The sequence below is a fragment of the Mustelus asterias genome, chromosome 6, assembly GCF_964213995.1.
Source record: "Mustelus asterias chromosome 6, sMusAst1.hap1.1, whole genome shotgun sequence".
NCBI classification, from domain to species: Eukaryota; Metazoa; Chordata; class Chondrichthyes; order Carcharhiniformes; family Triakidae; genus Mustelus; species Mustelus asterias.
In genome coordinates, this window is record NC_135806.1 from 42,130,340 (window position 1) to 42,202,428 (window position 72,089).

The 72,089-nt window shown below is 42.7% G+C and overlaps 1 protein-coding gene across 2 annotated transcripts; it reads right to left on the reverse strand.

The window, feature by feature from the left end:
* Positions 1–1,221: 1,221 nt before the first annotated feature.
* polr1e (RNA polymerase I subunit E) lies at positions 1,222–39,409 on the reverse strand. Of its 2 annotated transcripts, XM_078214229.1 has the most exons (12): positions 39,230–39,409; positions 36,322–36,425; positions 36,089–36,165; positions 30,950–31,035; positions 28,853–28,908; positions 26,735–26,879; positions 24,453–24,560; positions 22,273–22,369; positions 21,846–21,985; positions 10,252–10,333; positions 4,920–5,051; positions 1,222–1,633 (listed from the first exon to the last, which is right to left on the reverse strand). In XM_078214229.1, the coding sequence occupies exons 1-12, from the start codon at positions 39,300–39,302 to the stop codon at positions 1,477–1,479; spliced, it is 1,257 nt and encodes a 418-aa protein (XP_078070355.1). In that variant the 5' UTR covers positions 39,303–39,409; the 3' UTR covers positions 1,222–1,476. The 2 variants fall into 2 exon arrangements, with proteins under 2 accessions (XP_078070355.1, XP_078070356.1); XM_078214230.1 differs by lacking the exon at positions 4,920–5,051.
* Positions 39,410–72,089: the final 32,680 nt, after the last annotated feature.

A 72,089-nucleotide genomic window follows, 5' to 3' on the forward strand; every position in this document is an offset into this window, starting at 1 on the left:
CAAACTCATTTTTTAATACATGCAATTAATTATGTTTTCTTAAGGTGCATTTATGTAGCACTTTTTTAAAAGTGCAGTCACTTTGTTATGTAGGAAAACATAATTTTCCAAGATTTCATAAATAGGAAATTAGATTAATGACCAAACAACCTGAGTTTTGGTGTTCTTTGCTCAAATGGGCAGAGCGCTTCCCAAACAGATTACATCTACCTAACCATTAGTCAGCCCAGTGGCCTTTTTAAGGTGGTCCACTGCACATTCGTAACCATGTGAGCTTGGATGTTACTGAGCCCCAAACATTGATCTAGACATTGAGATCCTTTGATACCTTTCAAAAATATTAAAAACATGAGGTATGAAATGCAAAGCATAAAATATGCCATGTTTGTGTTAAATTATTAATTTCGCCAAAACACAAGTGATTCTGCATGTGACAAGCAGCTGGTCATGATAATATTCAGTAACATTTGCTGTAAAGTGCAAGAGAAACATCTGATTATTCCCCTTTGTTTGAATGGAAGTGTCATGGAATCTATTATGCCCACCTTAGACAGCAGCTAAGGCTTCAGTTTAATGTTTCATCTGAAAGATGGAGCTTCCAAGAGTGCAGCACCTCCTCAATACTGCATTGAAGTATCAACTTGGATTATGTGCTCAAGTCTCTTGAGCGAACCCTTCATTATAGAGGTGAGCATAACTACCACCCCTTAGCCCTGGCTAATACCATACAGAAATAGTACATTTGGAACATTTTCTGGAAAAACAAAGAGGCATAGGGTCAAACAGTTGATAGGAAAATTAAAGATTGGGTTAATGGGATGGATAAGGCAGAAGATGTGGAATCATCTGAGAAATATTTGAATGAATGTGGAGGCAATTCTTTTTGCAGACGAATGGGCTATGTCAATTGTAACAAGCTTACAACTGGCCAACATTTCTAAATGCGAAAATAATAGCAAAATTTCCCCCTCATGCCCCAAAAGCTATTACATAAAACTCTAGAATATTGAATCCTACCACACTCTATTATCAAACTTCACTGAGCAACTATGTTTCAATACAACCATAAGAGTTGTTCTGAAATTATATGAAGGGATGTTTTGTGGTGATGTGCAAAGTGGCCAGTTATACAAATTCTGATGCACCTCTGTGTTTCCCAACAAAATAGCAATGTAAGCACAAGGAATCAACTGTACAAATATTCAACTCCAAAAGAATGACTCATCTGTGCTTTGAAGTTTAATTAAGAAAACAAGAGACATATCTTAACAGTCAACTACTAACACATGATTTAAAGTATTACATTCCAATCGCACTGTCATGATACCTAGGTCCTCACATTTAAAATAAAATGTTTGAAGTTGTTCCCAACTCTTCACATCAGACAACGTTCTTCTGGTTAAAGATTCCTCACACGTCTCTTTGTGGATTCAGAAGTTAACTTGCATTTGGCTCTATGTCTCTGTTTGCAATGTTTTACGTCATTTTCTTCCTTTTGCGACCTTGAGGTTTACTTTGCACAGCCAATGGCAATGATAGTGTCGCTATTTTATGATCCTCTGCAGTACCGCCAGGCATATCCACCTTTTTCTTTGCAATCTTTAAACCCATCGCTCTTGCAATGTCCAAAATTCTATAAAGTACAACAAAACAGGTGTTGAGAAATTAAGAACAAATTCTTTAAACCAATCCCTGTGTTTAACAAGGAGTGAGAAAAAGATGTTTATAAAAACAGTCAATAGCACATTTGTGGGGAATTTTTGTTCATGTGCTAATTTATATTAACAACGTTTGCGTAATTAAATTGTTAGATAAGGCAGTATTCAGCATATCATGGTTAGATTTTTGTTGGGTAAGGCTATCAAGGGAGATGGAGCAAAAGCAAGTAAATGAAGTTGAGATACAAATCAACAAAGCGGAGGGCGGGGGTGGGGAAAGACAGGCTTAAAGGGCTGTTGGCATACTTTTATTCCCACTGTAATGTGGAGCAGAAATATCCAAAATTTTGCCTTCATGGAACACAGAAAGAAACAGTTGTACACCGAGTTTAATTTGTATTCCCATGTCTTGGTGTTCTGATTCAGGATTTATTCACCAAGCTCAGAATAGTCCTTTTCTAAACCTCCGGACCCGCAGAGTTCAAGGACAAAAGGCATATGAAAGTATAAGTACAAAAGGGACTGAGATGCCTAGGCTCCAACAGTTGGGGTGGCAAGGCTCGAGGCTTCATCTGAATCCAGAGTTGGAGATTATTGACCCCTGCTGTAGACAATGTAGGATTTAGTGGGGAGTTAAAAACTGAAAATATTAGGAGATGGATGAAGGTATATTTCATGACTGGACATACAGCCATCTTTTATGGTCAGTAGCTCTATGCCAACACTACAAAGCTATCAATAAGTTTACAAATTCAGCACTGGGAACTGTGAAAATTGCCAAAATACTGAACATTCTAAGTCCTGGTTATTAGTATATTTAAAATTCCGTAAATATCAAACTTCGTTACAAGCCATTAAAATGCATTGCTTCCAGGAATTTAAAAAAAATTCTATTCTCAGATCAAATAGGAAGTTTCAGAAAAATGCTGGGTTTTAAAGCACTGCTTAATTTTTCTTTATTCCAAAATAAGCAAGAAATCAAAAAAAAAGTGCAAGTCCAAATCCAATGAGCTAAATGAAGGATTTCTGGAGGACAGTTTCGCAAAGAATAGGGTTTAATTGATATTTAATTAATTTTATATATTTATATACCTATATTCAGCATGCAGATGTCCAAAACATGTTAATCTATTTTATTCATTCATAGGACATGGGCATCGCTGGCTGGCCAGCATTTATTGCCCATCCCTAGTTGCCCTTGGAGGGCAGTTGGGAGTCAACCACATTGCTGTGGCTCTAGAGTCACATGTAGGCCAAACTAAGTAAGGATGCAGATTTCCTTCACTAAAGAACATTAGTGAACCAGATGGGTTTTTTCCCACAATTGACAATGGTTTTATGGTCATCAATGGATTCTTAATTCCAGATTTTTTAATTGAATTCAAATTCCACCATCTGTTGTGGCAGGATTCGAACCCCAGACCATTAGCTGAGTTTCTGGATTAACAGCCTAGTGATAATACCACTAGGTCATCGCCTCCCCAGTATAGTACTACTAAATCATTACTGAATGCTGCTGGGAGCGATTCAAAAAGATATGGATCTGTGTAACAGATTTTTTTAAAATCAAAACCATATTTAAACTTTATCATGTTATACAAAACTAACACTATTTAGCTACACAAAAAGGGATTGCACTAATTTAAAAATTACATATAACACCTGAAAAACACTTCAGTTGGTTCCTTTCTAAAAGGCACAAACATATTGCATTATATAGATATTAAAGCAGAAACCTTCAATAGAACTAGAACAAAAAATGTGCACCAATTTTCACAAATCTTTTAATGTCCTCAAGTGCTTCACATCGCAAACTTTTGCATTCCCTTTTCCATAGAACCCTGACAATGCAGAAGGAGGCCATTTGGCCCATCGAGTCTACACCGATTCTCCGAAGGAGCATCTTACCTAGGTCCACCACCCCCCCCCCCCCCAACCCCCAACCCTGAAACCCCACGTATTTATGTCACTGAGTACAACCTACATCTTGGTGCAGGATCTGAGTTTTCTGCATGTGGCATCTAAACTTGCAATGGTCAGCACATGTAGAGCCCCGCACTTGTGAGAATCATGTTGCTATGCTCCCAATTTGATTTTTTTTTTAAAATGCTATTAATTCGGCTGCACTTTCCAATCTCCATTGCTTGCTATTTTTACTCAGGCTGCTCTTTCCAAAGTTAGAACATGCATTTATAAAGAGCTTTTCATGATCACAGGATTTCCCAAAGCACTTTAAAGTGTAGTCTGTTGTGAGGTAGGAAAGAGGGAAGCCAATTTGTACACAAGATCCAACAAACAGCGATGTGGTAATGTCCAGGTAATCTGTTTTTGTGAAGTTGGTCGAGGGATTAATATTGATCAGAACACCTCAGTGAAGTCCCCAGCTCAAAAATGCCATGGAATCTTTCACATCATCTGAGGCCAGAGAGGACTTTGGTTTCACTTTTAACATCTCATCCGAATGACAATGCAACACTCACACAGTACCACATTGGATTGTTAGTCTAGTGCAAACTTTAACCCACAGCATTTCAGACTCACTGACAAGAATGCTACCACAGGTCCATAGCTGATACCTACTGCTTGATCATTCCTTCTAATCTGGATTCCTTATGATTAATTATACTTTCCAATCCTTCCTTGCTATGTACGTGGTTCTTACCAATCTGTATTGCTTGCGGGCTGTTCTTTCCAATCTGTACTGCTTACTATTAAATAGTTCTTTGCAGGCTGCACTATTTACTGTCAAATTGATATGTTGTGCTGAATCAATTTTGAAGCAAAATTAGGCAAAATACAAATTCTCCACCTTGAATGGAGGCCACATGCACCACCAGGCAAGGATACTTAAGATTAGGCAGATGATAAATAAAATATAGCAAACATGTGCCTTGTTAATTTGAAACAGAAGATCAAACTCAGCTTTTCCAGAGTAAATGCAGGGCAGAATCAAAAAGATATTGTACACCAGTGATGTGCCAAAGCCTTTGTGTTAACAAAGGCACACTTGTAATTCCACAGAGGGTAAGCTTCTAACCTTAGCCTAATCATTAGTTAGGAGTTATCACTGAAGCCAGAGGGGAAATCTGAGGCCAAATAATCCCAGGTTGCTCTTTCACCAATCAAAGAGCTGGTTACCAAATAATCAGCACAGGCCATGATCGCAGATAAGTTCATGTGCCTGCTCCCTTGACAGCAATAATCTGAGGGGACAATATAACCTGAGCAACCAACAAAATACTTAAAGGTAAACATCCTTACCTATTTTCACTGATGTTTAAATCCCGCTGTATAAATGTGAGATCAGTTTGAAAACTGTTGCTGTGTAAAGCCAACGCAATAATGTATGCCACTATCTTAGCTTTCATGGAGGCTGGCATTACATTTTTTACACTGAAAACAAAGACAATAGTAATTGGTTATAGGTTTGAAGGCAGGATTTCACACAGCAGCCATCACTGCATAATAGTAATAGCCATAAAGCTACCCCTAGCCAATCAGACATTGATCACAAATTCCTGTGTCTATCATAACAATTGTAAATTTTTCAAGTGAGTGGTAAGTATGCTCTTGGATGTTAAATCCAAAAGCATCTATTAGAATATAATGAATGTTAAATCCAAGAGCTTCTTATTAAAGTTTAAATACAATATTCTGACAGTTTTAATGTTTACAAAAATCTGTTTCACCAAATAAAGTCAATCCAGCAAAACTTAAACCTAACAGTGATACAGATACACGAACAGTTCCTGTGACAGAATTCACTATCACAAGACTAAATAAAACATGACTCTATGACTCTATATTTATAAATAAATTACTCAGTCAAAATCAATATGTAATGGTCCGGAATTTAATCCGGGAACAATGGGGAAAGTTTTAAGATGGTGAGCAATTGGTGCTCGCCCTCTCGAGTTGGTGCCTAACACGCAGCCACCGATTCTTGAACTTTCACTGCCATTTAATGCTCACTTGAGTGTTCGATTGTCACTGGGTGGGACTTTGTCCACCCATGGGATGAACTCCCACCCATGAGAGCTGTTGGCCAATCAGATTAGTCGACAGTTTTTCAACCAAGTCAGACACAACACGGCAATAGCCAGAAGTGGTACTGCAGCGCTCTGCCTGGGGCTAAAGTCCCAGGGACTTTAAAAAGGAAAATCCCGAGTTGGGAGGGTAGGGGAAGCCTAGGGGTGTGATGAGGGATGCTGGGAGGGGGCAATTGTGGTGTTGGGGGTAGACCAGAGGGGTAGGGGTTCTGGAGTTCCAACATCCCTGGAGGAGGGCCCCCAAACTCTGAGGGGACTTTCAGAATGAGGTGCCAAGCACCCACTTTCCTATCCGAGATGGGGAACAGATTAAATGTCACTTTTCCACCATATCCACACCTGTCAGCCTAAAAGCTGAGGCTGAGTAGGAGAAGGCCCTTAAGTGGCCATTAAGTGGCTACTTAAGGGCCTTAATAGGTGAATGGGTGGTTTTTCCGCCAAAGGCCCTGCCTGCCCAAGCATGAAATTGCATCTGGGTTTGGACAGGTGGGTTTCCGCCCATTCGATTTTATGCTCCACCCCACACCTCAGAATCTGCCTTGAGGGGAATAAAATTCTAGGGGATTTTCACAGTAACTTCATTGCAGTGTTAATGTAAGCCTACTTGTGACAATAATAAATAAAAAAAATTCTGTCCAATGAATTGTACATCACACGTTAAAGAAAAACATTGCTTCTCATCACAAAAGGCTTACTCCATATTCTCTGCATGTTATTTGTGCAACCTATTTATCAATTTGCGGTTTAATACTTTCATCGAGGCATTGTTTTAGATTGATCATTACATCTTCTGCTACTCTTTTCTTTCATTTGTTTCTTGCTACACAGCTCTGAGAGACAAATTGTCCTTTAACTACAAGTGTTGATCCGCGCTCCGGTTGATCTAACATGCTGTAGCTAGATACAGTGAATTATTGTTAGGGAATTTCACCAGTTAAACAAATTCTACTGCATTAGTGATAAGCAATTGGCAAATATTCAACACGCCCAGTGGCAGTTTTCTTTCCTGATTAATCTGATGCTGAAGTATGTAGATCTAAAAAACAAATCATTTTCAAAACCTTGGATAGATGTTACTAGAAAGACTACTTGATACCAATATAATTCATTCTTTCTCAACTAGCTCTCTCCTCTGCTGGTTATGTTTTTCCAAAAAGAAATTGATCACTTCTACTGCTCTTAAGAGAGCAGTTGAAAGACTTATGAGAGCACAACAGTTCAGTGTTCAAACCACCAGGAGTGTTGACAGCAACATTCCTAAGAATTGCCATGATAAGAGGGAGAGCAAAACAAACAGCAGTGAAAATAGCATTGGGAATCATGAAGTTTGTAATCTACTTGTAACTCCTCAATCAATAAACAGTTTCTTTGAAAGAAAGACCAAAAGTTCCACTGAGCATAATAGTGCAACAATTTATTTTCAAACTTGCATTTCTACTTGGCTAAATAAAAAAGATGTTAAACTGACCTCATCTCCACTGGGGATCTTCCCTTCAGGGCCTCCAACCTCAAAGCCCCAACCCACCCATAGCTCACTTCCATCTCTTCAAGATTCCCAAGTCACACTGTCCTGGTGCACCCATATTTTCAGTCTGTTCTTGCCCATGGAACAGATTTCTTCCTGTCTTGATGTTATTTTCCCCATTTGTCGAGTCTCGCTTACATCCATAACTCTTTGAATGTCACCACCGCTTTACCAGTTTCCTGGCCCTGCCTCCTCCTCATCATGGTCATTCACCCACTCCAAATGTCCATCCTGTATGTGCACTCCATCTCTGCCTTGAATGGAGGCCCAACCAGTTCCCATGCACCAACACTCTCCTCCACCTGACTGAATTTGTTCGCACATTGAACAACCTTATTTATCTTTGACACCACTCATCTTTCTTCTTTCCACATAGCCATGCAATTTTCTCCTTTTGAGTAAATATACACAATTCCCTTATCAAAATTACTATTGAATTTGTTTCCAATATCCTTCCAGGTTGTGTATTTTAGACTGTAACAACTTTGTGTCAAAAAAATTCTCTTCATTTCTTAAATGTGTGTTCTGGTTTCCAAGTCTCCTGCCAGTAGAATCAGCTTCTTTACATCTACTCTAACAAATTCTTCACAATTTTGAATGCTTCTATTCAATCTCCCTTCCATTTTCTTTCAGCTAAAATATATAAATTCTCTTATTCCCTCCACAAGTCCCCATCCCTGGTACCATTCTTGTAAATCTCCACCTCTGTATTTTCTCCGTGACATACTTCCTAAAAATGTAGTGCCCAGAATAAGGTTTAATCAATCATTAGTTAAGATTTACCATAAATTCCTTGCTCTTGTACTCTATGACTCCATTTTTATTAATAGCCTTATTGACTTGTCCTGCCGCCTTCAATGATTTGTGTATGCGAACTCATCATGCTTCTTTATTCCTGCATCTCGTTTAAAATTACACCATTTTATATTGCCTATCTAGTTTTTCAAAATACATGACTTTATATTTCTTCGTATTAAATTTCATCTGTCATGTGTCTGCCCACTTCATCCATCTGTCATATGCCCTTCTGAAGTTTGTTATTATTCTATACATCGTTTACTAGATTTCCAAGTTTGTGTGTCAACTGCAACCTGTGAAATAATACCCTGTATATCCAAGTCCAAGGTAGCACAGTGATTAGCACTGCTGCTTCACAGCGCCAGGGACCCGGGTTTGATTCCCGGCTTGGGTCACTGTCTGTGTGGAGTTTGCACGTTCTCCCCATGTCAGCGTGGGTTTCCTCCGGGTGTTCCGGTTTCCTCCCACATTCTCAAAGAAGTGCTGGTTGGGGTGCATTGACCCAAACAGGTGCTGGACTGTAGCAATTAGGGGAATTTCACAGTAACTTCATTGCAGTGTTAATGTAAGCCCTACTTGTGACTAATAAATAAACTTAAAGTCCATTAATACAACAAAAAGTGGTCCTAACTCTGGCTGTTGGGGGACACCAATGTATACTAACAGTCTGAATAAAACTGTTCATCACTACTTTCGGTCTATTAGGTAATTCTGTGTACATGCTACTACTGCCATGTTAAATCCATAGGCTTCAATTTTGCTCACAAGTCTATTATGTAGCACTTTATCAAATCCCTTCCAAAGGTTCGTCTACATAACAGCACTATGTTCATCGGTCCTCTCCATTAATTCATCAAAGGACTCAATCAAGTTTATCAGACACTTTTCGTTTAATAATTCCACTGTGCTACCGGGCGGCACGGTAGCACAGTGGTTAGCACCGCTGCTTCACAGCTCCAGGGTCCCGGGTTCGATTCCCGGCTCGGGTCACTGTCTGTGTGGAGTTTGCACATTCTCCTCGTGTCTGCGTGGGTTTCCTCCGGGTGCCCCGGTTTCCTCCCACAGTCCAAAGATGTGCGGGTTAGGTTGATTGGCCAGGTTAAAAAATTGCCCCTTAGAGTCCTGGGATGTGTAGGTTAGAGGGATTAGCGGGTAAAATATGTGGGGGTAGGGCCTGGGTGGGATTGTGGTCGGTGCAGACTAGATGGGCCGAATGGCCTCCTTCTGCACTGTAGGGTTTCTATGATTTCTATGATTTAAACTTCGGTTTTACCATGTGGTGGTTAATTTTGCTCTGGATTATGGTCTCTATAATTTCCCCACCATTTATGTTAGGCTGTAAGTTCTTTGAAGCAGAGGTGTATTACAAACAGCTTGAATGTTTTCATCTGTATATCATTCACCTCCACTTACCCTCAAATTAAATGACACTGTGATAGATTACATTATACACACACCAGGCCTAATTTAAGCTGCTGAAAGTTGCAAATACTTCAATGAGCGAATACAGTTACAATTAGGATTCAAATTCAAAGAGGTCATCAAATTTTTATATAAAATAAATACCCAGTGGCTTCTGGCCACTGAAACATAAACGAGACAGCAAGCATCATTTCACACAATGGTTTCATTCTCTTCATCCCAGTGGGAACTATGACTGGTGGCAAATGTAAGTGGGTTTACTGTTGGATCCCCAACTTTGGCAGAAGAACTTCAAATTCTCAAAAGCAAGTGCAACTGCATCACCCATCACTATCAATCTCCAACCAGGATAGAATGAGCCAAATTCAGAACAAAAACATATAGTAGATTAATAGATAATAAACCAATTAACATAGAAAACAGCCAACCAGAAAGGAGTTGTTCTTTGCCAATATTGATAAACACGAGAAAAAGTATTTTTAAAAAAAAAAATGAACTAAAGGATGAATCCAAATTACATGCTTAACCACATGTGAATAGATTCGTAGATTTCTTTTAACAACAGAATAAAAGAACTGTTTTGGTGAAATTAAGATCAGCTGGCTGGACAGAAATAGACAAATTCTGCAAAATTGTGTCAGAAAGCCTTTTGTTCTGTTTTATCAGGAAAACAGTGGCAAAATACTGCTGTAGGAATGTTAATGGCATTGCTGATGTTCAGGGCTTACTATTTGAACAATCAATCATAACATATGCCATTCACCTCCTTCAGAAGCTTAACTACTTAAAGCATATTTACCGTCCATTGTTGTAAGTCAGGACTGTGAAATTCTTCATCAAATTATTTTTTACAACTTCCGCAACATCAATCCCAAGGGAACCTGAAGCAGAAAATGTTTTAAAATTGTATATGAATTGAAGTTTAGTTAGAAATGGGCTGCTCACATTGCAGCAATACAGTACTGGATTATGTTCATTTTGGGGAAAGGTCAAAAATAATACAAAAGCAAGCAGAAAATCATCTTAGCATATTGTTTTTTTTTTAACTGATATAAACAAATAGATATTCACCAAAAACCACTTACCCTTTTGTCAGTTTCACTTTTTAAAAACATTACAATTATCCTGTATGTTAAATCAGGAGTTAGCTGATATGTGAGGGGTGACCAATAAGGCAGAGAAGCGCGACCAAGGATTTTCAGATGATAGAAACAGGAACAAAGCTCAAATAATTTATCATCTGACCTTGAGACAAGATAATTGCAAAATATTTCACAGTTTTGCTTAAAAAAACCCACAAAATATAACCTGAAAAATTAATAGAAAGACCGTATTCAAATTTGAGCTTATTTATGCCAACAGTAACTCTTTTGTGACAATAGGCAATGAATATCCTTCACTTTTCCAATCACTGCATGTTTATCAAATTAATGTGGGGCAAAACAATCAACAGTTATGGAAATAATTTTCTCCATTAAATATCAACCGAAAACTGCAGAACAAAAACACATTCAGAACTATGTCAAAGCACAAACTATTTGAGTCAATTTAATATATATCAAATTGCAAAAGATAGCTTATCCCAAAAAATATTTTTTTTCACAAAGCAGAAAAGGAAAGATGCTTGTAGCACGTGTGTATGTCAGTGGGATAAGTGATAAGCAGATACATAGTAGCTTCAAGCTCTTGCCAGCTAATGTGAACAATTATTTTATTTTCCAGTTGCCAGACAAAAGATAAAAATATCCTCAATGTGCTGCAGTCAAAGGTAGAATAACACTTTGCGCAAAGCGTCTGACATTAAACCGTCAAACATGCTGCTTCCCCGTTGAATCAATGACTGCCTATGCCTCACAGAACCAGGTTTGATCACCAAGTTTGCACTCCTAATTAATCTATGTTCAGCTAGAACAGCAGTAGAGGCAGTGTATGTGGTCTCTGATGTCACCCCTTGATTGCTACTGGAAATGGAATCAGGGAAGGGCCTAGTTTAGAACCGGTATCTTACGTTGTTGAATAGCTGCCAATAATCATGTTAAGCCTCATGCTCGAACCACGACCACTTGGCCAAAGTATTGAAGGAGGAGATGGGCACCTATAAAACCATAGCTCAGTAGGCAGTCAATACTTCCAGGGTGTAAGGGTGGGGAGAATGTTTGTAATAAGAGAACACAGAAGATTAACTAAGACTTAGATCATTTGTTCTTGAGCAACATCATTGATCAAATCTTGCCTGATTCACTTAAGGGGTGAAGTATCAAATGGTATTTCTATAACATTGTTTGCTTTCTGTTCAACGTTCTAATGTTTCATGTGGATTGTGCTCTGCAAAAACCTTCCAATTGTAACAGAAGTACTCCTCCCTTTGGTAGTAACACCCCAGGTTATGTTCACTTTGACATTCTGGTGCTGGTACATAAAGTAAAAGCCCATGGAATTGGAGGAAGTGTACTGGCATGGATTGAAAACTGGTTATTAGATAGAAAACAGAGAATTGGAATAAATGGGTCCTTTTCAGGTTGGAAAGATGTAACTAGCGGAGTACCACAGGGATCAGTTCTTGACCCACAATTGTTCACTATTTACAGTAATCACCTGGAGGGGGAACAGAGTGCAAGGTTTCCAAATTTGCAGATGATACAAAGGTAGATGGAAGGGGCATGTTGTGATGAGAATATTGTGATTCTTCAACAGGATATATAGGGTGACAGGACAAAAACCTGGCAAACGGAGTCTAATATGGGGAAGTGTGGGTCATGTTCTTTGGTAGGAGGAATCAAAAGGCAGATTATCTAAATGGAGAGAGATGCATGTGAGTGAAGTACAGAAGGATCGAGGTGTTCTAGTGCATGAATATAAAAAGCTAGCAAGCAGGTCCAACAAGTAGTTAAGGCGGCAAACGGTATTTTGGTCTTTATTGCAAATGGTTTGGAGTTTGAAAATAGGAAGATTTTATTGCAATTGTACAGGGTGCTGGTAAGACCTCACCTGGAATACTGCGTACAATTTTGGTTCCCTTACCTTAGAAGGGATATAATAATATTGGAGCCAGTCCAAAGGAGATTCAGCAGGCTAATTCCTGGGATGAGAGGGTTGTTTTATCAAGAGAGACTAAATAGTCCGGGTCTGTATTCCTTTGAGTTTAGAAGAGTGAGGGGTGACCTTATTCAAACATACAAGATCCGGAGGGGGCTTTGCACAGTAGATGGAGAGATATTTTCACTAGTGGGAGAGTCTTGAACAAGGGGGCATAGCAACAAGATAAAGGGCTGATAATTTAAAACTGAGGTGCGTAACAATTTCTTCTTGCAGAGGGTGGTGATCTCTGGAATCCTCTTCCCCAAAGGGTAGTGGACACTGGATCTTTAGAAGTATTTAAAGTGGAGGTGGATAAAAATTTGATAGGTCAAGGAATAGAGAGAGGGATATGGGGAAATGGCACGGAAAAGTTGAGGCCAGCATAGATCAGCCATGATGATTGGATGGTGGTGCAGGCTTGGAGGACCTGGTGGCCTACTCCTGCTTCCATATCTTGTGTATGTGTTAACTTGATGGATTCCTTTAGGAAGGGAGACCTCTTATGAAATTATTAGTATGGCACAACAATGACAAACTGAATTAAAATTCAGAATTGAAAAAAATAAATTCTGTTATGAAGTATAACTCCACCAGCAGAGCTTTGAAACTTTGGTAGGATACAAATATTTCAGATTAGCTTCTTGAGCTGCTCAACCAGCTACTACTTCAATTTTGAGTAATAGGAAGGCTTTTGAAAGATGCTGAATATAGAAACATAGAACCACAGAAAGGTTAATGACACAGAAAGAGCCCCTTCAGCACATTATGTCTGTGCTGGCCAAAAAAGAGAAACTAGCTTTCCAGTACCTGGTCCATAGCCTTACAGGTTGTAGCACTTCAGGTGCAGATCTAGGTGCCATTTGAGTTGAGCGTTTCAGCCTCAACCACAAACTTGGGCAGTGAATTCCAGACACCCACCATTTTGCCAGTGGAAAGATGTTTCCTTATGTCTCCTCTAATCCTTCTACAAAACACCTTAAATCTATGGCCCCTGGTAGTTGACCCCTCAGCCAGGGAAAACAGATCATCTCTGACTACCCTATCTAGGCCCCTCATCATTTTGTACACCTCAAGTAGGTCACAGTTCCACAGCAGATGCCATCTCCTTGGCCCTACACACAACGCTGGAACACCTGGATAACAAGAACACTTATGTCAGACTCCTATTTATTGACTGCAGCTCAGCCTTTAAGACCATTATTCCTACAAAACCCATCTCCAAACTCCATGGCCTGGGCCTCAGCTCCTCCCTCTGCGACTGGTCCTGAACTTCCTAACCCATAGACCATAATCGGTAAGGATAGGCAACACCACCACGATCATCCTCAACACCGGTGCCCCACAAGGCTGTGTCCTCAGCCCCTTACTATATTCCTTATACACCTATGGCTGTGGCCAAATTCCCCTCCAACTCGATTTTCAAGTTTGCTGATGACACCACCGTAGTGGGTCGGATCTCAAACAATGATGAGACGGAGTACAGGAAAGAGATAGAGAATCTGGTGAAATGGTGCAATGAAAATAATCTCTCTCTCAATGTCAGTAAAACGAAGGAGATTGTCATCAACTTCAGAAAAAATAATGGAGGACGAGCTCCTGTCTACACCAATGGGGACGAAGTGAAAATGGTTCAGAGCTTCAAGTTTCTAGTTGCTCAGATCACCAACAATCTGTCCTGGTCCCTCCATGCCGACGCTATAGTTAAGAAAACCCACCAACGCCTCTCCTTTCTCAGAAGGCAAAGGAAATTTGGCTTGTCTACTACAACTCTCACCAATTTTTACAGATGTACCATAGCAAGCATCCTTTCTGGATGTATCACAGCTTGACATGGCTGCTGCTCTGACCAAAACCACAATAAACTACAAAGGGTTGTGAACGTAGCCCATTCCATCATGCAAACCAGCCAACCTCCCATCCATTGACTCTGTCTACACTTACTGCTGCTTCGGAAAGCAGCCAACATAATCAAGGACCCCACGCACCCCGGTTGTATTCTCTTCCATTGGGAAAAAGATACAAAAGTCCGAGAACACATACCAACTGACACAAGAATAACTTCTTCCTTGCTGCCATCAGACTTTCGAATGGCCCTAACATATATGAAGCTGATCATTCTCTTCATTCTATCTGTAACTGCAACACTACATTCTGCACCCTATCCCTTCCTTCTCCCCTATGTACTATGTTTTGTCTGTATAGCGTGCAAGAAGCAATACTTTTCACTGTATCCCAATACATGTGACAATAATAAATCAAACCAAATCCTCTTAGCCTCCTCTGTTTTAAGGAAAACAACACTAGCCTGTCAAATTTTTCCTCATAGTTGCAATTTTTAAGCCCTGGCAACATTCTTGTAAATCTCTTCTGCACTCTCTCCAGAGCAATTATGTACTTCCTGTGATGTGGTGACCAGATTCAAGCTGTGGCCCAACCAGTATTTTGTACAGTTCCAGCACTACATCCTGCTTTTGTATCCTACAGCTTGTTTAATAAAAGAAAAGGAAAGCACTCTATATGCTTTTTAAAACCACCTTATCCACCTGTTCTGCCACCTTCTGGGACCTGTGGACATGCACGCCAAGATCTCTCATGTCCTTTGCCCCTCTCAACATCCCAAAATTTACTGAATATTCCCTTTGCTTTGTTTGCCCTCCCCAAATGCATTACCTCACACTTTCCAGATTGAATTCCATTTGCTACTTTTCCACCCACTCAACCAAACAATTGATATAATTCTGGAATCAACAACTATCCTCTTCATTATCAACTACATGGTCAATTTTATCTTTTAATCTATTATAAACCATGAACAAAATTTTCCTTACACTTCAAATGCTGATCAAGTCTCAAATGCCAGATCAGCACTAAACAGAAAATAGTGGCACTTCTGAAGAATCTGTGTAATCTTGCTACATCGTTGAATCCTGACAAACTTACCGAGAAATCTACAATCTGAATCAGCTTCCAGGTAAGGGTGAAAGGGAATGGCACATGGGAATAATACAAGAGAATAATGAAAGTCTGGAAATCTCCTGGCTGAATTTTAGACAAGGGACCAAATGATTGTATCTGGAGTCAGTCACAAAAATCTGAAAAATTTTACTCAATCCCGTGGGCATGCTTTGGCTGAAATCTGAAGATTTTTATGAAAACCACAGCAATATTCACACAAAGCCACACATGCTTCCTTGCCAGTAAAATCAGCATATATTTAAAGTAATAAAAAGGCATGTGAAAGCAACAACCAGTGCACTGACCTTTTACCCGCCACCTGGTTTGAACTTTGACACAGTGGTTAGCGCTGCTGCATAGCACCAGGGACCCGGGTTAAATTGCGGCCTTAAGTACTGTGTGAAATTTGCACGTTCTCCCGTGTCTGCGTGGGTTTCCTCCAGATTTCCTCCCATAGTCGAAAGATGTGCAGTTTAGGTGGATTGGCCATGCTAAATTGCTTCTTAGTGTCCCAAGATGTGTAAATTAGGGGGATTAACGGGGTAAATGTATGGGTGATGGAATAAGGTGGGGGGGGTGGGGCTGGGGCTGGGTAAGATGCTCTGTTGGAGAGTCGATGCAGACTCGATGGGCTGAATGGCCTCCTTCTGCACTGTAGGAATTCTATGATTCATGCCATAAGACCATAAGACCATAAGACATAGGAGCGGAAGTAAGGCCATTCGGCCCATCGAGTCCACTCCACCATTCAATCATGGTTGATTTCAACTCCATTTACCCGCTCTCTCCCCATAGCCCTTAATTCCTCGAGAAATCAAGAATTTATCAATTTCTGTCTTGAAGACGCTCAACGTCTCGGCCTCCACAGCCCTCTGTGGCAATGAATTCCACAGACCCACCACTCTCTGGCTGAAGAAATTTCTCCTCATCTCTGTTCTAAAGTGACTCCCTTTTATTCTAAGGCTGTGCCCCCGCGTCCTAGTCTCCCCTGTTAATGGAAACAACTTCCCTACGTCCATCCTATCTAAGCCGTTCATTATCTTGTAAGTTTCTATCAGATCTCCCCTCAACCTCCTAAACTCCAATGAATATAATCCCACGATCCTCAGACGTTCATCGTATGTCAGGCCTACCATTCCTGGGATCATCCGTGTGAATCTCCGCTGGACCCGCTCCAGTGCCAGTATGTCCTTCCTGAGGTGTGGGGCCCAAAATTGCTCACAGTACTCCAAATGGGGCCTAACCAGTGCTTTATAAAGCCTCAGAAGTACATCCCTGCTTTTGTATTCCAAGCCTCTTGAGATAAATGACAACATTACATTTGCTTTCCTAATTACGGACTCAACCTGCAAGTTTACCTTTAGAGAATCCTGGACTAGGACTCCCAAGTCCCTTTGCACTTTAGCATTATGAATTTTGTCACCGTTTAGAAAATAGTCCATGCCTCTATTCTTTTTTCCAAAGTGTACGACCTCGCACTTGCCCACGTTGAATTTCATCAGCCACTTCTTGGACCACTCTCCTAAACTGTCTAAATCTTTCTGCAGCCTCCCCACCTCCTCAATACTACCTGCCCCTCCACCTATCTTTGTATCATCGGCAAACTTGGCCAGAATGCTCCCAGTCCCGTCATCTAGATCGTTAATATATAAAGAGAACAGCTGTGGCCCCAACACTGAACCCTGCGGGACACCACTTGTCACCGGTTGCCATTCTGAGAAAGAACCTTTTATCCCAACTCTCTGCCTTCTGTCTGACAGCCAATCGTCAATCCATGTTAGTACCTTGCCTCGAATACCATGGGCCCTTATTTTACTCAGCAGTCTCCCGTGAGGCACCTTGTCAAAGGCCTTTTGGAAGTCAAGATAGATAACATCCATTGGCTCTCCTTGGTCTAACCTATTTGTTATCTCTTCAAAGAACTCTAACAGGTTTGTCAGGCACGACCTCCCCTTACTAAATCCATGCTGACTTGTCTTAATCCGACCCTGCACTTCCAAGAATTTAGAAATCTCATCCTTAACGATGGATTCTAGAATTTTGCCAACAACTGAGGTTAGGCTAATTGGCCTATAATTTTCCATCTTTTTTCTTGTTCCCTTCTTGAACAGTGGGGTTACAACAGCGATTTTCCAATCCTCTGGGACTTTCCCTGACTCCAGTGACTTTTGAAAGATCATAACTAACGCCTCCACTATTTCTTCAGCTATCTCCTTTAGAACTCTAGGATGTAGCCCATCTGGGCCCGGAGATTTATCAATTTTCAGACCTTTTAGTTTCTCTAGCACTTTCTCCTTTGTGATGGCAACCATATTCAACTCTGCCCCCTGACTTTCCTGAATTGTTGGGATATTACTCATGTCTTCTACTGTGAAGACTGACGCAAAGTACTTATTAAGTTCCTCAGCTATTTCCTTGTCTCCCATCACTAGATTACCAGCGTCATTTTGGAGCGGCCCAATGTCTACTTTTGCCTCCCGTTTGTTTTTAATGTATTTAAAGAAACTTTTACTATCATTCCTAATGTTACTGGCTAGCCTACCTTCATATTTGATCCTCTCCTTCCTTATTTCCTTATGCCCAAACTAATGTGAGAAAAACAAAGATAATTTTAAGGGATTTATATTTGTAAATGTTAGAAATAAGGTATACTTTTAAGTGTGTTTAGTATAATGTTTCTATGCCTGCAAGGTAAAACCTACAGTTAGATTCATGCTGGACAAAGGTGTTTGTATGTACGGGGGTTGGTTCAGTTCTAATTGTTATTCTATTGTGCTTGTAGAGGGTTACTGCAAGAAGAGTAAATAAAAGCCTTGAGAAGGATAAATTGTTGCTTAGCAACTGGGGCCTACTATGGTAGAAAAGCTTAACTTTCAGTTTAGCTATATCTTGATTGCAGTTGAAGTTAGGTAATAAGAGAGATAGATCAGTGAGAGAGAAGGCAGCTCTCACAGATTTGCTAGAAACTTGGTTTAGAAGGCTAGAGAGGGAACATGTCTCTCAGCTTTGCTAAAAGAAAAGCCATATCCTGGAGGAATGGTTAAGAAAATAAGTGCAGAGATCTGAAGTGCAGCTAGTTAAGGAAACTAGAGAAAGTGAAGAGAAGTTTCCAAGATGTCTGAGGTTAAAGAGACCTGCTTAGCAAAAAGACAGACAGAGCCGAGAAGAAGGCTGAGACACCAAAAAGATATCTGAAGTGAGTTTCAAGTTTGTGAGATGTTATTATAGCCTGCGGAACGCGAGTGGAAATAACTATGGAAATCAGTGGCTGGATCTCAGAGTTTGTGTAAAAACTGTCAAGGCAAAGGAAACCTAAACATGGATGGTGCAAAATCTGGACTGAATCCGCTGTAGTGGAAGCTTTGTTTACAAGTGACATTTGGAAAACCTGGATTGGATTTCAGAATGCAAATCGCTAAGGGAAAGTACATTTATGAAAGGAGATTTTAAAGTGTGTATTTGGGAGTGGAGTTTGGAAACTCCCACATGGGGGCGAATTCTGAGGAGACATCCACAAACATTCACTTGGGGTTCAGAGTGGAGAGTGTATTTGTCCACTGTCATCTTGTATCTTCATGAGACCATTGTAGCTTAAAACGTACTTTGTAATCTGCTAATCCTAAAACCCGTGTGTAATTATTAAGTTAAGGGGGAGTAGAGGAGTATTGTATAAAAAGCCAACTTTCATGTTTAATAAATGTTTCTTTCTTGTTCTTAGAGGTCCTGTGACTCTGTTCCTCTACATTTAATTTTTTTTAAAGTGTACGATCTTTTGAGCCAGGGTTCCATTCTGGGATCTTCCCATCTAGTTCTAACATCAACAGGGATTGTAAAACCAACAAGATGAAATCTGGCTCTGCCAGATAAAGGATCTTAACAAATTGATGCTGAATACCATTATCACCTTTCCCAGCAGCCAATTTAAAACTGCTCAAAAATCAATAAAAATTATCAAGACATACTGATTTTTGGAGCAAGTTTCTGAGGGGCAAGTTGCTCAGTTCGAATCTTGACTATAGAAGTTAGTTTTTTAATAATTGCAAATTTGTTGCCAATTAAGAAAAAAACAATATTCAAATACAACTTCTTAGTACCGTGCTGTAGACTACAAAGTCAGTCAGTATGACAACCCTAGTTTGCATTCATTTATTATAAGCTCTGGAGATCAGTTACCAGATTTTAACCAAGGTTGTCAGTGCTTCAGTGACTGCCCTGCATGGTAATAAACTCGAGGCAAAATTTGAGTCCTGGGATTTAACAAATTGCAAAACACACAATAGCCTAAACTTAATGCTGCATATCCCATTCATTAGACTTGGCTCCAAGTCATTTATAGAATCATAGAATCTATGGTGCAGAAGGCGGCCATTTGGCCCATCGAGCCTGCACCAACAATAATCCCATCCAATCCTGTCCTATCCCTGTAACCCCTCATATTTAACCTCCTAATCCCCCTGACATTAAGGGGCAATTTATCATGGCCATTCAATCTAACCCACACATTTTTGGACTGTGGGAGGAAACTGGAGCAGCCGGAGGAAACTCACGCAGACACGGGGAGAATGTGCAAACTCCACACAGTCACCCGAGGCCAGAATTGAACCCGGGTCCCTGGTGCTGTGAGGCAGCAGTGCTAACCACTATGTCACCATAACGCCCACTTCCACCACCACTCTGCTGACTTCCAAACAAAATCTCCCTACTTCATCTGAATCCACAATCTGAAAGCAACCCCATTTCATCATGCACTCCCACAAAGTGCACGCGTTATTGGAAGGCTGACCTTAGACTATAAGAGATGGTCTACTCCTGCTCCTATTTCTTATGATCTTATTATGATCATATGAGCAAAGCTGACACAATAAGACCATTCTATTACCACCCTAGTTTTGTAACATTGGAGGCATCAGGAAGCTTTATAAATCAACACAAAAGCTAAACTCATGAAAATGAGCAAATTGCCAAATCATTATTTACACATTGATTCATTTGGTAATTAGTCACCTGGTGTGACATTACTGCGACTTTAAGAGATATATTTTAGTCTTGTTTCTGTTTTAACGATCTGTTCTAATCAGTGCCGTTGGGTCTATAACCAGCATCCTCTATTGTTACTGCAGCTGTATAATTGCTGGAATGTTTGTTTTAATCTGGACTAATGTTGTTCTGCTGTTTTCAGTGAATTTCCCTTAGTGTTTTGCAGAGTAGGTCTTGATTGGGTTGATTGACGGTAATATCAGGTGACTGGGTGGATCTTCGCTTTCACACAGAACTAAAGCTTAGATGCTGCTTGGAGTTGTTAAGACAGCGGTGCCTCTCTTTTCCCCTCTCTGAAGTTAGAGACTGGAATCTGCCCGAGACTAGGTTATTTCTCTGAAGTTCTGCTGCTTGAGGATATATCTTTGTCTGAGAGTCTGCTGTATGAGTCAGAAGACAGGTGTCTGTACAGATCTCCGTTCAGAGGTGTTAATTGGTTCAGAAGGAGGAATTTATGTCTATGGGATGATGTTTACAATTGGAACTTTAGAAATAGCTAGCTGTTAAGAATTGTAACTTGTCATGTATTTAAATTAGTAAAAGTTATGCTAATTATTTATTTTATTCCAACTGTGTTCTTAAATAAAGTTAGTTTTGATAAAAGTATCCTTGTGTGTCAATTGAATCATAGTTGGAGCAAAGCACCTTATGCTCACCCTAATGCCAAAACCAAAAGTAAAATGTTGGGGTCTAGGCTAACTTCATAATTTACCTTAGGGTTTCTGATCTGATCCCTAACACCTGGAAAAATGGTTTTTAAGTCATGCTGTAGCACAATTGTATTAGTTCATGCAGTTCTAACTGTGATTTTCTAATTGTTTGTTAACATTTTATGCAGTGAGGTAATACAGAATGCAGACTGATCACAACAGAAATCAAACTGTCCTGACAAAATGGTGATTACAAAACAAAAATGTCTGCCTATCATCATCAACAATCAGAAGTGTTTTTAAACTTTGCTGGGATAAAGGTGAAATCTATTAGAAATTAAACTGGATAAGATTTTTCCAAAAAGTACAAAATTCACACACACTATTAATTTGCAGATTTGTAAAGTTCAACTGAATCGTCTGAAACTTCAAATCAATAGGTAGAATTCAAGAGTTCAAAGTCTGACCAAATTCTGATTCTTGATCATGACTCCCTGTAACCTCATATTTAAACCTAGGCCCAAATAAGTACTTTTATGCTAAGCAAGCAATGAGAATGTTGTTGCATAACTGGTGTTAATGCTGTCCATGCTCCCAAGTATAATTCTTTGAACTGATTTAATGTACATGTCAATCTTCAGTATCAAAAATACAATGGAGAGATAAATTTTACCTTTGTGCTTAAATTCGTGGTTTTTTAAGTTGTGTAATCTAATCAGAATCTGTAAGTAAAACAGGCAGTGACACTTGTGATCACGACTTTCCTCATCCTGAGGTAAGGATTTCAGTGATTCCAGGACAAAAGTGGAATAGCTAAAAAATAAAAACAACAGCATTAGATCACTTCTTAAATATCACGCATCAAACCTTTTCTACCCTCTGCCACTCCAGAGTTTCCAACCTTGATGTGTAATATTATGTTCACAAAAAGCTTACATTAAGAGCTGACAGGCATAATCAAATATAAGCTGAGTACAGATCATAATTTTCTTTATTGTAAAATGTACTCTTCAGATCAGAAAACCTTTGTTAAAGGCATCAGAGTTCCAGCAATTATTGGGCTGACAGCATCATCCCAACAGATTGCCTACTAAACTTACTTGTCAGTTTGTGCCAGTTTGCAAATTTCTTCTGCAGTGTTAATCTTCAGTGGTACACAGTGTGCTTCGATAGCTTGATACGCCGCAGGTGAGATGACTTATTATGAATTAAGGAGACATCCAAGTCTGATGACATTAAGAAATCTGACAACTACAATCACCCAATAGTTTGTCCATCTGTCTACTACCATAGCACTAGAAGTGGATCCAGATCAAATGATCGTCATTTCCTAAAGACTCATCATCAGGATTTTTGTAAGGACTGAATTATCACAATCTTAGAATTTTACAGCATTTATCACTTTTGAGGGTCAACCTTGAATTTATTAAATGGTGGCGCAGACTCGGGAGGTTGTATGGCCTACACCAAGTTCTATTTCTCATGTTCCTAGAAGATGATTCAGTCCATTGTACCTTGTGCACCTGTTAATCACGTAGTCTCACTCTCCACTAGTGCTGGGGCCTCAAAGAGCAAGTGAAGCAGAGTCAATCACTTTATTGTAAATGGGCAACCTATTGCTTATCCGAAAGAGATTCTGCACTGCTATTTAATGTACAAGTATTTCTGCAATGTCTATATTTGAAGCAGGTTACTGGTTGACTTTGTATGTCATGCTGTTCTTTCCCATACCTTTTTAAGTTTCTTTTTTCCAATATTCAGCAACTCCCTTCTTAAAAACTATTAAGAATATTTCCCCACTGTTTATAATTGGACATTCCATGTCCTAATAACATTCTGCTTCAAAAAGAACCTCAGAATCTTTATGTCACTAGAAATGACACACGTTCACATGCAGCAACCCGGTCCCAACAAACAAGAGGAATATGTTCAAGCCTTGCGCCATTTCGGAATTATCCAGGAGCTTAGGAAGCCTGTAGTTTTTTGTCGCTTTTTCCACGACAATGCCACAACCAATCAGTCAACTGCTAAACTAATCAGCACCCTTTTGTCCTGTAGCATAAATTGTGTGATTGTTTGAAATTTGGCACTCAAGTCTGTCTTGAGCTTTGCAACATGTCTCTTTTCTTTATTCCTTTGGCATTGATGACAGGCTATATAAATACTATGACTACAACAGGCCAGAGACTGGGAATTGTGTATCAAGTAATTTCACCTTCCTACTCCTCAAAGCCTGCCTACCACCTATAAGACACAAGTCAGGAGTGTGATGGAATACTCTCCATTTGCCTGGATGAGTGCAGCTCCAGCAACACTCCAGCAGCCTGATGCCAAGCACGTCAAAGCAGCTGTCTTGACCGGCACGCATCCAACACCTTAAACATTCACTTCCTCTACCACAGGCGTCCAGTGGCAGCAGTGCATACCATCTACAAGATCACTGCAGCAACTCACCAAGGCTCCTCTGAAGGCAGCTTCTAAATCTGAACTTGCACCACTTAGAACAAGGGTAGCAGACACATGGAGATGCCACCAACTGCAAGTTCCCTTCCAAGTCACACACCATCCCAACTTGGAACAATACACCATCCCGACTTAGGACGATATCACCATTGCCTTTTAGAAGTAGGAATGCAATGCCAGGAAATGGCTGGACCTGCAGTTTTCAAAACAAAGGCAAAATTGTTTCTATCTCTACAGATGCTGCCAGACCAGCTGAATATTTCCAGCATTTTCTGTTTTTATTTCAAATTTCCAGCATCCACACTCATTTGTTTTTGAAAGGTAAGCATTGAGAAGATGTTTGCACTTGAATGTGAGACCAAGAACTAAGGTCTATTATATACGATAGCTTCAAATAAATCAAAGAGGGAGAATCTTCTTCACCCAGAGAATAGCTGGAATTTACTAATACAAGTAGTAGTTGAGGCAAATGGCATAGATACATTAAAGGGGAAATTATTTATGTTTATGAGGGAGCAAGAAATAGAAGGAATTGTTGATGGGGTTGGAAAATGAAAGGTGGGAAGAGACTCATATGCAACATAAACCACTGGCACAAACCTGTAAGACCAAAATTGCCTGTTTCTGTGCTAAAAATACATATTCAAATTTTTCCACTCCCTCCCTCACATCATCAAATCTAAAACTCTCTCCATAATAGCATGAAATGCCAAACAATGATAGCTCCTAAAGACAAATTAATCAATTTCTAAAGAGGTGGCACTGTACCAGTGAAGAACTAACTACATAGCAAAAATGTAACTTTCAGTAAGGATACGATCCTCAAATTTGTAAACATCTTCAGGCTTATGTGCATCAGCATGACAGGGAGGAAGAAAGATGGACTGGTTCTGAGACTCGAACAGCGCTGCCTCGCTAGCTAAAGCTGTGGGAAACAAAATGTTAAAAATGTGTTACACACGCATTACAAAACAGCATTCATACATTCCACAATAAAAGCAACAGCTATTTATTTTGCTATGCTCAGTGAAAGCATGTTCTATTCATAACTTCAAAAATTCATAGCTTCTGGAACTGTCTTCTAGGGCTAAGATGGCCACCAAGAATCAGGTGACTTTGCTATTCAACACAAACCATCTGAAGCTTCTGGAAAGTTCTAATAGAATCACACTGGGTGTGGCCACCCCTGGGAATAAACATATGCAGAAGAATGTTATTTGTGGAATTTGTATATGCTATTGTCTGTGATTTACCCAAAACTTGAAGTCAATGGACCTTTAGACTTCTTGTCTTCAAGATCAAAGTTTCACAAAAGAGACCTGAAGAGACCAGTTATCCACAAAATAAGTGTGAAAGACCACCATCGATCTTCTATTGTATCATGATATATATTTGGACTTGCAAACCATTCTGGTTAGACAATACCATGTGACTGAAACAGATTGGAGATAATGGCTGGAATTCTCTGACTTTGCCCTTGGCTGGGATTTTCCAGTCCGGCTGCTGTGAATGGAGATTTGGCCTAAAGCCAAAATTCTCTGTTCTTGTTGGCAGTGGTGGCGGGCATACATCATCAGATAATTTCAGCTATTGTGTTTTGATCCAAAGACCCAGAAAACACCTGGGCATTTTGCAGAAAATCCCCACAAGCCAGCTGCTTCAGAAAAATCAGCATTATCTTTGCCTTTTAGGAACTGTAAAGTTTTAAAAGCCTCTCAGCCAGATTTCAAAACTCCAAGTCAACCTGTACAGATATTTGACCTCCTGATGTGAAAACCACAAGTGCCTGGTTTTGGACCTACTGAGCACTTACCTCTTCGAAGGAATCCTGCAACAATCAGGATATCTGGCTTCAACTATTTGAACCCATCTGAACCACAATCAAGAATGGGAAGACTCCTTTCCTTATTGGACCCACAATTACTTGTCTCTTAGCTACAACAACCAAACATGTGAACCGTTCGCAAAACTTTTTCATTTAACCCTTATAGAAGTGCACTATCTTCTTTAACTGTATTTTTCCTGAGGGTGTGGTGTGTGACTGGGTTGGGTTTAGATTTTTGGGGCAATTCTGTAAGTAAATAATCCTTTTTGTTTAAACCCATAAAAGTTGCTGCTGGTTCTTTAAAATTGACCATGTGCTATTTAAAAGTAGATATAAAAAACACTCATTAAATACCACCTTTTGTCAAAAACGTACCTATACTTCAGTGTACTCCTGGTCTTCACTACTCAGTGTTTTTCATGCCCTTAAATATGTTTTCCAGCCTTAAGAATACTCTTCCCCTCTTTCATTCACTGTGATTCAGGTCTTTATTCTGATTTTAGTTGTTTGCTACAGTAAAGTCTTAAAACACTCAGTCTTATCTTTCAGTTATTTCCATCAGTTGCTTAGGAAATCCATCTTGTTCAAAAAGTTAGCAGTCTCTATGGGGATTGTAACAAGATTAAATAACCTTCAGATCTGACTATATTCCCCATACAATTCTCTTATAGGTTAACATTACCTGGAATGGGTGGATCCAGAGTATCCACCCACCTTCAGTGGATGGATGAAATATCTTCAATGTTAAGTACTCACTGATATGCAAACATGGAAACTGCTTCTTACAGATTTTCTCCCAGGCAGATGTTGCTCCCCAACTATTCAAAGCCAACAACAATCTTCAGAACTGCAAAGATGCAAACTGAGCAGCCTCCCTATATTAAAGATTCTTTCATGCATCATGTACATAACAGTCTGGTATCTTATTAGCTGTCACTAAAGTGACTTGAGGGTTGCATTCCTTCTCTCATGGCTACTGATTCTCAATGCCCAATGTAATGCAAAAGCTTTGCATGGACCAATCCTCACAATGGGTGGGTTTGAGATGCATACGTGGTTTATCTTAATAATTTGACAAAATAGTAATTAAACCTCAATAACTTCTTCTTTCATCCTGCCTCAGTTTAATAAGTTTATTAATCTTACTAATATTAATTATTAGTAATATAATAACTAATATTATTAGTTAATATTAGTGTAAATTTAAATTATTTTGTGTAGGCAGATTGTTTGATCTTATAATTATACTCTGCCCTGCAATTTGGCTGCTTTACCTGTTATTCCTTTCTTTTCGATTATATTTTCTGCTGCTTTGGCCACAGCTTTCTGCAAAGTTTCATTCCCAACCTGATTCAGTCTGCGAGAGCTCAGGGCACGTTTTTGCTTGTTAGTGCCAAAGGCCTCAATGAGGGAATCCACCTAGAAGTCAACATCAAATCGTTGATATACTTTAATAGCAACACATCAGTTTGATTAATTACTTCTTTCCTATTCACTGGCCAGTACAGGCTGATTAAACTAAAGCTGAATGCAATATTCTAATTAAGCAATCACCCCAAAAGCATTGAGAAGTTGAGGTTTTCCACTTACTTTCACTTGTTAACCATTGCTGAGCAAATTCCATTAGTTCTCATTTGTCACATGAGCACATAATGCCGTGTGAGATGGAAAAGTAAACACAAACCAACTCAAAGTACTGAACTGTGCCTCCTGCCAGATATGTTAATGCCTATGAGAAAGCCCCATACATTCAGCTGAAGGATGTCATTAAAATGTAACATCACCAATGTTGAGAAAAACTCACTCCATTATTGCACTAAAACAGTCCATTGATGAGAGACATAAGGTAGAAGTGAAGGGGTGAGAATGACTAGACCAGTCATTCGATCTAAGGGTACTCTCAAGAATACTGGCAATTATTAATAATGCAACATTCAAAGAAGCCCAATATATTAAAAAAAAATAGGTTGACAATATTTCAGCCTAGTGTGGAGAAAGGAATGAGAAAGAACTTTACAAACTCATAAATGTCAGGGTGCGAAAATATCAGGCATTGTGTCCCTTCCAGCTGCTACCTTAACTTTTCCATCGTGATAGAACATTACAGCGCAGTACAGGCCCTTCGGCCCTCGATGTTGCACCGACCAGTGAAACCAATCTAAAGCCCATCTAACCTATACTATTCCAATATCATCCATATGTTTATCCAATAACCATTTGAATGCTCTTAATGTTGACGAGTCTACTACTGCTGCAGGCAGGGCATTCCACGCCCTTACTACTCTCTGAGTAAAGAACCTACCTCTAACATCTGTCCTATATCCATCACCCCTCAATTTAAAGCTATGTCCCCTAGTGTTAGCCATCACCATCCGAGGAAAAAGGCTCTCACTCTCCACCCTATCTAATCCTCTGATCATCTTGTATGCCTCTATTAAGTCACCTCTTAACCTTCTTCTCTCTAACGAAAACAACCTCAAGCCCCTCAGCCTTTCCTCATACGATTTTCCCACCATACCAGGCAACATCCTGGTAAATCTCCTCTGCACCCTTTCCAACATTTCCACGTGATGTCCATTTGTATTCTGAATAATGATCTTGCCTCGATTTGCTTGTTTTCTTTCAAATATTTATCACTCATTAAGTAAATGAGGGATCTTAATTCAATTACTGGGTTGTTAGTCCAATATCACAATCAATACTAAATATAGATTTATGTCAGAGAACCTTATTGTGTCTTGCTCTATATTTCTATTTGCTGAACTTGTGGTCATGGCGAATTTATACATAACATAGGAACTAGGAGCTGGAATAGGAACCTGATCCAAAACTCAGCAAGATCATGGCTGATCATTTACCTCAACTTCATCTTCCTGTACTAACCCCATCTCCCTTGATTCAATAAGTACCCACAATTCTATCAACCTCAGTCTTGAATACTGTATACTCAATGATTGAGCACCCACAGTTCTCTGGAGTAGAGAAGTCCAACGATTCAGAACCCTTTGAGTGAAAACAATTCTGCCTCATTTCAGCCTTAAATGGCAGACCCTTTATTCTTAGACTGTGGCCCTACGTTCTAGATTCCACAGAGAGAGAATATTTCCTCAGTGTCTACCCCATCAAGCCTCTTAAGAATTATACATGTTTCAATTAGAACATCTCTCTTTCTTCTAAATGCCAGGGAGCATAGGTCCAGTCTAGTCAATCTCTCCTCATAAGACAATCCCCTCATCCCAGAGGACAGTCGAGTAAATTTTCATTGCACTCTTGCCCATGTCTTTCTGGCTGGTGGAGGTGACAAGTTTGAGAAGTGCTGAAGGAGCCCTGGCGAGTAGATGTAGAGCATCCCACAGATGTAATCTTTGTCAAGTGCTGCACAGAGTAATTACCTTCTCCCTGTAAGAGGTAAGTTTTTCTTTGGTATCTCCTTCTGTAGCGGATTCACCTGAGAAGATGACAAAAGCATCAATATGTTGCTTCAATTCATTATTGGACATTTCAATTAATTCTTGGTTAGAAGACTAGCACTGGAAACACAACTGATTTCATAGGTGATGGTGCTTTAGTTCCTTGCTAGACTATAATAAAACGTTGTTCTAGACATCCTCCAATAAACCCCAAGAAATAAACATAAAGTGCATTTATACTGTACCGCACCACATTCCTCAAACATCCTTGAGTACATAATATGGAATCCTGTTCACCTATTACTTCTATTCTCAATGACTAAGCTTGGCTCCTAGTCCTGTAAAATCTTTACCCTTGTGTTTAAATTTTCAATTTTGTTGTCCCTCTCCATCTTTGCAACCTCTTAAAACTCTAACCCATTCGCCTGCTCCACCACCCACTCTCACTGTTCTACTGACCCTGCTTTCTTGAGCAATTTACCACGTCTGCCCCCACACTGTCTTTTGTATACCATTGTTTCCACATGCCTTGAAACATCTAGGCCCCACACTCTGAAATTCCATTTCTACCCTCCCTCAAGTCCATTTCATTGGGCACCCATCTCACCATCTCTTCCTTTGGCCTAGCAATGACTTCCCTTCTCGCACTCATATCACTACCTCAAGTCCCCCAGGAATGGGCCCTTGGCCCCTTCATGTTTACTTCCGGAGCACCCCAAAAACATGTCCCTGGTCCCCTCCTTTTCCTCATTTACAATGTGTTGCATTTCACATGGACACTGAACTCTACTTCTCTACCACTGCTATCAAACCCTCCGCCAACTTTTGCCGTCAGACTGCTTGCAACTTCTCTCTGGGCAGTTTGCTCCAGTCAAACATCAGGAAGCCTGAAGTGATTATCTTCAGCCACCTGCATGAACACCAGGCCCTGCCCATCAGTTTGATTCCCCTCCACAGATATTGTCCCAATCTGTTGAAAAATTGGAATCTAATGTCAACCAGAGCTTCTGAACCTATATCTTGGGTATCACAAGACCATCTATTTCTATCTCCACAACATTTGCAACATCTGCCCCTACCTCAGTCCACCTACAGACAAAATCTTCATCCATGCTTTTGTCACTTCCAGACTCAACTATTCAAACACCCTCCTGACTGGTCTCCATGTCTTTATCCTCTGTCGATTTTAGAAACATAGAAAAACTACAGCACAAAACAGGCCCTTCGGCCCCACAAGTTGTGCCGAACATATCCCTACCTTTTAGGCCTACCTATAACCCTCCATCCTATTAAGTCCCATGTACTCATCCAGGAGTCTCTTAAAAGACCCTATTGAGTTTGCCTCCACCACCACTGACGGCAGCTGATTCCACTCGCCCACCACCCTGTGTGTGAAAAACTTCCCCCTAACATCTCCCCTGTACCTATCCCCCAGCACCTTAAACCTGTGTCCTCTCGTAGCAGCCATTTCCATCCTGGGAAAAAGCCTCTGAGAGTCCACCCGATCTATGCCTCTCAACATCTTATATACCTCTATTAGGTCTCCTCTCATCCTATGTTTTTATTTAGTTCATCCAAAGTTGTAATCTTACTCTGCACCAAGTCCCAGTTGTCCATCACTTATCTATGCTAACCTACTTTGTTCCTAGTCACCCAAAGCCTCTAACCACAATTTAAAATTCTCATGTGTTTGTCCTGTTTGAACATCTTTGCCTATCTTTATATCTTCTGTCTTCCAGCTCCCTATCTTCTCCAGCTCTGCAATCGCCCTCCCCACATTATCTGTTCCTCTATCCGTGACCTTTTGTGTCCAAGCCTACATTCGGAAATTCCCTCCTTAAATTTCTGCAATTCAGGGCCCTTCCCAACACCAGTTTCTTTGACCAATAGGCTTGCAGCCACCCATCGAATATCTCCTCTGAATCAGTGCCCTATTTTGGCTGATGATGTTTCTGCAAAGTGCCTCGAATGCTTCTACATTAACTACAACACATACATCCAAGTTGCAAAGAAGCCTGATTTAGCCATATCTAATTATGTGCACTGGGTGGACAAAAGCTACATATCGAAGGGACTTACCAGGAAAGAAAGGTTGCATATTGAACAGCTGAGCATCGTACACTTCCATTTTCCCTGTGTTTTTATTTAGCACACCAACAAAATACCTGAATAGAATAGGAACACATTTTTGTGCAATAACTTATCAATCATTTGCATTATTGAAACTGTAATTTCCTTTTATTTTACACAAAAACCACAAACGCAAAAAAATTTGTCACTTTCCCATCAATGCTGCAACACAGCTTTTTCAGCCTCCTCTGAACAGGCTAAAAGTCCAGTCAAAATGTAACATACAGTAGCCAAATTAACTACATATATAAAAAGTATAAAACAAAGGGTAACTTGAACAGCCCAAGTAATCTACATTATACAATTAAACTTTCTGCCTTGCCAATTTCCCAGATTCAGAAGATGAACACCGGAGTCTCAGAAGATCACCATAACAGCCAAGATAAAAATAAACACATTACTGGTGGCAATGAGCAAAGGTTCTAGTTTTGACACAGTCTATGGCGGGCTCGTTGATTTTAGGTAGGAGAGATACCACAGTTGAGCATAGCACCTCCTCACAGGACAGTAAAACGTTGGCCAGAGAATGTGCTCCAACATACTGCGCTGGAAACATGCATCTGGATGTCAGATGGCAGCAGGATCGAGGTTGACTGTGATTCACACCACCCATGCCAATTCCCCCCCATCCCATCTCTTTCCCAGTGGTTAAACAATTCTCAATACTCATCCATAAGGAACGTTCAGAAACTCACTAAGTTATGAAAACCATTCAGTGGGAGAAAATGGCAGAAATCAAAACCTGACAAAGTGCAAGGAACTGGTGCACTCTTTGTTACTTTGGCCAAACTATGCACATGTACTAGTTCATAAAGTGTTCACTTTGATGACGAATTCTTATTTTAAATTAGCCATCTTAGCTCATAGGATGGGAGGGAAACTTTCCTGACCTCCATCACTATCCAGCAGTCTCTGCTGAAATGTACATTAATGTAAGTATTGAGTGAAAACAGGACTCAAGGCTCATAGTTGTAGCAGTCACGATTTACACAAGGTAGCAAAAGATCACAAAGCTTTATAAGGACACAAACATTATACCATTAAGCCACACAGTATTACTCTGCTGCTAATGATGTGAGTGTGTCCCAATCAAGTTGCAAAGTGTGGTTAACTTAAATAATACTTCAAGAATTAATATACAAGTCAATTGAGAAGCTGCAGGTGTTGTGACAGGTATGTACTGTTGAAGAGTTTGTACATGCTAAATAATTACTGCTGACACAGAAACCTGAATTAGGCAGTGTGTGACATTCGCAGGAAGTGCATACACATACCAGGTTTTACATTTATGATATATTATAGTGTTAAAGTTTATCAGAAAGAATGCTGAGAACTTAGCAAACTGACGGAGAATGAGGGGAGATCTAATAGAGGTATACAAGATTATGAAGGGTATAGATAGGGTGAACAGTGGGAAGCTTTTTCCCAGGTCGGAGGTGACGATCACGAGGGGTCACGGGCTCAAGCTGAGAGGGGCGAAGTATAACTCAGACATCAGAGGGACGTTTTTTACACAGAGGGTGGTGGGGGCCTGGAATGCGCTGCCAAGTAGGGTGGTGGAGGCAGGCACGCTGACATCGTTTAAGACTTACCTGGATAGTCACATGAGCAGCCTGGGAATGGAGGGATACAAACGATTGGTCTAGTTGGACCAAGGAGCGGCACAGGCTTGGAGGGCCGAAGGCCTGTTTCCTGTGCTGTACTGTTCTTTGTTCTTTGAAGGGGGGGAGGTTTAACACAGATATCAGAAGGACATATTTCACACAGAGGGTCGTGGGGGCCTGGAATGTGTTGCCGGGCAAGGTGGTGGAGGCGGACACACTGGGAACGTTTAAGACTTATCTAGACAGCTATATGACCGGAGTGGGAATGGAGGGATACAAAAGAGTGGTCTAGTTTGGACCAGGGAGCGGCGCGGGCTAATTGTTCCTTGTTTCAAGGCTTCATTCTATGATCATCTTGCTGGTGCCAGTACAGAGCGAGACTGCGGATAGTTGGGAACCTGTCTCGGGGGCAGGGAATTCATATGGTGTTCATGGAAGTGGAAATGACTAGGGTTGGGAAGCATTTTCCGATCAGGGCCATTGTGATCTCCTGGACTCGTTTCGATCGCCTCAGGGGGTCGGAGAGGAATTTCCCAGATTTTTTTTTTCCCCATATTGGCCCTGGGGTTTTTCACTCTGGGTTTTCGCCTCTCCCTGGGGATCACATGGTCTGGAATAGGGGGGTGGGGGTGAGTTAATAGGTTGTAATGAACAAAGCATCGTAGCTGTGAGGGACAGCTCGGTGGATAGGATATTGGTATGTAGATAGGCTGGAAAATTGGGCGGGGATCCTGGATTCAGGATTCAATCCTGGACCGGGGAGCGGCGCGGGCTTGGAGGGCCGAAGGGCCTGTTCCTGTGCTGTATTGTTCTTTGTTCTTTGTATGTTGTGGATTAAAAATCCTGTAAGTACTTAAAGCGTAAAAACAGAAATAAGTTGCTGGAAACACTCAATCAAGGTTTTCTACATGCAGGTCAACTATCTTGAGTTTGAAACATAGAAACTAGGAGCAGGAGTAGGCCATCTGACCCATTGAGCCTGCTCCACCGTTCAATATGATCATGGTTAATCCCCAATCTCAATGCCATATTTATCCTTTCTCCCCATACCCTTTGTGCCATTAAAATCTAAAGAAATCTATCTCTTTCTTGAATACATTCAGTGACTTGATTTCCACAGCCTTATGTGGTAGTGAATTCCACGGGTTCGCTACCCCTTTGAGTGGAGAAATTTGACCTCATCTCAGTCCTAAATGGTCTACCCTGTATCCTCATCCAGACTGGAGGCCTGTGACCAGCGGTGTGCCACAGGGATCGGTGCTGGGTCCACTGTTATTTGTCATTTATATAAATGATTTGAATGAGAATATAGAAAACACGGTTAGCAAGTTTGCGGATGACACCAAAATTGGTGGTGTAGTGGACAGTGAAGAAGGTTATCTAAGACTACAACGGGATTTTGATTAACTGGGCCAGTGGGCCGAGGAATGACAGACGGAGTTTAATTCAAATAAAGGCGAGGTGTTGCATTTTGGTAAGACAAACCCGGACAGGACATGCACAGTTAATGGTAGGGCCCTGGGGGATGTTGTCGAACAGAGAGACCTAGGGATGCAGTTACATAGTTTCTTGAAAGTGGCATCATAGGTAGACAGGGTAGTGAAGAAGGCGTTTGGCACATTTGCCTTCATCGGTCAGAGCACTGAGTGTAGGAGTTCAGACGTTATGTTAGTTAAATATGACATTAGTAAGGTCACATTTGGAGTACTGCATATAATTCTGGTCACCCTGCTATAGGGGAAAGATTTAAAAGGGACCTGAGAGGCAACTTTTAAACACAGAGGGTGGTGTGTATATGAAATGAGCTGCCATAGGAGGTGGGTACAATTACAACATTTATGAGACATTTGGACAGGTACATGGATGGGAAAGGTTTAGAGGGATATGGGCCAAATGCAGGCAAAAGGATCTAGTTCAGTTTAGAAAACTGGTTGGTTGGGCCGAAGAACCTGTTTCCATGATGTATATCTCTATGACTCTTCTCACATCTAGCACGTGATTCTGTCACACGTAATGTAACTTTCCCTAAAACACTTTGTGGAGAATACCGATATTGTTATATAATACTGTATCCTCCAGCTCAATGTAAGCATTCCTGTAGCAGATCTATTAATATCAATAGTGATGGAAATTCTCATTATAATGACAACTAACACAAGTATACCATGTACCTATACACACTTCCTCTTTTATTTCCTCCTCCTGTCTCACCCTCAGTCACCTTTGCCATTTCAAGTTACCAGGGCAGCTTATTCCACAAACACCAAGAAATGCCTCTGCTTCATATTGCAATATCGGGCTTCTTTCTCATTGCAAAGGCCAGCAGCAAATAAATATTGCACTGTGGTACTGGAAACGCAGGACTCTATTGCTAAGTGAAACAAAAGATGTGATTTGCCCAAAATATTGCTGCATTTGGGGAAAAATTGATCACTGTATTAATCTGGTGAACTGGTGCGGCAACAATAATCTCTCCCTCAATATCAACAAAATGAAGGAGATTGTCATCGATTTCAGGAAGCGTAAAGGAGAACATGCCCCTGTCTACATCAATGGGGACGAAGCAGAAAGGGGCAAGAGCTTCAAGTTTTTAGATGTCCAGATCACCAACAACCTGTCCTGGTCCCCCTCTGCCGACACTATAGTTAAGAAAGCCCACCAACGCCGCTACTTTCTCAGAAGACTCAAGAAATTTGGCATGTCAGCTACGACTCTCACCAACCTTTACAGATGCACCATTGAAAGCATTCTTTCTGGTTGTATCACAGCTTGGTATGGTTCCTGCTCTGCCCAAGACCGCAAGGAACTACAAAAGGTCGTGAATGTAGCCCAATCCATCAGGCAAACCAGCCTCCCATCCATTGACTCTGCCTACACTTCCCGCTGCCTCGGCAAAGCAGCCAGCATAATTAAGGACCTCACGCACCCCGGACATTCCACCTTCTTCCTTCGGGAAAAAGACACAAAAGTCTGAGGTCACGTACCAACCGACTCAAGAACAGCTTCTTCCCTGCTGCCATCAGACTTTTGAATGGACTTACCTTGCATTAAGTTGATCTTTCTTTACACCCTAGCTATGACTGTAACACTACATTCTGCACTCCCTCGTTTCCTTCTCTATGAACGGTTTTGTCTGTATCAAAACAATACTTTTCACTGTATGTTAATACATGTGACAGTAATAAATCAAATCAAAATGGCGACAGAAGAGAGGCATATGCCCATCTTGCCTGGGCAGGTCTTTCAAAGAGATATCTACTGATTCCTCATCCTGCACTTACTTTACAATGTGGTAGGTCAAACTGTAAGGAAGACAATTTTATTCCAGCTAATCTGTATCTCTGGCAGGTATAAACAGTGACAAGAGTGCCTGTTTGTCATCACTTCTCCTTCCTCTTCTCACACATTGACAACCTTATTGCATCTTTTCAGCACTTTACACGTAACTGGAATTCTGCCTTCAAGTCACAAGAAACACACTTACTTGCACAATGAGTTACACTTCAGGGCGCTGGATCCAAAATTATTTCCAACGTATGTCAATCTATCTGTCTCAGCAGACTACAGGGGGATGAAAAAGAATCATCTCAACTAAGTAGAACAAACTAGCAGTGTCGTTAACATTGTTTAAAGAGAATAACCAGCCTTGGCAGTCTGAACCATGCACGAATTATTCAGTGTTTTACTGCAAATAAATATCCTTCACTCAAATCTTACCAAGATAAGCTGATCCTTCTTCCGGGGGTGATTTTTGTGTATATTTTTGTGCAGCTGAAATTCCACTTTTTCTGAATTTGTGAGTTTCCCATTGGAAAACTGAACTGCAAAACAGGACAACATTTTTATAAATGTAATTAGCATTCCAGAGCATAATCTGTACAGCAATCACATAGTTCTGGGTAACTTTCTTTTTACAATCAATGCATTAAGATTAATTTTTAAACTGAACATGAGTAAATTCCTGTGTTCTTGGGTTGTGGGAAAGGCTAGCAAAGCAATGTTTGTTGCACTGAACCTATTAAAACTCAATTACGTCCTTAGGGCTGCAGTCACGTGTAGACCAGACTGAGTAGGGCACCAGGTTCCCTTTCCTGAAGGACATTCATGGGCCAGTTGGATGATGATAATTTGTCTGCTTTGATGGTTATTTTATCTGGAGTTAGCCCACAATTAGATTTATTGAATTCAATTGCACAATTTTCCCTGGTAGGATGTGAACTCATTGTTTGTGGGTTGCTGATCCAAAATCAGAGCTACCAAGTCACCATATCCTATACGCCGAGTCATAGACATAACATAATTACATGGGAATAGAAATTGGGCCCTTCATGTCCATGCCATTCACTTCTTAATTCAAAGTGGAATAAATATAAATATAAATTTATATTTATAAATATAAATCACCCACTGAGGAATTTAAATAAAACGGAACAATGTGTCTTTTTTTGTTGATTATTCAATAGCAGTAATTTGAATTAAACATCTTTGATTTAAAAGTAGATTGATATTTAGTATATACAATGTAGTTCAGCTGGTAAATAGTGCTCAGTTCTGTTTGTCAGTTTCTTCCAACCCACAGAACTAGGAACATAGGCATTAGGAGCAAATTCAGCCCTTTGAGCCTGCTCCGCCATTCAATCAGATCATGGTTGATCTCTCCCTGGTCTCAAATCCACCTCCCCACCTGTTCTCCATATCCCTTTAACCCATTTTTTAAAATTAGAAATATTTCTATTTCCTTCTTGAAACCATTTAATGATTCAGACCCACCGCGCTATGGGGCAGCGAGTTCCATAAATTCACCACCCTCTGCAAGAAGTAGTTCCTTTTCATTTCAGGTTTAAATCTACCGCTTCTCAACCTATACCTGTGACCTCTTGTTCGAGATTGCCCCATAAGAGGAAACATTTGGTCTACGTTTACTCTATCAATCCCTTTTAGAATTTTATTTACTTCGATCAGATCCCCTCACCTTACTCACCATCTTTTTAAAGTCTGATCTAATACAATCTGGAGTTCTAATGTTTGAACTCACTTTTTCCCTTTCCAGCTGAATCTTAAATCTTACCATGATGTGGTCACTGCTCCCATGGTATTCATTCACACTCAGTTCATCTACCTGAGCTATTTCATTACTCAGAACCAAATCCAGAAAGATCTCTATCCTTGTAGGCTGCCTAAATAAGATACGCCATCTGAATGAACCACATTTCAGTCATGGCTCAGTAGCACTCTCACCCAAGTCAGAACGTTCTGAGTTGAAGTCCCACTCTAGGCCTCGAGCACAAAATTCAAGGCTGACATTTCAGTGCAGAACTGAGTGTGCTACACTATCAGAGACAATGCTAAACTGAGGTCCAGGAACCTTCTCAGGTTAACACAGAAGTTCCAATGACATTATTTTGAAGAGTGAGGAAGTTATCCTTGTGTCCTGTCAATCAACATCACCTAAAAATGTTATCTGGTCATTATATCAGGTTGATAGTAGGACACATAAATCACTGCTTCACCCGGTGCCTTTGACAATGAGGAGAGGAGTAACAGGACAGATGTTACACATCCTGCACTTGCGTGGACTAGTGCCATGGGAAGGGAATGGGATTTTGGGGGTGACCGAAAAGTAGACCAGGGTATCATAGAGTGAATAGTCCCTTCAGAATGGTGAAAGGGGAGGGGAGCGGCGGAAAATGATCCATTGAATGAATCCATTGGGCAGTATGGTGGTTAGCAGTGCTGCCTCACAGCGCCAGGGACCTGGATTCGATTCCAGCCTTGGGTGACTGTGGAGTTCACCCCGTGGGTTTTCTCAAGGTGCTCTGGTTTCCTCCTACAGTAAGAAGTCTCACAACACCAGGTTAAAGTCCAACAGGTTTATTTGGTAGCAAATACCATAAGCTTTCGGAGCGCTGCCCCTTCGTCAAATGGAGTGAAAATCTGTTCTCCAACAGTGCACAGAGACACAGAAATCAAGTTACAGAATACTAATTCTGCATTCCTCCTACAGTCCAAAGATGCGTTGGTTTAGGTGGGTTAGCCATGATAAATGCACAGGGATGGGATGGAGGGCCAGGGTGGGATGTTCTTTTGGACAGTCAATGCAGACTTGACAGGCCGAATGACCTCTTTCTGCACTCTAAGGATTCTGTGGTTCTATGGAGTACTGTGGCCCTGGTGTAGAAGGTGAGCACAGTAAGAAGTCTCACAACACCAGGTTAAAGAAGGTGAAGACAAGGTTTTGGGGGAGTGGGGGGTGAAGAGAGGAGTGAATATCGTGTAAGAGGGTTCAATAAATCACAAAGGGGGATCTTTACATGTTGTCTGACTGATAATTTGCAGCATTTTGTAACTTTATTTCAGACTCCCAGCATTTACATTACTCTGCTTTTCAGTTACTGCCCTGCTGTTATCCTGACTTCTACATCACCCACAGTAACTGCATTTCAAAAGTACATCACCGGCTAAGGTTATCTGAAACATCTGCTTTCCTGTGTCTCTCCCTTCACCCAGTGTCCTCCAGCTCTCTCCTCCTGTCTAACACTCAGACTGTGTCCATGTGTCTCTCCACTGCCCGTCAATCCGGGCCTTTCCCCGCTGCCCCTCTCCAGGATAAACTCGCAGCCGTTACCAAGTGTGGCTGATTGTTCCGGACCCAATTCCGCTAAATCTCTGTATTTCCACACACTGACCGCCGCCATCATCACAAACACCAAACACGCCGCTCATTTATAAAACAGGACCGCACATCAGTGCCTGGCACGGCCAAGCCGCTCGGCGCCGGCAACACCGCCACCTACAGCCCAGAGCCGCTCGGCGCCGGCAACACCGCCACCTACAGCCCAGAGCCGCTCGGCGCCAGCAACACCGCCACCTACAGCCCAGAGCCGCTCGGCGCCGGCAACACCGCCACCTGCAGCCCAGAGCCGCTCGGCTCCGGCAACACCGCCACCTACAGCCCAGAGCCGCTCGGCGCCGGCAACACCGCCACCTGCAGCCCAGAGCCGCTCGGCTCCGGCAACACCGCCACCTACAGCCCAGAGCCGCTCGGCGCCGGCAACACCGCCACCTGCAGCCCAGAGCCGCTCGGCTCCGGCAACACCGCCACCTACAGGCCCAGAGCAGATCGGCGCCGGCAACACCACCACCTTCAGGCCCAGAGCCGCTCGGCGCCAGCAACACCGCCATCTTCAGGCCCAGAGCAGATCGGCGCCGGCAATACCACCGCCTTCAGGCCCAGAGCCGTTCGGCGCCAGCAACACCGCCATCTTCAGGCCCAGAGCAGCTCCGCGCCAGCTACACCGCCATCTACAGCCCAGAGCCGCTCGGCGCCAGCAACACCGCCACCTACAGGCCGAGAGCAGGTCGGCGCCGGCAACACCGCCACCTACAGGCCCAGAGCAGGTCGGCGCCGGCAACACCGCTACATTGCCTTTGGAACGTCGCCATAGAGGTCAAAACCTCACATCGTGACCTGAAGATTTGGATCTAAAAAAACTTGTATTTATATAGCGCCTTAAACGGTTCACAGCAGTAATGATTTTTTTACTCTTAGCCATATGAAGATATGATGGTAGATGACCAAATGCTTGGTTTCAAGGCCAATATTTAGGTGAGAAAGGTAAAAGAGATTGTTGTAAGTTATTCAGCAGGTCTCACAAAGAGGTTCAAAGGCTTTGTAAGGTTGAACAGTAAGTAGTCTTTATTGGTAATACATAACTATATACGTATGTACAAAAGGTAGCCCAGACTAGGAGCTAACTTCATGTTGATTTCTACTCCAGTCTCTCCACATCATACTGTGGATGGTACTTTTCTTCAGTCCCACATTAATCCTTGCTATGCCAAACACCCTTAGACTATAGAGAGGTCGAGGAATGGCATTCCAGAGCTGAGAGCCTCGGCAACTGAAGGCACGGACAGCAATGGTATCCCTCCACCAACCCACCTGGCAAAGCTTCCTTTAATCTCTCGCTTGCCCTAACCCTGAACTTGCATCTTTCTGTAATTTCCTCCTTGACCTCTCCATCCTATCACTAACACCCTTTTTCTTTCCAAAGTCCTTGAATGCGTTGTTGCCTCCCAAATCTTTCCCAGAACTCCTTTGGAAACCTTCAAATACCCCTGCGACGGTATCAAATCAGCTCTAAATTCTTAACTGACATCCTATGTGACCATGACCAGGGTAAACTTGCCCTCCTCCTCCTTCTCAACCTGTCCATAACCGTTGACACTGTTGACTTCACCATCCCCCTCCATAGTCTCTCCACTGGGTGGGGCTGCTGTCATATGGTTTCTTTCTAATCAATCTAATCATAGCTAGAGAGTCGTTTGCAATAGCTTCTCCTTGTGTTCCTGTACCATTACCTCTGGTATCCCCAAAGATCTATCCTTTGCCCACTTCCTATTTTGGATCTACGTGCTGCCCCTTGATCACTGTGTTGTTTTCACATGTACACTGACGATAGCCAGCTGTATCTCACCATCACCTTTCTCAACTTCTCCACTGTTGCTAAATTACCTGACATCCAGTACTGGATGAGCAGAAATTTCCTTCAGTTTAGTATTGGGAAAACTGAAGCCAATGTTTTCGGTCACCTCTCCAAACAATGTTCCCAACTTCCAACCTTTCTGCCTCCCTGGAAATTGTCTTTGATTAAGCTAGGTCTGTTTGCAATTTTGATGTCACATTTGACCCTGAGGTGACTTTCCGACCTCATTTTCATGCCATCTCTAAGACTGTCTGTTTCCACCTCTGTCACATCACTTACCTTCACCTCTTCCTCAGCTCATCTGCTGCAGAAACCCTCATCCATGCTTTCATTACTCTGGACTCAACTGTTCCAAAGCACTCCTGGCTGGATCTCCCACATTCTACTCTTCAGACCTTGAGGTAATCTAAAACTCTGCTCCCCTTGTTTTAACTCACCGCAAGTCCCAATCCCCTATCGCCCCTATGCTCGCCGACCTACACTGGCTCCCTGTCGAGCAACATCTTGATTTTAAAATTCTCATCCTTGTTTTCAAATCCCTCTACTCCATTGCCCCTCCCTATTCTATAATCTCTTCTAACCTCACAACTTTCCAAGCTATCTGCACTCTTTTAATTCTGGCCTCCTGTGCATTCCCAATTATAATTTCTCCAACATTGGTGGTCAGCCCTTCAGTTGCCTAGATCCCAAACTCTGGAATTCCCTCCCTACTACCTCCACCTCTCCACCTCACTTTCCGCTTTTAAGACACTTCTTTAAGCCTGTCTGTTTGACAAAGATTTAGGTCACCTGACTGAATATCTCCTTATGTGTTTTAGCGTCAGGCTCTGTTCGATAATGTTCCTATGAAGCACCTTACGATGTTATGTTAAAGATGCTATATAAATATAAGTTATTGTTGTTGTGGATGCTGGATCAGTTAAAGTTTTGAAGACTGAGATATATAATTTTTTATTAGTTGAGAGTCTAAGGGATATGGAACAAAGGTGGGTAAATGGAGTTGAGGTACAGATTATCTCTGCTATAATGGCCACTGAAGATACAGGGGATCGTCAGATCTCCACGTGGGCCTCATGGAGTATGAATTCCCCATCTGTGCTAACGGAGGCTCACCCATAGGAAAGGAGCAGCGGGAGTTTAAAACCAGCTGTCTCTATGCGGACTGGGTACTGCAGGTCTCTGGGCTTTGACTTGCGGCTGTAGCCGCAGAAGCGGTGCTTTAATCACTGTGTAAATAAAGGGTGTTGGTAATCGAACACTGGCCTCAGTGAGATTATTACAATCCGTAATCTAATCGAATGGCAAAACAAACTTAAGGGTCCAAATGGCCAACTGCTATTCTTATGCTCTTCGTCAGAGTCAACATTAACTTTCGTGAGCTGGGTTTTTCCCCATTGACATGTAGCTTGCTTTTCTGGCTGTACCTGTGTGGTATTTGTATCGTTTTTGGATAGTTTCTATGTTTTTGTTAATGGGGTAGCTGACATTGGAAAAGTGGAGATTTCATGTTCTCCACTAGTCCAGACACACAAATACAAGCAGGAGTCGGCCACCAGGCCCTTCAAACCTGCCGAGTCACTCAATACGATCATGGCTAATCTATGACGGCCTCAACTCCTTTTCTGTGCCATTTCCCCAGAGCCCTCTACTCCTCAATCTTTAAATAATTATCCACCTCCACTTTAAATACTCCTAATTCTTAAATACTTCTAAGGGGATTTTTACAGTAACTTCATTGCAGTGTTAATGTAAGCCTACTTGTGACACTAATAATAAATAAAAATGATCCAGCCACCACCACCCTTTGAGGCAGAGAATTCCTTTGATTTGCTTTGTTTTATTATTGTCACATTTATTAACATACAGCGAAAAGTATTGTTTCTTGCGCGCTATACAGACAAAGCATACCATTCATAGAGAAGGAAAGGAAAGGGTGCAGAATGCAGTGTTACAGTCATAGCTGGGTGTAGAGAAAGATCAACTTAATATGAGGTAGATACATTCAAAAATCTGATGGTTCTTGAGTCGGTCAGTACGTGACCTCAGACTTTTGTATCTTTTCCCCAACAGAAGCAGGTGGAAGAGAGAATGTCCGGTGTGTGTGGGGTCCTTAATTATGCTGGTTGCTTTTCCAAGGCAGTGGGAAGTGTAGACAGTATCAATGGATTTGCATGATGGATTGGACTTCTTTCACGACCCTTTGAAGTTGTTAGCGGTCTTGGGCAGAGCAGGAGCCATACAAAGCTGTGATACAGCCAGAAAGAATGCTTTCTATGGTGCAGTTGGTGAAAGTCATAGTGGACATGTCAAATTTCCTTAGTCTTCTGAGAAAGTTGGGCTTTCTTAACTATAGCTTTGGCATGGAAGGACCAGGACAGGTTGTTGGTGATCTGGACACCTAGAAACCTGAAGCCCTCAACCATTTGCACTTCGTCCCTGTTGATGTAGACAGGGGCATGTCCTCCACTATGTTTTCTGAAAGTCGATGACTATCTCCTTCATTTTGTTGACATTGAGGGAGATCGCACCAGTTCACCAGATTCTCTATCTCATTCCTGTACTCATCATTGTTTGAGATCCGACTCACTGCGGTGGTGTCATCAGCAAACTTGAAAATCGAGTTGGAGGGGAATTTGACCACATAATTATAGGTGTATAAGGAGTATAGTAAAGGGCTGAAGACACAATCTTGTGGGGCACCGGTGTTGAGGATAATCACGGAGGAGGTGTTGTTGCCTATCCTTACTGATTGCGGTCTGTGGGTTAGGAAGTCTAGGATCCAGTCGCAGAGGGAGGTGCGAGCCCCAGGCCACAGAGTTTGGAGATGAGTTTCTTAGGAATAATGGTTTTGATGTTGATGGTGACTTTGTTATCCAGGTGTTCCACGGTTGAGTGTAGGGCCAGGGAGATGGCGTCCGTTGTGGACCTGTTGTGCGATAGGTGAACTGTAGTGGATCCAAGCAATCTGGGAGGCCGGAATTGATTTGTGCCATGACTAACCTTTCAAAGCACTTCATAATGATGAATGTCAGAGCCACCGGCTGCTGGTCATTAAGGCACGCTGTCTGGCTTTTCTTTGGTACCAGGATGATGGTCATCTTGAAGCAGATAGGAACCTCAAATTGATGTAAAGAGAGGTTAAAGATGTCTGCAAACACCCCTGCCAGCTGGTCTACACAGGATCTGAGTGTTTGTCCGGGTACCCCTTCCGGGTCAGTTGCTTTCCATGGATTCATTTTGAAGAAGGTTTTTTTTATTCATTCATTAGACATGGCTGGCTGGCCAGCATTTATTGCCCGTCCCTAGTTGCCCGAGGGCAGTTTGAGAGTCAACCACGTTGCTGTGGCTCTGGAGTCACATGTGGGCAGACCAGGTAAGGACGGCAGATTTCCTTCCTTAAAAGGCATTAGTGAACCAGATGGGTTTTTCTGACAATCGACAATGGTTTCAAGGTCACCAGTAGATTCTTAATTCCAGATTTTTTTTATTGAATTCAAATTCTACCATCTGCCGTGGCAGGATTCGAACCCGGGTTCCTAGAACATTAGCTGAGTTTCTGGATTAATAATCTAGCGATAATGGCTATCGTCTTCCCATTGAACGTCAGGTTGCACTGTCGTCTGCGATGGTGACCTTGGATACAGGTTCTAACGAGGCCTCTGGGGTGGAGGGCATGTTCTCGCTGACCTCTTGCTCAAAATAGGCATAGAATGCATTGAGCTCATCGGGGAGGTGTGCATTGGTGTCGGCGATTTTACATACCTTCATCTTGTAGCCTGTTATGCCTTGCAGACCTTGCCATAGTTGGTGTGGCTAGCCTGGGACTCTAGATTGGTCAGGTACTGTTTCTTGGCAACTTTGATGTATCTCCGTAGATCATATCTAGATTTCTTGTATAGGTCAGGGTCGCCTGACTTGAACGCCTCAGACCTGGACTTCAGCAAGCAGTGGATATTCATCCAGAGAATCAGCATCCTCTGCAAGAAGAAATTTCTACTGTGACGTTAGTGTACTTTTCAGAAATGTTTTTTTAAAATCATGTTCTTTGCAGTTATAAGCAGCTTTGGTATTTTCATTGTTGCCAGGTTGGCTGCCAGAAGTCCTTTTGTTGCTACTTCAATGGCTTAAGTGGGGTTTTGATTATTTTTACTCTGGGCTCCGGGTACTTTCTGGGATTTTTTATGATCCTGCATTGTTTGCTGTAACTCGCTTTGTTAGGTTTCGAGATTTGAGACATCAAGCCCCTCGTACTGATGGTATCATTTGGCCCTGCCGAAGTCAACAGGAATTTAAATGGATCGCCACATCTACCATGATGGAGCAGCAACGTCTCAACGATTGAGTCTGAAGTGACAACTGAATTTGAGTTTCAGTAAATATGCACACAATAGGAGCTGTGCATTCTCCAACTGTCCTCTACCGACAGATGTTTACATTTTAATAAATTTCCGGAGACATGAATTAGTCCTTGTCTGAGCAGAAATCACAAAAATTCACCTACCCCACCCCTGCCGGACTCCATCCTGGATCAAGGTAAATTGTCCGTATGTCATGTTCATTGTTTAAAAAAGTAAAAATGTCCATAATCTCTAAATTCATAGCATATGACATGAGTGCCATAATGTATTTTCCAGATCTGATTTTTGGTTAAAAAAAAGTTCAAGTAGCTATGTGACATCCAACAATTGAAGTAAATGGTACATTAGTTACACAACATTACATAGAAATACAGAGAATCTACAGCACAGACACAAGCCATTTGACTCAACCAGTCCAAGCTGACGTTTATGCTCTATTTGAGCCTCTTCCTATCCTTCCACATCCAGCTTTTATCAGTATTCTGCTTTGTTCCTTCTCCCTCATATACTTATTAAGCCACTCCTTAAATACATCAATGCTATTCGCCTCAATAACTCCCTGTGGTAGCCAGCTTCACATTCTCTACATTCTGGGTAAAGAAGTTTCTTCTGAATTCCATATTGATGAGTGTCTTATTTCAATGGTCTCTGATTTTGTTCTTCCCACAAGTGGAAACATTTTTTCTGTATCTCTGTCAAAACTTATCATTTTAAAGATCTCTATTGGTTGAAAGAAAAGAAATCCAGCCTGCTAATTCTTCTGTGATAGGTTGCACCTTGTATTTCTGGTGTCATCCATGTAAATCCTTTTGGCAGCCTCTGTATCCTTTTTATAATATGGTGGCCAGAATAAACATAACACTCCTTGTGGGGTCCAACCAAGGTTTGGTACAAGTCTGGCATAACTTTTCTTTTTTCAATTTTATCCATCTAGAAATAAACACTAGCGCCATGGCCATATAGATATACATCGCTACATTATTTATGTATCACTGTGTGTGTGGCCAAGGCAGATTATCAGGGCCAAGAGGGGAGTTGGTAACAGATGCAGCCTAGATATGCAGTCCTAGATCCCTTTGCTCTCTACCCCATTTAGGTTGTTAATCTCTAAAAAAATATGTAACCTCCTTAGTTTTCCTACTAAAATTCATTTGTCAATTATGTATCAATTCTGCAAGTTCAATGTCTTCTTAGGATTTGTTCCATCCTATCCTCAGCATTGATTATATATACTCCCACCCCACCCCCAACAATTTGGTGTCTTCCTCAACTTTGGAAATTGTGTTTTTGATTCCAAAGTCTAAATTATTAATACGATTAATATAAATGAACAATAGTTGGGTGTCCCCAGCACTGATCCTTGTGCAACCTTCTGCAACTCTGAATAGATGCCCTTTATTACGCTACTCTTTGCTTTCTGTCTTGCAACAAACTACCTATCTATTCTGCTGTTGTCCCCAAAACTGCATACTCTGACCCAAGGTTACAATCCGCGTAGAGACCAATAACTTTTAAGAAAAGATCTGAATTTCCCAACAACTGATGGGAAGAATTGTATGACAAGATTGTAAGTTATGACTTTAATGGTAAGAAATGAACTAAGATCATCATTGACTAAACATTAATTAGTAGGTAATTAATACATGAAAACTACAGAAAAACTACTTATCCCATTAACCAATTAACACAACCAAAACCACCATGTCAGATTTGTACATTACACAATACGCTTAGCAGACATATATCCTTGTAGAGAGTCCCAAACTTCTCCCAGTTATTCAACAAGCTCTTCTCCCTGGGACACCAGGGTAATTCTTTCAGTGTCAATGTGAAAATCGGTACTCTCAATCTCCTGAGTTTCATTGAACCAACTCCCAACAGCATGGCACCCCGTAGTGACTCCTTGATTTTTAAATCTCCAAAAGTCTTGTCTCTTCAATAGGGAATCTGTCCTTTCTTTATTTTTTCATGGGATGTGGGCGTTACTGGCAAGGCCAGCATTTGTTGCCCATCCCTAATTGCTCTTGAAATGTGTGAAAAGTTAGGCCATTTCAGAGGGCAATTCAGAGTCAACCACATTGCTGTGGATCTGGATTCACATGTAGGCCAGATCAGGTAAGGATTGTAGATTTCCTTTCCTAAAGGACATTAGTGAACCAAATGGGATTTTACAACAATCAATAATAGTTGTCATGGTCACCATTATTGAGACTAAGTTTATATTTCAGATAAATTAATTGAACTCAAATTCCACCAATTGCCATGGAGGGATTTGGACCCCAAAAGCATTAACCCAGGTCTCTGGAATACTAGTCCAGTGATATTACCCCATGCCACCATCTCTCCTAGCATTCTGCTTCGAGGTTAACACAAAAACTGTCTTTCCCTCTGCATGGCACAGTGGCAGCTGTTTTTGGTCTTCATCTCCAAGTCTCTCTACTTGTCTGAGTCTGAGAGTCAGTGTGCAGCAATGCCAGCTGCCCTTCTTTTGTGTTGAGGTGTGAAAAATGAAACTTGAATTTCTATGGGTTTTGGTCTGGACCTCTGCCCCGATGACAACCAAATTACACGGGCCTGTCTCCAGGCATCATTTAGAATGAATACCTCCCCATACAAGGATATTCTCTTTTATGTTAAATTAAAAGAGACAATTTAAAACAGTACTGCCTTATGAAGTCTTTCATTCATAACATATTTAGCACCTTTTCAAAGACCTTTCGAAAATCTCGAGATGTTGCATCTACTACATTCCTGCCTTATGAAGTTTTTCATTCCTAACGTGTAGCACCTTATCAAAGGTGGAAGGGTCAGGGTGGGCATGGGGACTGTAATGGATATAGGCTCAAGGATAAAGAAGGCATGTGGAGGATGATGGTTACAGGCTCAAGGGTGATGGGGGGGGGTGGTGTTTAAGGATAAGAGGGGAGAGGAATGGTTATATTGGGTAAGTAAAGAGTGATGGGAGAAGTTGGTGGGTGACAGAGGGATGGTGGAGTCTGTCTGGAAAGTTAGGTGCGTCATTTTCTCAAAACTCTTATTCAGAACACAGCTGCCCTGTATGTGTGAATCCTCAAAGTGGGAAGAGAGTCTTTTCAGGTGGGTGGAGTTAATTCCATTCCAATTCTGTTCCCACATCTAGTGATGCACTAAGGAACCCTTGTCTGTTTCCATGGCTAGTAATTCCTGAAATAGGTTGCTAATTTGTCACCAGGGGCTTATAGCGTGAAGGGCATCACTGGACATTAAGCGTGGCTGAGCAGGGTTCTCTATCACTCTTACCGCCAATTATTGGTGTTTGTAAGGATTTGCTGGCTAACGTACTCAACGTGTTTGACCACGTTATGAACGCACCTTCCTTGGACATCAGGTCCTGGTGTGGGACTCAAACTTGGAGCTTCTGGCTTAGAGGCTGGGGTGCTACTCACTGCTCCACAAAACCTACACTGGGTGCAGTTAAAGGTGTGCACAATCAGCCAATAAAGGGAACACCCTAATAATCATGAGCCAACTGCATGAGGATGATGCTGAGGTGTATTCTTCTCTATATTGGGAAGCCCACATGGCAGCAGGTTTGCTCCCTAACTCAGGGATTCTAACATTGTGATCCCAGCAAGGTCAGGAGCTGCAGTAAAGCTGTGTTGAAGCACAACTCAATCAAGCATGGAGGTGGGGATGGAGAGAGAGAGAGAGAGAGGGATGCAGACATTAGTTAGTTCCCCAGGGCCCAGGGAGGTGATAGGCCACATCAGTATGCCAGTTTAGAACCTCAAGGGTCCAGGTAGGTGGTCATGGCTGATAATGGGGGGGGGTAGTACATCTCTGATGGCAGACAAGGATCTCTTGAATGCTTTTCAAGGACGATGGAGGAAGGCCCAATATTTTTTGAGGGAGGGTGCATGGACATAGCTTTCATTACAGTCAATCCTACAGTCTCCATGCACGTGGATGTATGAATGGGAGAAGAACTCATCTATGGTCCTCCAGGATGGCCTTCACCATGGCAAATGCCAGGGTAGACCAATGCTAGCTGCAGGGTTTCCCATTGACTGTAATGCTGTGGGCCGGAGGGACAGCTGTAAGGCTAATGCTGACTACATGGATCATTGCAATTTGTTCACAGATCATCTCAGACACACATGATGCTGGCTCCATGCAACCTGACACTTCTATTAGCTCTGGTCCAGCTGAGCAGAAAACTGCAGAGGCATCAACACTCTGCTCGACCCACTGCAGGATTCACCATGCTCCTTGCACATGCATATCTAATGAGCTGACAAGTGCAAGAATACGCGTGGCTAGCTGTCCCACTCCCAAGTGCAAATCAGTCTCCCTTCTGCTCCTGCCACCCAAGTTATACTCCAGAGAGGCAGGAAGGCTCAGGCTAATGTTTTAAGTTAGCTGCTATACATTGCTTAATTTTACCAGCAAAACTCCACAGGAAGTGTAATTGGGTGGGGGGTGGTGGAGCAAGGGATGGTGGTTGGAAATAAAGAGTCATTAGCCATTACATTAATATTTAATTCCTGGAAGAAAGTACAAATTGCTTGTTTCAGATTAAAGCAGATTCCTAGAGGTCACCACAATGCCATTCATTATGTTCAAAGAATGTGAGATTGCAGGAACCTATTAAAGATGAGTAAATTAAAACGCAGAGTATTAATCCATCTTAGTCTTCCACATTCGCTTAAACACAATTTTAAAAAGCCCAGTTTTTCTCTTGTTCTAAAGGCTTTGTAGCTTGAAAAAATAAAACAGAAACCAAGGATTCTGTGTTTGGTTATGATTGACTGGGCCCAGTTAAGGCAATATCTATTTTGGGGCACAGTTTGTTAAATAGTGTTTATTTTGGGTTATACCTTTTGTAGGGAATAAAATATACCCTGGTTCTTTGCTTCACTAAACAATGAACACAGATTTACTCATAGCTACCAGTTTGCAATTGCTTCTCTTATTAAAATCTAACTTATAGTATAAGGTTACTGTGGCATAGTAACTGTTGCATAGCGAGAGTTAAGGAGAGACTGGAAAACACTGCCACCTACAGGCTGGTGTAAAGACACACATGACCTAAGACTAGGGTCAGTTGTGGACTGTACAGAGTCCTATGTGGAAACAAGCATGAGTTGGCGGTAAGAGCGATAGAGACCCCTGCTCAGCCACGCTTAATGTGCAGTGATGCCCTTCACGCTATAAGCCCCTGGTGACAAATTAGCAACCTGTTTCAGGAATTACTAGCCATGGAAACAGACAAGGGTTCCTTAGTGCATCACTAGATGTGGGAACAGAATTGGAATGGAATTAACTCCACCCACCTGAAAAGACTCTCTTCCCACTTTGAGGATTCACACATACAGGGCAGCTGTGTTCTGAATAAGAGTTTTGAGAAAATGACACACCTAACTTTCCAGACAGACTCCACCATCTTCCACCATTCCTCTGTCGCCCACCAACTTCTCCCATCACTCTTTACTTATCCAATATAACCATTCCTCTCCCCTCTAAATAAATATTATGCGTCATCAATAAATACATAGGCCAGAATTCCGTGCTACCCTACTGGCAGGGTTTTAGGTGGGGGGAGAGAAAGGAATATGAAATTGGAGGAATAAGATTTCCTCTGGGTTCCCACCCACCCAGATCAGACAGCAATGTCTCCAAAGTGCAGGATGGAGGCTCCTGGCAACCCTGGATTCCGGAACACCATAACGGTGCGTGGGGGCCTCTGCAGGTGGTGCTTTCAGATTGTGTGTCCTGGAGGGGCCCATTTTCCAGCCTTAGAATCTTCCTGGAGATCCATCTTCTTTCTCAGGAAGTCCATCCTCTGGCCTCAGCGTGCTCCTGCAGATCCATCTTCATTTTCAGGAGATCCACCTTCTTTCTTGAATGGGCGCCTTTACAATGCACCTGATAGATCAGCAGACTCTACAACATAAGGCCTGCCCCACCACAGGAAATGGCATAAAACCAATGGGTGCATAATTAATGAGATCAGGGCCGGAAGATTTGGCTTATTTTCCCATTGACCTCTGCAAGGGGATAACGTCACATTCCCGCCCTGCTATGGAATTCAGCCCCAGGATAGGAGAATTCCACCCTCAGTCTCCAGTATCCTCAAGCAATCCCTATTCAGCCCACTGCAGCTCTTGTCACCTCAGGAATTAGAGAGCTGCTGGCCAATCTTAAAGCAGGACTTCCTCCCGAATGGAGGGTGGAATTCTTATTCGAGTGTGAAATGGCTGCGGGGCACCTGGAAACTGCCGGGATATCAGGAGCGAGACCCTGCCAACCAAAAGGTTCAGGCCATAATGTTGAAACATAGAAGACTCAGAACCTCTTCATGTGATCTATTGAACATACAACAGCTGTTGACATTGGTCTGACTTTAGCAAGCATTTTCTAAATGCTACTGTGCTCTTGCAAAAGTAATCATCACCTTCCCCATTCCCACCTCTCCACACACACAAAACTATATTGTTTCCTCATTGCAAAATCAGCAAAAACTGGTGGAACCCAAATACCTAATATTTGACCTCTCACTGCAAGCATGTTATAAAACCTCATTTGGAGTGGGAACACAAAGGGTCTACAAAATAGATGGAACACACAGGCCAAACTTTTCTGACCTTTCCTGCCTGCAGGATCTTTAGGTCCCACCCAAGATGATCACCCCCAACTCCCCCCCCCCCCCCCCCCCCCCCACCACCCCTGCTGTGGATTCCCCGGCAATAGAGAGTGCAAACAACTGGAAAATTCATTGACAGCAGCGGGACTGATAGTTCCCACCGCTGGCCAATGTTGGGCTGCCTCTGCCGGTGTAAAACACGATGCGGGAAGTGGAAAATCCCACTCATAGGGTGGAATTTTACGAGAGTTTTCCTAAGTGTCCAGCTAGCGTGAAAATAGGAGAGTTCCTGATCAGTATTTTGAGTGAGTTTCTATGCCGAATCTTATGCACTCAGTCTTTGAAAAGTGGATTAGAGTGTTTCTAGCCACTAGAGGCAGTGGGCGGGGCTTAATTCGCCAGACAGCCTGCAGCTCAGATTGGAACCACAAACTGCGCATGCGCAGAAAAGCGGGAAAAAAAACAACTCTCCTCACAGAACAGAACACCCCTGGGCCAGATACAGCCTCCCCCTCCCCCCCCCTCCCCCCCCCTCCCCCCCCCCACAGACATTGGGGACCACCACCCCCAACATTACTAACCCTCCCCACTCCTCTGGACTCCCTTGCTCATTTGATTTATTATTGTCACATGTATTAACATACAGTGAAAAGTATTGTTTCTTGCACGTTATACAGACAAAACATACCATTCATAGAGAAGGAAACGAGAGAGTGCAGAATGTAGTGTTACAATCATAGCTAGGGTGTAGAGAAAGATCAACTTAATGCAAGGTAAGTCCATTCGAAAGTCTGACAGCAGCAGGGAAGAAGCTGTTCTTGAGTCGGTTGGTACGTGACCTCAGACTTTTGTATCTTTTTTCCGAAGGAAGAAGGTGGAAGAGAGAATGTTTGGGGTGCGTGGGGTCCATAATTATGCTGGCTGCTTTGCCGAGGCAGCGGGAAGTGTAGGCAGAGTCAATGGATAGGTGGCTGGTTTGCGTGATGGATTGGGCTACATTCACGACCTTTTGTAGTTCCTTGCGGTCTTGGGCACAGCAGGAGCCATACCAAGCTGTGATACAACCAGAAAGAATGCTTTCTATGGTGCATCTGTAAAAGTTAGTGAGATTGTAGCTGACATGCCAAATTTCCTTAGTCTTGGCCCCTCATCACCACCCTGGCCCTGATGGCTGACTGACATGACCCTTTCTCTCCCCTGCCCCCGATCATCACAGAGGCACAAATCTCCCCCCCCCCTCCCCCTCCATCAGGACACCTGCAAGTGCTGACTTGGCTTCCTCTCCATGGTAACAAGGCAAACTGCATTAAACTCACTGGAATGTTCGAATGGGTGCCTGCCTCGCCCAAACTGCCTTCAACAAGGGAAAGCTCCATAAAAACCCCAAGGATGGACAGACAGACAGGCAGGCAGGGCAGGAAGGAATGGCCTCCAGGAAGACAGCTCCCCCGTTTTCCTGATGCTGATCTGGCCAGGTTGCTGGAGGTGGTGGAGGCACGATGGGACACCCTCTTCCCCCAGCAGGATGCCGTCCTAAGGGAAAGGATGGAAAAGCCTGGGCGGTGGTGGCAACATGTGTTAGTGCCAGGGCACTGGCCAGGAGAACCAGGAAGCAGTGCCACAAGAAACTGAATGGCAGCAAGGGTGTGTTAACCTCATCTAGCATCTTCCCCCTAAATGACCCCCAGATCTTCCCACCCCCAGTACCCTATATGCTTTCAGCCCCTGACTCCCAAACACCTTCTTCCTCCCTTCCAAGGGTATCAAAACCCTCGCCCACTGAGGGCCACCGCTGATACCCTGCAGGACTCATGCCATCAGATTTTACATGGCTCCTTCTGACCCCACAGGAGAAGAATGCCCATAATTGCCAGGAGAGGGTGAAGACAGGTAGTGGTCCTCACCCACTTTGAGGAGCTCGTGGGAGAGGAGAGATGCGGACCATTAGTGACAGCATGGTCAGGCTGAAGCATAGAAGTGAGCACCTATCAATGCTCCACTTTATGGAGAAATGCCAAGTAAGTTGCATGCAGCCCAGATTCCTCTTCGTCCCTTGCAGTTAGCCTTGTGTCCTGTGTTGCAGGAAGGGATCCCAACGCACCAGGGCCATCTGGCATCGCGGCCCCCACTGTTGCTCCCACCCATCCTGCCCTTGCAGCTCGCAAGACTCCTCGGTGTAAGCCAGTGAAGGGACCTCCGAGGATGGCACCAGTTTTGCGTCAGCTTCCACCTCGCAATTCACCATCCCAGAGACTCTCACATCGATGGGTCAATTTCGTGGCAAAACATCTGGGTCACTCTCTGGTGAGCATGATGTAACTGGATGGAGGAGGGGAATATCTGAGGCCTCTGGCACGCAGGGGCCTGCCGGAGGCGAGGACTCAGCTGGTCCCAGGCTACATGCTGGGCCTCTGCAATCACTTCTCCCTCAGCTGCTGGAGATGCAGCAACCGAGCCTGGAAATGCAGGAGCGGCTGACAGCAATACAGGACTGACTGTGACACTGTTGGGAGGAGTCCCAAAGCTTTCAGACGGACCAGCTATTGCCTGTCTTGCGAGGTTCCCAGGCCAACACTGCGTGCTGGAAAGCCTGGGGCAGGAAATCTTTAGAAGTGGCAGGCTCCAAGCAATGGCTGAGTCACAGTAGGCCACAGCCGAGTCACAGCAGGCAACAGCTGAGGGCCTCAACAGGCTTCTCGAGGTCCTGTGGCCCATGGCTCATAGACTCGAGAGCTTGCAGCAAATCTAGCGGGACAGCGCCGAGACACAGCGGACTATAGCAGCAGCCTTTGAGAACGTGGCCCAGTCACAGAGGGTACTTGTGCTGCCATTGACAGGTGGCCCCTGACTCAGAGGGTCATTGCAGAGGGCCGAGCCACCATGGCAAGAACGCAAGTGGTCCTCCAGGACTGGCAAGGCCAAGTACATTGGAGATTCTGGAGCTCACTGCAGGAGAACCACCATCCCATAGAGTGACCCAGAGGCTCACAGGAATCTCGAGGGAGGAGGAAGGGCTCGAGCCCGTGCTGGAGCCTTCCATCCACGGGATTGTGGCTGTGGCTACACCTTCTGACTCCCCGCTTCTTGACACCGGGGCATCTCAGCGGCCAAGGGATGAAAAGGGTGTCATGAATTCGTCCCTGACTCCTGGAAGCTGGCCAGGGCCCTCAAGGTTCAGGCACTTCAGAGGACAATTGCCAAAGGCATCACAGACCATGGGGTGAGGTAGGCAGCTGGCCACCTCCGATGTATATCCTGGGGAGACACCAAGTTGCAGTGGTAGGCCACGTTAAGTTAAGAAGTTTTAGTGGCACTAAGATGGCATGGGTGAAAGGCAACACTAGCTAGATAGAATATTTAGGCACTTTAAAGTCCTACGTTCACTTTTGTTATATTAGCACTTATTAGGAAGGTACTTTTATTGGCAACAATAAATGCTGTTTCACTCCACACTGTGACTAATTTCTTTCTGATTAGTTTCTAACAGGAATGTACTTACCCCAACGGTCGCCATAGGGACCTACACGTGGATGTCAGTGGGGCAGGCCCCTCAATGCACTGCTACTGTGAAAGTCAAGGCGCTCAAATAATTCACTGGCTACAGCGGTTAGCATGCATTGGCAGCGACTTACAGCATCTGCTATGCCATCCCCAGAACCCATGAGAGATTCCCCCCCATCCACCATCTGCCCCAGGGCCTGCATGGGGGTTTAGTGCACCCTTACCCACCACCCAGATGTGGAACCCATGTACAGCAACATAGGCCCCTAGTGACCAAAGTGCATGGTGATCAGGGCCTCCCTCGTTCACTCTCCCATTCCTGACCCTTGCTGTCACCAGCCCTCCAGTGTCCGGGTGGTGTTGCTCGTTGTCATCCTCCTCCTCTACCTCCTCCTCCTGCAGCCTCCTCTCCAGCAATGCCCGGTTTGTGGGCCTCCATATCTTCCTCCTCCAAAAGGTCTCCTCATTGTTGTGCCAGGTTGTGTAGAGCACAGCACACCACCACAATGCGGGACAATATCAGGGGGCTATATTGGAGGGCCCTGCCAGAGCAGTCAAGGCACCTGAACCTCATTTTGAGGAGTGCTATGCACTGCCCCACTATTGAACGGGTGGCAACGTGGACTCCATTATATCAGGTCTCCGCATCAGTCTCAGGCCACAGCCAAATCCGAGGCAGACACCCTATGTCCTCCTCGAGCCATCCCTGCACCCTGGGCTCCTCCTCGAAGACTTCCGGGACATCAGAACTCCTCAATATAAAACTGTCATGCACGCTTCCGGGGTGTCTGTCACAGACATGCATGATGTTCAGTTGATGGTTACAACCAACTGCACATTTATTGAATGGAAGCCCTTTCTGTTCATGAATCTTCCTGGATTTTTCACCAGGGCCTTGAAGGCGAAGTGGGTGCAGTCTATATCTCTCTGCACATTTGGCATCCCTGCAATGGCCGAGAATCCTGCCTGAGCTTCCTGCTGGGCCTGGTCCAGGTCAAATTTAATATAGTGGTCACTTGTGGATGGATGATTGGGAAATGCCACAAAGGTCTCCACTGGTGGCCGTCACTTTCACAGCCACCAGGAGTGAGTGCCCCACGGTGCCGGGTCCTGCAACAAATGGCACAGGTGTCGCACTGTCAGCTTTCAGAGCCGGAACCATCGGTGGCACGTGATGTCCGACAGTTGCTTAAAGGACAATTTGCGTGCAGAACTGCCAGGGTCTCTACTCCCTTCTTCTCCTGCCAGACCTCCCCTTCAGGGCGAATGGCGGCCTCTTCTTGCCTCCGCGGCCGTCTCCCTCTACTCCTGTGAGTGGTAGGGTCTGGCCTCCCCCAGCAATTCATCCTCCTGCTCCTCCTCCTCAGCTCCAACAGCAACCAAAAGAACAGCAAGATCAATTGGTTGCACTGCAAAAGCCATCTCATCGATCTGAAGATGTGGGGGAGGAGGGGATTTGGGGAAGGGGAGGGACAGATGGAGAGATTAAGGAACTCTGTTCGCCCCCTCCCCACCAGCCCAGCAACACGCACTCCCCATTCGCCCCACACAGCCCCCCAGCAATACACATTCCCCATATCCCCCCCCCCCCACACAGCCCCAGCAACACACACTCCCCATACCCCCTCCAACAGCCCACCCAGCAATACACATCCTCCATACCCCCTCCAACAGCCCCCAGAATGGCAACACAGCCCCCTCTCTATTCCCCCTCCGACACACAAACACACACCAGAACCCATGCGGTAGTGGCCACAGGCAGTGCTGCTTGTCAAGTCCTGAGGCTGCAGCACTGCCAATTCAGAGAGTTTCCAGTTCATTCCCCATCAGCAACAGTGCTTGCTGCTGTCACCATTAAGACGTGGAGTCAGTGCTAAGACCTGAGGTCAACACTCTGACTTAGATCCGTCCTGAGAGACCAAAATCATACCCCATGAACAACAGCAGCCTCCCACCACCCCCACCCCACCCCCCCCCACCACCCCCCCACCTCCCCACCCCCCCACCCACCCCCCCCACCACCCCCCCACCCCACCCCCCCCACCACCACCCCCACCCCACCCCCCCCACCACCCCCCCACCCCACCCCCCCCACCACCACCCCCACCCCACCCCCCCCACCACCCCACCACCCAACCCTTTTAGATCTCTGCACTCATTCAATTCTTGCACATTCCTGATTTTTTTGTACCCCATCCATGGTGAGTGTGACTTCAGTTGTCTAGAGCTAGGCTCCAGAATTACCTTCATAGTCTTTCTGCCTCTCTCTTCCTTTAGGATGCTCCTTGACCTAACCTTTGGTTACCTATCCTTGTATCCTTGGCACAGTTTCAAATTTTGTTTGATAATACCCTTGTGAAGCACCCTGCAGCATGTTAACATCACAGTTGTGCACCTCCTTCCAGTTTTTCCAATTCCACATTATGTGGATGACACTTAATTTGTTGCCTTGTCCCAAAAATTTGTAAGAGTGCGCAATCTTTATTCAATCATTGTGTGTATGTGTGTGGGCATGCACATGTGTGTACATGTTTGGGGCTAAGTGTGTGACATTGTGTTAATTCAGGGTAAGTGTGTAAGATTAAATAACCCTCATTTTAAACTCATGAAAGCTTGCTGCTGAGTTATTTAATTGGAATACACATTCCAAAGTAAGACACACCTCTTTCCATACAAAACATCCTGGTTGTAGGCAGTAAGAGAGCAGATCCCTTCTGTCTGAGTAACTGAAAATCTTTTGATATATCTGAAAATCAACACAAGACATACTATAGTTCAGTTAAATCTTTTAACTCTGCTTTTCCAAGTCTTTCATATGGAATAACTGGTTCCTTTCTTAAATCTAAAGCTGAGTTACTATGCTAAAAATTCTTGTTGTGTGCATTTGAAAGGGAAACATAATTAAAGGTACTAACATGGATTGACGATTGGCAAGGTACTAACATGGATTGACGATTGGCTGTCAGACAGAAGGCAGAGAGTTGGGATAAAAGGTTCTTTCTCAGAATGGCAACTGGTGACAAGTGGTGTCCCGCAGGGTTCAGTGTTAGGGCCACAGCTGTTCTCTTTATATATTAACGATCTAGATGACGGGACTGGGAGCATTCTGGCCAAGTTTGCCGATGATACAAAGATAGGTGGAGGGGCAGGTAGTATTGAGGAGGTGGGGAGGCTGCAGAAAGATTTAGACAGTTTAGGAGAGTGGTCCAAAAAGTGGCTGATGAAATTCAACGTGGGCAAGTGCGAGGTCGTACACTTTGGAAAAAAGAATAGAGGCATGGACTATTTTCTAAACGGTGACAAAATTCATAATGCTAAAGTGCAAAGGGACTTGGGAGTCCTAGTCCAGGATTCTCTAAAGGTAAACTTGCAGGTTGAGTCCGTAATTAAGAAAGCAAATGTAATGTTGTCATTTATCTCAAGAGGCTTGGAATACAAAAGCAGGGATGTACTTCTGAGGCTTTATAAAGCACTGGTTAGGCCGCATTTGGAGTACTGTGAGCAATTTTGGGCCCCACACCTCAGGAAGGACATACTGGCACTGGAGCGGGTCCAGCGGAGATTCACACGGATGATCCCAGGAATGGTAGGCCTGACATACGATGAACGTCTGAGGATCGTGGGATTATATTCATTGGAGTTTAGGAGGTTGAGGGGAGATCTGATAGAAACTTACAAGATAATGAACGGCTTAGATAGGATGGACGTAGGGAAGTTGTTTCCATTAACAGGGGAGACTAGGACGCGGGGGCACAGCCTTAGAATAAAAGGGAGTCACTTTAGAACAGAGATGAGGAGAAATTTCTTCAGCCAGAGAGTGGTGGGTCTGTGGAATTCATTGCCACAGAGGGCTGTGGAGGCCGAGAAGTTGAGCGTCTTCAAGACAGAAATTGATAAATTCTTGATTTCTCGAGGAATTAAGGGCTATGGGGAGGGAGCGGGTAAATGGAGTTGAAATCAACCATGATTGAATGGTGGAGTGGACTCGATGGGCCGAATGGCCTTACTTCCGCTCCTATGTCTTATGGTCTTAAATACATTTCTTAAAGGCACAGTATCATCACACCATTGAGAAGACTGGTTTTTGCTTGACAATGTTATGAACCATGCTGATGCTAAATGCGAAGGGTAATTTGGAACACTGGTTTGTAGTTATGTATGTGCTATTTTTGGTATTATATGAGGAATGATGTACAACCCAGTGAGGAAACAGTCCAGTCGTTATGTGAACAATTGATAAAGAATACTTGCTAACTTAAAAGAAAAAACAAAAACACACAGGACAAGAAGGATTATAAAACTCTATGGCTTCACACACACAATTTTACATGAAACTATGCCTTGATTCCCACTACCTATGTTTTACTTGGACTCTGAGACATCCCTTTTCCCAAACAACATCCAATATTAAGTAACTCCATGAGTTAACTCCACCAAATAATTACCACAACCAGGTTAAGATAGCCACATGTGAGAAAAAGTCTTCCAGTTCAGTGAATGTGGAAAATGGCTGTTTCTCTTGGGAGACTATAGCTGCAACTTTCTTCAGTTCTGATGTTAGCTGTCTCTCTTTTCTTCTTAGGGATTTACAGTTGTACCATTTCTTTACCTTTGATTTTATCCCCCTTTGGAGTTGGCTTTTGGCCGATATGTGTCAATTAGCTTACCTCAAAACTTGAAGTTACCACTTCTATGGCCACATTGTTTTCTCTAATCACGTGTGTAAAATATTGAATTCCTTCTGCACTGTAGGAATTCTATGATTCTATAATGATAGGTTAATTCGCATCTCATCATTTCTCCAGTCACCTGCCTCTAATCAACTCCCTGTTTTCAAATCTTAATTTCTCCCAATTCTTCCCGTCTTTCAAAAAATGAAACATCTTAATTTGAAAGATGATTTAATTTCTCAACCATTTATCGGTTCCACCTTCCATTACAAAGATTTAAAAGTATACATTAACATAAAACATAGAATATAGAACATTACAGCGCAGTACAGGCCCTTCGGCCCTCGATGTTGCGCCAACCTGTGAAACCAATCTAAAGCCCATCTAACCTACACTATTCCAATATCATCCATATGTTTATCCAATGACCCTTTAAATGCCCTTAATGTTGGCGAGTCCACTACTGTTGCAGGCAGGGCATTCCACGCCCTTATATCTGAGTAAAGAACCTACCTCTGACATCTGTCCTATATCTACCACCCCTCAATTTAAAGCTATGTCCCCTCGTGCTAGCCATCACCATCCGAGGAAAAAGGCTTTCACTGTCCACCCTATCTAATCCTCTGATCATCTTGTATGCCTCTACTATGTCACCTCTTAACCTTCTTCTCTCTAACGAAAACAGCCTCAAGTCACTCAGCCTTTCCTCATAAGACCTTCCCACCATACCAGGCAACATCCTGGTAAATCTTCTCTGCACCCTTTCCAATGCTTCCACATCCTTCCTATAATGCAGCGACCAGAACTGTACGCAATACTCCAAGTGCGGCCGCACCAGAATTTTGTACAGCTGCAACATTACATCATGGCTCCGAAACTCAATCCCTCACCAATAAAAGCTAACACTCCATACGCCTTCTTAACAACCCTATCAACCTGGGTGCCAACTTTCAGGGATCTATGCACATGGACACCGAGATCTCTCTGCTCATCCACACTACCAAGTATCTTACCATTAGCCCAGTACTCTGTATTCTTGTTACTCCTTCCAGAGTGAATCACCTCACACTTTTCCACATTAAACTCCCATTTGCCACCTCTCAGCCCAGCTCTGCAGCTTATCTATGTCCCTCTGTAACCTGCAACATCCTTCCGCACTGTCCACAACTCCACCGACTTTAGTGTCATCTGCAAATCTGCAAAATGGTATTTGCTACCAAATAAACCTGTTGGACTTTAACCTGGTGTTGTGAGACTTCTTACTGTGCTTACCCCAGTCCAACGCCGGCATCTCCACATCATGGTCTATAATTACCAGGGTTGTCTCTACTCCCCTTTTTGAACAAGGGGACAACATTTGCTATCCTCCAGTCTTCCGGCACTATTCCTGTAGATAATGACGACATAAAGATCAAAGCCAAAGGCTCTGCAAGCTCCTCCCTAGCTTCCCAGAGAATCCTAGGATAAATCCCATCCGGCCCAGGGGACTTATCTATTTTCACACTTTCCAGAATTGCTAACACCTCCTCCTTATGAACCTCAATCCCGTCTAGTCTAATAGCCTGTATCTCAGTATTCTCTTCGACAACATTGTCTTTTTCCTGTGTGAATACTGACGAAAAATGTTCATTTAGCGCTTCTCCTATCTCTTCGGACTCCACGCGCAACTTCCCACTACTGTCCTTGACTGGTCCTAATCTTACCCTCGTCATTCTTTTATTCCTGACATACTTATAGAAAGCTTTAGCGTTTTCCTTGATCCTACCTGCCAAAGACTTCTCATGTTCCCTCCTGGCTCTTCTTAGCTCTCTCTTCAGGTCCTTCCTGGCTAACGTGTAACTCTCAAGCGCCCTAACTGAGCCTTCATGTCTCATCTTTACATAAGTCTCCTTCTTCCTCTTCACAAGAGATTCAACTTCTTTAGTAAACCATGGTTCCCTCGCTCGACCACTTCCTCCCTGCCTGACAGGTACATACTTATCAAGGACACGCAGTAGCTGTTCCTTGAACAAGCTCCACATTTCAATTGTGGCCATCCCCTGCAGATTTCTTCCCCATCCTATGCATCCTAAATCTCGCCTAATCGCATCATAATTTCCTTTCCCCCCAGCTATAACACTTGCCCTGCGGTATATACCTATCCCTTTCCATCGCTAAAGTAAACGTAACCGAATTGTGGTCACTATCACCAAAGTGCTCACCTACCTCCAAATCTAACACCTGGCCTGGTTCATTACCCAGTACCAAATCCAATGTGGCCTCGCCTCTTGTTGGCCTATCTACATTCTGTGTCAGGAAACCCTCCTGCACACATTGGACAAAAACTGACCCATCTAAAGTACTCGAACTATAGCGTTTCCAGTCAATATTTGTAAAGTTAAAGTCCCCCAGAACAACTACCCTGTTACTTTCGCTCCTATCCAGAATCATCTTTGCAATCCTTTCCTCTACATCTCTGGAACTTTTCGGAGACCTATAGAAAACTCCCAACAGGGTGACCTCTCCTTTCCTGTTTCTAACCTCTGCCCAAACTACCTCAGTAGACGAGTCCTCATCAAACGTCCTTTCTGCCACCGTAATACTGTCCTTGACTAACAATGCCACACCTCCCCCTCTTTTACCACCTTCCCTGATTTTACTGAAACATCTAAACCCCGGAACCTGCAACAACCATTCCTGTCCCTGCTCTATCCATGTCTCCGAAATGGCCACAACATCGAAGTCCCAGGTATCAACCCATGCTGCAAGTTCACCCACCTTTTTCCGGATGCTTCTGGCGTTGAAGTAGATACACTTCAAAACACCTTCCTGCCTGCCGGTACACTCCCACGACCTTGAAACCTTATTCATGACCTCACCACTCACATCCTCCTGTACACTGGAGCAACAATTCAGGTTCCCATTCCCCTGCTGAATTAGTTTAAACCTTCCCGAAGAGCATTCGCAAATTTCCCCCCCAGAATATTGGTACCCCTCTGGTCCAGGTGAAGACCATCCCGTTTGTAGAGGACCCACCTACCCCAGAATGAGCCCCAATTATCCAGGTATCTGAACCCTTCCCTCCTGCACCATTCCTGTAGTCACGTGTTCAACTGTTCTCTCTCCCTATTCCTCTCCTCGCTAGCACGTGGCACGGGTAACAAACCAGAGATAGCAACTCTATTTGTTCTAGCTCTAAGCTTCCACCCTAACTCCCTGAATTTCTGCCTTACATCCCCATCTCTTTTCCTACCTATGTCATTGGTGCCTATGTGGACCACAACTTGGGGCTGGTCCCCTTCCCCTTTAAGGATCTCGAAAACACGATCCGAGACATCACGGACTCTGGCACCTGGGAGGCAACACACCAACCGCGAGTCTCTCTTGCTCCCACAGAATCTCCTATCTGTCCCCCTAAATATGGAGTCCCCAATGACTAATGCTCTACTCCTCCCCCCCTTTCCCTTCAGAGCAACAGGGACAGACTCTGTGCCAGAGACCTGTACCCCATGGCTTATCCCTGGTAAGTTGTCCTCCCCAACACTATCCAAAGCGGTATACTTGTTATACAGAGGGATCGCCACAGGGGATCGCTGCACTGACTGCTTCTTATCCCTTCTAACAGTCACTCAAGTATCCTCATTCCTCGGAGTATGAACCTCCCTGTAGCTTTTATCTATAACTGTCTCTGCCTCCCGAATGATCCTGAGTTCATCCAGTTCCAGCTCCAGATCCCTAAAACGGTCTACAAGGATCTGGAATTGGGTGCACTTCCTACAGGTGTACTCAGCTGGGATAGTAATGGTGTCCCTCACCTCAAACATCCCACAGGAGGAACATTGCACTGCCTGCACTGACATCCTCACTAACTTCCCTTACTAAGAAATGAAAGAGAAAAGAAAAAGAAAAAAAAAGCTCACCTGCTCTCACACCGAGTCTTTTTTTTTAGGTTAGAGGAGGGGGAAGGGTGGGAGACTCTACACGTGTAGAGTCTCGGGTTACCTCCCCGTTTAAATTTATTGGGCAAAAAACTGTCCCAGGTCTCCCTGCGACCTATTTCCGGTTTCCTGTTTTCTGTTGCTCAGGAAAAAAAAACAACTCCGAAAAAAGTAAGTAAAAAAAAATTCAGCTTATCTTATCTTCCAGTTCTGCCCTCCAAAAATCACTCCCCTCTCTGCCCGCTCCGCCGGAAGAATGAATATTATTTATATTAATGAATATTATCATTATAATATTAAGAATATACCCCAGAGTATTTACACTCAGTGATCCCAATTATGACTTTTACATTTGTGTTAAAACATCGCAATGATGTTTTCTCTCTTGATTGACCACATGAATGATTTTTAAATTAAATGGTTGCAGTAATAAACTCCATCGAAATAATCTGGTGTTCTGATCTCGAAATTTCTCCAGAAATTTTAGGGGATTATGGTCCGTGTATATGATTGTATCTGCTGGATTACTGGCAACATAAATCTTGAAATGCTGCAGTGCCAACTGGTCTCTTTTTCAATTGTAGAAACTTCTGTTGGTGATGATTTAATTTCCTTGAGAAATAGCCCACAGTTTCTCAAGTCCAAGTCCATCTTCTTGCAATAACATAGCCCTCACATCAATATCATTCACATTCACAGCCAGTTTAACCTGTTTGTCATAATTTGGTATGGCTAATACTGGTTCTGTTGTCAACAGTTTGCAAATGTTGGAATGCAGTTTGGCAGTCCACCATACAGTTAACTTTCTTGGTCTTCTTCAAGAGTTCTGTTAGTGCTACCACATTGCTAAAGTTTAGCAGAAACTTATGATAAAATCAATCCATTCCCAGAAACCTTAAAATCTCTTGTTGTAGATTCTGGAAATCCCAAACAACCTGTGTTTTTGCATTTTGTGGGGCCATTTGACCATGTCGCACTATGTTCTAAATATGAAATTTGAGTTTTAGCAAATTTGCTTTTTGTCAAATTCATGATGAGATTAGTGTGTTTTAAGTGTTCAAACAGTTATTTTAGGTTTTGCAAATGTTCTTCCCAACTTTGACGAAACATCACTAAATTATCAATGTACACTGCACAATGACGTAGTCCTTGAATAACTTCCATCGTTAGTCTCTGAAATGTTGCAGATGTGTTCTTCATCCCGAACGGCGTAACTTTAAACTGATAAAGTTCATTGGGCATCATGAATGTGGAGATTTCCTTTGCCCAGTCAGACGAAGGTATTTGCCAATAGCCAATTTTTGTGATGAATTTTGACTGTCCAACTCTTTCAATGCAATCCCGCAACTGTGGTATAGGGAACAAATCTCTCCTGGTGACAGCATTTATTTTCCTGTCATCCACAAAAAGTCTTTGTGTTCCATTTGGCTTTGGCATCATTACGATAGGGGAGCTCCAATCACAAGAATTCAATTCAATAATGTCACTTTGATGCATGTATTCAATTTCTTTGTGTCCTTGTGATAACTGCTGGATTTCACCTATATGAAAGTTGTTTCATTGGAATTGTTTTGCCTACCTCTACATCATGCATCACTATCTCTGTTCTGCCCAATGTATTCCCACAAATACAGTTAGAAGACTGCAGTAACTCTTCCAATTCACCTTGGCTCCTATCTGGAAGATAACAACCACTTGTTTAATTTTTTCAGTATTTTATCTTTATCCAAATAAATTAGAGGGAAGTCACTGTCAGAATTTAACCCTTCTTCTTCCTGCTTCATTACTATCAAGACTTCATGCTTGTCCTCATCTCCTCTATTCCAATACCTCTTAAGCATGTTAATATGACATACTCTGTGGAATTTATGTCAATCTGGTGTGTGTACCAGATAATTTAGTTTGCTCAGTTTTCTTTCGATTTGACATTGGCCACTAAATCTAGCTTTTAAGAGTTCATCTGACAGGTAATGATACTAACACTTTCTCCCCTGCTACAAAACTGTGAGGCTGTGCTTTCCTATCAGCCATTGCTTTAATTCCCTGCTGTGCCATCTTTAAATGCTTCCTTATCGCCTCACAAGCCCCATTCAGTCTTTCTCTGAAATTCGATACATAGTCCAAAAGTGTAGTCTCTGACTTCTAATGTAGTAACTTCCCTTGGATTAATTTCAGTGGTCCTCTAACTTCATGACCATAAACCAAATCAAAATGACCAGATCTGGTAGAATCATTTGGTGCATCCCTAATGGCAAATAATAAAAAATAGAATCCCTTTATCCCAATCATAAGGGTAATCTTGACTATACAATCTCATCATTGTTTTCAAAGTGTTATGCCACCTCTCCAATGCTCCCTGTGACTCTGGATGAAATGCCGATGATTTGGGGCAGTATTGTGGCACAGTGGTGAGCACTGCTGCCTCACAGTGCCAGGGACCTGGGTTCAATTCCGGCCTTTGATGACTGTGTGAAGTTTGTACATTCTCCCCATGTCTGCATGGGTTTCCTCCGGGTGCTCTGGTTTTTTCCCACATTCTAGAGATGTGCAGGTTAGGTTGATTGGCCATGGCAACGTGTCTGGGGGACTAGCAGGGTAAATACATATGGTTACGGGAATAGGGCATGAGTGTGTTTGTTGTCAGTGCAGACTTGATGAGCTGAAAGGCCTCTTTCTACTATAGGGATTCTATGATTCTTGTACTGTTTTATTTTTGGGCTATTCATGATCTCTTTAAATAATCCTGACATTAAATTTGATCCTTGGTGGATGTATCCATAATAGTTAACAAGTATTGATTTCCACTTTGCATTTTTGACAATGATACGACACAGTTGACTAGAACTCTTGTAAAAGGTTCTTCAAAAACTGGAATAGGGATTAAAGGTGCTGGTTATATTGCCGTTTGTGCTTTTGCTATTACTTGACATGTATTTTCATTTGTGTTTCCTTTATTTATAGATGTCCCCCTGTTGGAATTCATGAGATGTCCTTAGAATCTTTTTCCTGTGCTTAGGAGGTAATACAATTTGATGTGTTTCTGCCCATTTGTCATCTGCATTAACATATGTGCGATGCTATTTTCTCATTAATATGTGATCTTTGACATAATAACATTCAGGAATACATTGAGCCTCCATCTCTGAGTTAGCTGTTTGATAGATTTGGAATCACTCTGCTGTAATTTTATCACTCTCTTTGAACTAAACACATTGGTTTCTTTTCATCTGTGCCATCTTTATTCAGCTTACTAAAGATCGACTTGTCTCATTCTGTGCTCTTAACCCCTCTGTCTCTTGTTTTATCTTATGTGCCTGTGATCTTATTACTACGCAATCAGGAAACACCCTGGGGTGATCTGGTTGCAGTTTTTCTGCAGCTGGGTTTTTTACCGTCTGTTCAACCACAGTCGACATCACTACTATCTGTGATCCAATTATATTATTTCCTAGAATGAACTGAATCCCTGCAATGGGCAATATTTCTAATACCCCTACAACCACTTATCCCATCTTCAAGTTACTCCTTAAGTTTATTTTCAACAAAGGAATTTTTCTTGTTTCACCATGAATACTGTGGATCAGAACCTCTTCCTTCTGGACAACAAATATTCTTATCCCACAAGATTAGAGTTTGACTTATAGAATCCCTACAGTGCAGAAGGAGACCATTCAGCCCATTGAGCCTGCACCGACAACAATCCCACCCAGGCCCCATCCCCATCGACACAGTTCTTTACAAAAATGATGTCTATTCTTGGGTTCTGGTACATCCTATTGGAATGTAGCTCATTTGGATCAAATATTTTACCAAGTAGTCCAAACCTGGTTGAGGTTAAAGGAAATGCTCTTTGAATTCTCATTCTTGTCATAGAGCTTTGAATGCTGGAATACATATCAAGAATTTAGGTGTGAAGACCAAAGTGTCAGTATGATTGTGTGTTTACTGAATTATAGATGACATTTGCTGCGACTTGCTCCTGTATCTCTTAAAATTTTAATATCTTTCCCCTTGCCATTTTTTCCACATGGAAAGATTTTGCCTACATATACAAAGTTCCTGAATACGTCAACCACCTGCTGGTCACTCTTCCCCTGTACAATTTGTGAACACATTTTCACCCCTATTGTTTGGTCTTCTCTGTTTATAAACCCTATTGGCTTCTCTTGCTCTCCAGTCTTAGATTTAATAGTTCCTTTCTCAATATTTATAACTCAAACCGCTTTCCATTTAACCCCTACCATAATGATTTGGTGTTGACCAGTTTATTACAATGAAAGCATCTAATTTTCCTTATATCTCTCAAGCCCTCAGCACCATTCTTTTTGGATGGAAAGTCTCCTTGGAATTTTCAACCACTCCCTCTCTTGCTTGACTGTCTTTGCTTGCACCTTTCCATTTTCTATCATTCTCAGAATTAAAACAGTGTTGAATGAAAGTTTTTGATCTATGAACCAACTCATAATCATCAGCAAGCTCTGCAATTTGTCTTGAAGTTTTAACTCTTTGTTCCTCTACATGAATTCTTGTCACTGCAGATAATGAATCTTTTGAGTTCTTCCAATGGAATTACTTCTCTAAGGGCCATAGATTTTTTTCTATTTTTAATACTCTCACCCACCTATCAAAATTACTTTGTTTAACCCTTTCAAATTCAATACAAGTCTGTCCAAACTATTATCTTACATTTTGAAACTTTTGTCTGTAAACCTCCGGTACCAACTCTCGCTTTCTCCACTGTATCGTACTCACAGACCTTTCCTCTGACAAAGATGCATAGACTTCATTAGCCCTACCTACAAGTTTACTCTGTAAGAGCAGTGCCCAAATATCTTGCGACTATTTTACTGTCTGGCTATTTTCTCAAAGGGGTTAAAAAATGTCTCAATGCACTTTTCATCAAATTTTGGAAGTGTCTGCACAAATCTAAATGTCTCTCCACTAGGTTTATGTCAAGAACTACTTCCTTCCTCCTCCTGCTCTGGTCGCTCTTTTACCACTGTCTGCATTTGAAGTTCAAAGTCTGTCTCTCTGTCCTTTTCCCACTCTGCCATTGCTATCCTCTACATTTCAAGTTCAAGTTTTTGAATTTCTATTTATTTCTCTTTTTCCTGCATTTCTAATTTCTTCATTTCTAGTTGTAATTGAATTTTAGCTAATTCAATTTCCTCACTTTTTGAATACTTATACTGTTGGTGGGCACAGCAGCAATGGCACAGCATCCTTATTTATAGGTGCAGCATCTGTTTTTCAATAACCTTTGTTTCTCTCTCTACTTAACTATTGATATTTTTCATTCCTTATGGATATTAAAATGCCCACCGAGCGCTTTAAAATTTTTCTGCACAATAAGTCTTGTTTGTAGATTACATTGAATTTGCAATTTCCTCTCTCAATCAGGGGTGGGAATTAAGGGTCTGGACCATGAAGGTGCTGAAATAACAAGCACAGATATAAAAGTATGTTCAGCTGTTCACAACAAGCAGAGTGTTGATGGCCAGCCCATGCTTGCAAAAGTCAGAACACAAAGTCCAACATTAGATGTGATTCCATGATTGGACAACACTTACTGCATAATTCCAAGTGTGCTCAGCATTACTGAGGCTGCAGGATCTCTGATTAGGCCAGTACCTCAGAGAGGCACATCAGTCTCCTTAATGTCCCAGAGGCCTGTTAATTGTTGTCACTGATAAAATTGCTGCTGCTGTCCTGCCTTTTGCCTACGTAGGCTTGAGACCTGCATTTGATTCCAGTGACAGGACATTCTGGTTTCTGATCAAATTCAAGCCAAGGAGTACAAATGCAAGGGAGTTATGATGAACCTTTAGACAACATTTTATATCTGTGCTTGTTATTTCAGCACCTTCATGGTCCAGACCCTTAATTCCCACCCCTGATTGAGAGAGGAAATTGCAAAAGAGATAATTGCAAATTCAATGTAATCTACAAACAAGATTTATTGTGCAGAAAAATTTTGATGGAAAAGGTCCTCAGGGATAGGATTTACGACCATTTAGAAAGATGCAGCTTAATCCGGGATAGTCAGCACGGATTTGTGAAGGGCAAGTCTTGCCTCACAAATTTGATTGAATTTTTTGAGGAGGTAACTAAGTGTGTTGATGAAGGTAGTGCAGTTGATGTCATATACATGGATTTTAGTAAGGCGTTTGATAAAGTCCCCCATGGTCGGCTTATGAAGAAAGTAAGGATGTGTGGGATAGAGGGAAGTTTGGCCAATTGGATAGGTAACTGGCTATCTAACAGAAGACAGAGGGTGGTGGTGGATGGAAAATTTTCGGACTGGAAACCGGTTACCAGCGGAGTGCCACAGGGATCAGTGTTTGGTCCTCTGCTATTTGTCATTTTTATAAATGACTTGGAGGAGGGGGCTGAAGGGTGGATCAGTAAATTTGCTGATGACACCAAGATTGGTGGAGTAGTGGATGAGGTGGAGGGCTGTTGTAGGCTGCAAAGAGATATAGATAGGATGCAGAGCTGGGCTGAAAAATGGCAAATGGAGTTTAACCCTGACAATGCGAGGTGATTCATTTTGGTAGGACAAATTTAAATGTGGATTACAGGGTCAAAGGTAGGGTTCTGAAGAATGTGGAGGAACAGAGAGATCTTGGGGTTCATATCCATAGATCTCTGAAGGTTGCCACTCAAGTGGATAGAGCCGTGAAGAAGGCCTATAGTGTGTTGGCGTTCATTAACAGGGGGTTGGAGTTTAAGAGCCGTGGGGTTATGCTGCAACTGTACAGGACCTTGGTGAGACCACATTTGGAATATTGTGTGCAGTTCTGGTCACCTCACTATAAGAAGGATGTGGAGACACTGGAAAGAGTGCAAAGGAGATTTACCAGGATGCTGCCTGGTTTGGAGGGTAGGTCTTATGAGGAAAGGTTGAGGGAACTTGGGCTTTTCTCTTTGGAGCGGAGGAGGTTGAGAGGAGACTTGATAGAGGTTTATAAGATGATGAGGGGGATAGATAGAGTGAACGTTCAAAGACTATTTCCTCGGGTGGATGGAGCTATTACAAGGGGGCATAACTATAGGGTTCATGGTGGGAGATATAGGAAGGATGTCCGAGGTAGGTTTTTTACTCAGAGAGTGGTTGGGGTGTGGAATGGACTGCCTGCAGGGATAGTGGAGTCAGAAACTTTAGGAACATTTAAGAAGCTATTGGATAGGCACATGGAGTACTTCGGGATGATAGGGAGGAAATAGCTTGATTTGGGTTTCAGACAAAGCTCGGCACAACATCGTGGGCCGAAGGGCCTGTTCTGTGCTCTACTGTTCTATGTTCTGACACTGGTTTGGCTTCAAATGAGCATTGTGTCCAATTCTGGGTACAGCACTTTAGGAAGGAGCTTGTAGGGATTTAGGCACTATATTAAATCTCATGATAAGAAAATTCTTGTCGAGGAATAACCATATTGGCAACAAGGACAATCACTAATTTAGAATGCAAACTAAAAAGGTTTATTGGACAATAAAGATTGGTACTTCATATTTCACTAGTTGAGGTTCGGTGCGATACGCATGTTTAATGCATGTCAGTCTATCTTTCCTGTGGATCCCAGGATTTCTGCCATTTTCTCTTCATGGTTCCTTTAATTTGATCCCTTGGCCCACGGTATCCTTCAAGATTTTAATTTCATTAATGTAAGTTTGACATACATGCAATCTCTTTGCAGCTTTAAAACTTCATAGAATCCCTACAATGAAGAAAGAGGCCATTTGGCCCATCAAGCCTGCACTTACAACAATCCCACTCAGGCTGTATCCCCACGTATTTACCATGCTCATCTCTCTGACACTAAAGAGCAATTGAGCATGACCAATCAGCCTAACCTGCACATCTTTGGACCGATTTGGAGATGCTGGCATTGGACTGGGGTGGGCACAGTAAGAAGTCTCAACCTGGTGTT

Excerpts from the sequence above, each read along its gene's own strand:
- polr1e (XM_078214229.1), bottom strand. The coding sequence starts at position 39,302 with ATGATGGCGGCGGTCAGTGTGTGGAAATACAGAGATTTAGCGGAATTG. Across the intron at positions 28,909-30,949 it reads TATGCAACCTTTCTTTCCTG|GTGAATCCGCTACAGAAGGA; the intron begins GTAAGTCCCTTC and ends TCATCTTCTCAG. Across the intron at positions 26,880-28,852 it reads TTACCTCTTACAGGGAGAAG|GTGGATTCCCTCATTGAGGC; the intron begins GTAATTACTCTG and ends GTTGACTTCTAG.